General features: G+C 40.5%; 1 non-coding gene across 1 annotated transcript; it reads right to left on the bottom strand.

Annotated features, from left to right (window-relative positions):
• Window positions 1-40883: 40883 nt before the first annotated feature.
• LOC131250380 (small nucleolar RNA R71) lies at window positions 40884-40990 on the bottom strand. Its single transcript, XR_009173307.1, has one exon. It is a non-coding gene; the product is annotated as a small nucleolar RNA R71 (small nucleolar RNA).
• Window positions 40991-72089: the final 31099 nt, after the last annotated feature.

The raw sequence follows: 72089 nt of genomic DNA, 5'->3' as shown, positions 1-72089 counted from the left end.
TCTGCAACAAACTGGAACTGCGGTAAGCCTGGTATACAGAATGTGACTGTCCTCATGGAGCAGTCCAAGATAGCGTGATACTTGGCAAGCCTATCCATGCCCAGGATGACATCAAAATCAGACATCAGCAACATGAACAGATTAGCAGGTAAAAAGATATCACTAACTAGAACGGGGTAAGAAGGGCAGAAGCAGCTTAAGACTGTAATCTTCCCCCAATGGCATCGATACGATCAACCCCTTGCGAGTAGAGTTTGTCAAAAATCCAGTGGAATGGTAGAATCCCTGGGACATAAAAGAATGGGAAGCACCGAAATTAAACAAAACTCATGCGATGCATGCAGAGACGGGAAGAATATCCTCAACGACTCCTCCAGATGACTGCAAGTCCTACTGAGCCCCGTAGAACCTAGCCTGAGTTGGCTAGGGAGGTGCCTGTCCCCTCGAAGGGTGTTGCTACAGCTGCCGCTAGGGCAGCCTATACTGCTATCTCTGCTACTACTAGGGCCTCGATAGCTGAGGTGGTTACGGTTGCTTCTGTTGGGGTCGATGCTGCGATGAAGGTTGTTGTGCCCCTCTCACCTGCTACTATTGCTGAGGGTGGGAGCACTCATGCATGCGGTGGACTGTCCCACCACATCCAAAATAAGTTCTTGTAAATGGCTAATGGGGTGGCACTAGAGGTGTCGTTGGTGCTACTGGTGCTCTAGCGGATGGGCGGCCTATGTGCCTCTGCTACTGACGACACTGCTATTGCTGGGAACTACCGGAGGGGGCCTGCCTCTTCTTGTCTCTCCTCTAATTAAGGTCACTCAGCACATCAACCCACTTAGTCTTATAAATCTGAGCCCTCTGTACTACTGCTTGAAAATTCAGTAGCTTATGCCTAACTGTAACGCCTTAAATTTCGAGGGTCGAGTAAAGCTTAACTCCCGAGATTTAACGTATCACTTATCCAACATGGATAATGATGTTTAAATGTTATTTATATCAATGCATTAGACATGAGTGGGATTATACTTAAACAGCATATCATACTCCAGAGATAAGTAAAACTTTTCAAGCGGAAGACTGAAACACACACACACATATATAAGTATGTAAGGGTGTCGTAACCTCCAGAGTATGAGTATGATACCGGGCTGAATATAAACATGTATTATTTCAAAATTTACAAAGTACTAAACTGTACATATCCAACTAATCCATATATCCCTATATTCCCGTCAAATTAGTACAAGGTTTATATAGACCCGCCTGATAACTGAACATAGGAGAATTCCTCCTCCTCATCTATGAAGTCCAGATCAGCTGCATAGACTCCGGCATCACCTGCATCTAAAGCAGAGTCTGGTTAGTGTTTTAAAACATCGTCTTAGAGTGGGAGTGAGTGATCAACTCAGTGGTACTATAAGGCAAAGGTTAACATGTTATCAATTTAATCAAGTAGTAATGATAAGGTAGTACAACAATCACTTCTTAGATACTCTTGTTAATGCAGGGATGGTATGCAGTAATGATGTATGCCTTGCACAAAGCTCCCTCAAGCGACTTCATCAACCATTCGCACATTACAAACTCTTTAAATGTGTACTTCCTCGCCAAAGCATATGCAATGCGGTGCATGGTCATGTTAGCCAAGTAATTGATTATGCTTATTCTTACAGCAGATTCAAGAAGCTAAGGTACCTCCCTTTATATCATTAACCCAAATCGAAGGATCCATCTAGGGTCATCAATCCTAGTTAATCACATACGATAGGCAAGTTGTAGGGCATCACCCCTAATGAAAAGCAGTGGATAGGCAAATTCAAGAGTTTATACTAGGGGTCACTATGGGGAAGCTCGTCACCTCAGCACAGGCTGATAGCTCGAATATAGTGTCCCATACCACCGTATTTGGCTCACGAGTTTGGGTTGCTCATTGGTCACTATGAGGAGGCTCGTCACCCTAGCGTAGGCCAACAACTCAACCACGGTGTCCCATACCACCATGCCCAGCTCATGAGTCTTAGTAGATCATGGTACCATGGTTGAAACGGGTCTTTACATTAGTAAGTGGTACCTCAGATTCAAGAAGTAGTGTTAATACATAGTAAACACACAATAGGCTAATCAGTTTATTAGACAAGTTCGATTGGTACGAGTGCACGCTGAATTAATCGACATGGAGTGCATAAGCACTCCACATGGCCTAACCATTATCGACACATATCGTACGACCTAGATTAATCGAACGTATTAAATGTAGTGAGACTAATTCAACCACTTGAATGGGGACTGTTACCGATTGCCTGGACTACGTTGTAGTCCCAATCTTACTTAAATGCAATCGATAAGTCCATGTGATAAGCATATCAGCATTTAACAAATATTCCAAATACAACTTCTCATTTGAGCATTTCATCGAACACATTGAACCTGTTACCAAATATTGCATTCCATCCATAAATTGCGTAGTCGAAATTAAGGTTACATGAAGGAAACTATACCTATAGATAAGGTAATTGAGAATCCTATCTCAATACCCTTATTAACTATAATTCATCAACAATTTCTCATTCAGACATTTTATCAAAGACTTAAACTACACAATACTAAATACATAGATTACATTAGTTACAACATGAACTATAACAATTCTTTACACAACATTGGTGATAAAGCATACAACAAACATGGATCTTAGATTAGAAATCATGACAAGTATAAATCAAAATTTCGTACTCATTCAAACAATTCAACAAACACATGGAATGCATCTTATATTCAACATAGTTCACACATGTATAATTTTTTAAAAACGTCGTAACTAAGATCATATGGCAACAATCAAGTCAGACATAAAACATTGTTGACATTGAAAGCCTTGAAAACTATAACCTAAACGTTTATAGTCCACACCTTTCGTCGGATTACTCAATTCGGATGTGGTTCGAATCCTACGTTCTTGAAAATGGAATAACAAGCACCTAAATCATGAAATCCATTAGCTAAGTCGACAAAAGAATATTCTAAACCTTAACTATGGTGTTACGATTTGGATTTCTTACCCATATCGTAGTTGAAATGAGTAGTGTAGTGCAATAAATAGGTGAATCAGTGCTTGGAGTTGTGGGAAAGAATCCCAGCAAAGATCTCCAAGAATCTCTCTTCCTTCCTTCCTCTTTTCTCTCCTTTTCTCTCTCCCTCTCTCTCTCCTAGGGTTTGGAGTAAATTCGTATGAGAGAGGGGCGGGGTGGTTTAAGGCCTTTAAATAGGCCCAGAACTAGTGTCAATGCCCCTATGGCCATGGTATACTTAGGTTATAACCAAAGAGTGTCTATTTTTAACAAACAGGGCCCGTAGGAAGGTCCATTACTCACCTACGTCATAGGGCAAGTTCCTTGACCATGGATCTAACCTAGGTTATGATTTCGGTATGATCGGGTTAGCGAATTGACCGTGAAGGACTTGTATCAGATCAACAGTCGTTGTCCCTTGATCAGGGCCACAAGTATACAGATAGGTGGAGGGAAATTTTCCTAATCCATGGGTGAAGTTCGGTCAGAATCTAACGGTCCGAAGTCTTCAATTTCGCCCATAAGCAAATGACCCAATTCACTTAAGTTTCTTTTCATTTTTCAAAGGTATTCCCGTTCTTACGCACTTTACTCAGGGCTCAAGTTGTGCGGTTCTGGATACTATTTGGGCTCGATTCCTATGATGGTTGTCAAGCCCAATATGGTGGTCATAACCCTATAGTTTTGTTGTCATCGGACTTTCGACGTGTAGTCCAGGTCTAATACAGAGTTTCAATGTGCTCCCGAGAGCAACTGGCTTTTGGGATTTCTCCTAGGTTTTTAAGTAGTGTTGAGTCAGTGATTTTAATAGTTTTAGATCTTGTCCTTTGTATAAATAGTGGTTCAAGTTAAATCCACCGATTATTTGGTTTAGTACTTAACTAATTTTCGCCTAAATTATACTAAAGGATGCGGTCCTTGGGTAGTTCTATGTTTCTTTGGAACTTTTAGTTAGTATATTATTTTAATTATTTTTTTAATAGTTGATCATCAAGTCTACTTTATCTTCACTAAATTTCATTAGATTTCGTATTCTAGAAAAATTCTAAAAATTCTAAAAGTAGCAGCTATCTGAACTAATAATTTTTGAACAGTTGTCACATTAACCTATATTTATCTATATTAAAATATTTATTTTATTTTTTACTTATTTTTATATGAAACTAGACTTATCAAGCTTCAATCTCACTTTTGAATCACCTAAATCGGAGTTATATTGAAGGAGATGTGAATTTTTGAATTTTGTTAAAAAATGTAGAAAATTGCAGCGAGGGTCCACCAAAATTTGGTGCACCGGTGGTGTGTCGCCGACCGGGCAGTGGCATTGCACCCCTTTGGTGGTCCTGGTGGTGATTCTGCCACGAAATATTTGAAATGGGTGTATTTTGTAAAGTAGAATGAGTTATTCGATGTACAATATATGATTTTGGGGTAGGAGAAGCTGCTCTATCCAAATAACCTATTTATTTTCTGAGATTCCATAAGATTAATAGTCAAAAAATAATTTTATTTATATATTTACTATTTATAGTAAAATTTAGTTTAAGTATTGTTTTTCATTATTTAAACTTTTGTAAGTGCTATAGCTTATAGCCCTTTTTATTGTTAAATTTGTGGTGCCAAAGACACTGTTATGAAGCTTACATCTGTGAAGAACAATGCTCTACTCAGATCAGCTTTGTTTGCAAAGACACTGTTATGAAGCTTGCATCTGTGAAGAATAATGCTCTACTCAAGATTAGCTTTGTTTGACAAGCACTATTCACAAGTCAAGATCTCAAGAAGCTTTCAAGTTTGATCTCAAGATCTCAAGAAGCTTTCAAATTTGAGCTACATTAAGACTTCAAGCTTCACTACTTTCAAGGTTACTCATCTTTAAGTTTCAATGTCCTTACTTCACTATTGAGGTATGACTGACCTTAGGTTGACTTTTAGAGTAGGCCATCTTGGATACATAACTCATATGTTTTATATAAGTGAGTTTGGACAGTTCTAAGACTAGTCTTGGACTTTGTTCGACTAGTCCTAGCACTGCTTCGACCTGTCTAAGAAATTCCTGAATCAGTCGTAAGTTTGTTGCAAAATTCAGATATTTTCTATTAGACTATGACTAGTCCTGGGGACTGTTCGACTAGTCGTAGGAACAGTGTTGACTGCTTCTTTGACCAGTTGTAGACCTACGACTCAAAGTCTAGCGTTGAAATTCGGCCAGCTTCAACTAGTCGTGAGAGACCTACGACCAGTCAAAGGAGACCTACGACCATTCGTGAAATTGCCAAATCTTATCGCGCCCGAATTTTTGAATATTTGTTGGTTCTACGACCAGTCGTAGAGGTCCTTAGACCAGTCAAAGACGTGATTTGCTCACCTATAAATAGAGCACGAATCTCAGAATAAATTAAGCAATTCAAGTTAATTTAATTCGACCTTCTGAGTGATAAGTCTGTGCTCCACTTAAGCTAAGTGTGCATATTTAATATTCTCTTTCTTTAGCTTTGTTAATTGATTTTGTTTCTTGCATTCCAATCTAATCTGAAAAGAGGAATTGTTGTTTTCCTTTTTCTGGAATCAAAATCAATTAAAGCTACCCTTCTATTTGAATTTAAAATCTATTAGAAACTAGAACCATTATAAAGTGAGTATTGGACATTGATCTTGAACATTCAAATCTCTACTCTAAATTGGTTCTTTTGGGCTGCTACAACGAAGGAGAAATTTAGGTATTTTACATTTGTGTAATTTATTTTCATTTGGTTTTCTTTTGGGATTTGCCAGAAAAATCTCATTGAATTGGTTATCTGAGGAGAGCCAGGAAAACTCAAAAGGAAGGGTTTTTTAATTGTGTAAGCCCACAGAGAAAGACACAATTGTGAAGGTTTTTAAATGAACCTGGGAAATCCTATTTTTAATATTAAACGCTAATATCCCCTATGTGAGGATATTAGGAGTGGAGTAGTTGTGTGGCTGTTGTTGAACAGTTGGTGTTCACACAAGTGAACCACTATAATCCCTTGTGTTTTGTGGTTGTGTGGTTTATATTTCATATCTTTAATTATTCATGTGTGGGATGTATATGTGAATGTGAATGTTGTAATCATTTCATTTTAAGCTCAGTGGTGAATGTTGTAATAGTCAAGATTTATATTTCTGCAATTTATCTCTTACTATTACTTTATTAGTTTAAGCTTCAGTTTCTCTAGTTGTTCTAGAAATAAGGTTGTCTTACCATAAACTTTAGTTTTTGGTGTAAGGTTGTCTTTAGAACAATTTTTGTTTAAATTTCTCTATTTTAGGTTGCTTTCCATTCCTATACTGTGATTGGTGTATAGTGCTATCTATTCTTTGTTTCATATTCCGCAGTATTTATTTTTAATTTGGCATAGTCCTATTCACCCCCCCCCCCCCCCCCTCTAGGATATAGCTTAGCTATTTCAAGTGGTATCAGAGCCTAATAGCTCGCTCCTATTGCTTTTTATTTGGATTTAATTCCTGAGCTAACGATCTAAGCTATATATAAGATGTCAAATTTTGATAGCCTATCAGTCACTAGGCCTCTACCCTTTGATGGCTCCAAGTATGCCTATTGGAAAGCTAGGATGAGGATCTTCCTCAAAGCAATGGATGAGAGTGTGTGGCAAGCCACAGTGACTGAATGGAACCCACCTACCACTAAAGTGACTGGTATTGATGGTTCAAAATCAATGAGAGTAACACCATATTTCTCATAAACCACCCTTCAGAAAAATGAGAGTAGTGTCAATGCAAAAGCACTAAATGTAATCACTTGTGCACTATCACCAGATGAGTTCAAAAGAATCATATCCTATGATACTGCAAAGCAAGCCTGAGATAAATTAGAAATGACACGCGAGGGTACTACAATTGTCAAAAAATCTAAAGTCCAACTCCTCACAACTAAATTTGAAGAAATTCATATGGAGGAACATGAAATATTTATGGACTTTTACATGAGATTAAATGACATTGTAAACTCAATGTGGGGTCTTAATGATAAAGTCCCAGAAAGCAAATTGTGTACAAAGATACTAGGCTCACTTCCTGAATGGTTCAACTCTAAGGTAACCGCGATCCAGGAACTTCGTGATACGGATATTATAAGGGTAGAAGAACTAGTTGGCTCTCTACAAACCTATGAGTTAAACTTTAAAGCTCCTAAACGTAAATCCATTGCTCTCAAATCTTCTAAAGGTATTTCTCAAGAAAACTCGAAATTAGAAAATTCTAAAGATGATATGGCTCTTTAGCGAAGAAATTTTACAAGATTTTCAAAAGCAAGAAAAGGGTAGATTTTTAAAAATCAAATCATAAGAAAAGATCTAAACCTAGATATAAAAGTTAAAAGTCTTTGAAAGATAGTCAATGTTACAACTGCCAAGAGTATGGGCACTTAGCAAATAAATGTCCTAAAAAGGACAAAATAAAAAGAAAGGGTATGTTAGCTACATGGGATGAATCATCTAATTCTAAAGCTTCTTCTGAATCAGAAGATTCTGAAACTGAGACGGGCAATGAAGTTAAAGCCCTTATGACTCTAGCCAAGTTCACTTTTTCAGATCATGATGATTCAACTAGTGAAGAAAATCTGAACAGTGAATGTGAAAATGAAGAGGATCTTCAAGATGCTTATAACGCCCTATACAAGGAAAGTTGTAAAATTGCTATCAAACTTAAACTTTAAAAAGAAAAGTTTTTTTAAACTCAAAGAATGTTTTGAATCACTTTTTTTAAAAAAAAAATCTCAAATTTCAGATTGTTTTGAAAAATCAAAATGTGATTTAAAATTTAAAACCTCGCTGATTGAAAATCTGAAATCTAAAAATGAGATACTTAAAAATGAAGTATCTTATCTTCTGAGTTTAAAGGACACATGGAGATATGCCTAAGGTGATCCAAAGTTAGGAAAACTATTATCCAGATCAAGAAAAAGTAGCGATCGATCCGAATTGGGCTATGATAAGAATATACCTCCTAAACAAACGAATACTCCTCCCAAGTTTGTGAAAGGAGAGTCCTCAAACTCAAAAGGGAAAAGTACTTATCAAGGTTTTTCTAAAAATACAAAAACTTTTCAAAAACCTAAAAGCAGTCATGTCAACTTTAAAAATTAGAACCGAAACCCTCTTGCTGAAAAGATAGTAGATTTACTCAAGCAGCTCTTAAAATTTAACTCAGTAGGTCATTCTTACAACATCAAATAGAAGAAGACCAACTATACTCCTAAACCCAAAACAGCTCTGAAATGGGTTCCTAAAGTTGCCTGCTTGGTTGCTCACACCGCTTTCAAAGCAACAAGCCATTCAAAGTGGTACCTAGACAGTGGATGCTCAAGGCATATGATTGGTGATAAAGGTTTATTCACCGATCTCAAAGACATGACTGATGGTTCAGTCACATTTGGTGATGGTAGCAACTGCAAGATTATGGGCCAAGGTACTGTTCAACTCTATAACCTTCCTTTGTTTAAAAATGTTTTATATGTTGAAGGTCTAAAATGTAACTTGCTTAGCATATCTCAAATATGCGACAATAACCATAGTGTACGATTTTCTAATCAAAGCTGTGATATTCTAAACAATAAGGGTTCAGTAATACTAATTGGACGTAGAACGTCTGAAAATTGCTATATTGTTAGCAAATCCAGCTCATCTAATCAATCATGTTACATGGTCTATACAGACGAGACTGATTTATGGCACAAACGTCTTGGACATGTACACTACCAAAATCTATATAGATTGAGCAAACGGGAACTTATAAGAGGTTTACCCAAACTACAAAAATTAGATAAAATATGTGGTGAATGACAGATTGACAAACAAACTAGGAACTCACACAAAAAGGTGAATTCCAATACCACATCAAGACCACTCGAGCTTCCCCATATGGATCTTGTAGGACCTACCAGGACGGAAAGTCGAGGTGGCAAAAGATATATCTTGGTAATTGTAGATGACTTTACCAGATATACTTGGGTAATCTTCTTAAGGGACAAATCAGAAACCTTTGAAGAAGTGAAAAAGGTTCTTAAAAGGATTCAAACTGAAAAGGGTTCTCAAGTCAGTAAGATTCGTAGTGATCATGGATCTGAATTTGAGAATAGTGGTTTTGAGAAGTTCTGTAACGACCAGGGAATATTGCATGAATTCTTAATGCCCAAAACTCCACAAAAAAATGGAATAGTTGAAAGAAAAAATAGAGTGCTTTAAGAAATGGCTAATGTCATGTTGAATAGTATGAAGCTCTCTAAGAATCTTTGGGCTGAAGCAGTCAATACAGCTTGCTATATTATTAACCGAGTTTACACTAGTAAAAGTAATAATAAAATGGCTTATGAAATGTGGCTCGATAGAAAGCCTACTATCAAATACTTTCGAGTTTTTGGCAGCAAGTGCTATATTTTATGAGATCGTGAAAATCTGAGAAAGTTTGATACGAAGAGTGATGAAGGGATCTTTCTAGGATATTCTTTAAACAGTCGAGCTTATAGGGTTCTGAACAAAAGTGTAACGCCCTGAAATTCGGGGGTCGAGAATAACTCAGCTCCCCAGTTCCAAAACATCACTTATGCAACATATTTAATTATGGATATATGTTGTCTGTATGAGTACATAAAACATGGAATAGATTAAGCCAAACTACAAATATAATTCAGGGATAAGTGAAGAACGCAAGCGGAAGACTTAAAGGAATATAAGTGTACATGTGTAAATCCCTGAAATACATATACATACCAGGTCATACTTACAAGTGTTACTATCAAAATTACAAGTATCAATTACATCATCTATACCCAAAAGAAATCCTAAAATCCCACGCATCAGAATAAGGGTCACTAGAACCCGTCTGAAAACTGCATGAAAGAAAATGCATCCTCATCATCATCGAGCTACGGCTCAACCTCAGAGGTCGCATCAACATCTGCAACTAAGACAGAGTCTGGTGGGTGTTTAAACACCGTCCCAGAACGTGGGAGTGAGAGATCAACTCAGTGGAACAATAAAGCAAAGGTTAACATGTTATCAATTTAATCAAGCAGTAATGGTAAAACAAAATAATCAAACATGTCCTAAGTACTCTTGTTAGTGCAAGGATGTATGTAGAATGATGCATGCCCTCACGCGTACACCCTCAGCATCTTCATCTTACATTACGCATGACATCGCCTCAAAGTACGCCACCTCTTCCAGGCACATGCAAATGCGGTGCATGAACATGATTTCCAAGTTGTTATTAGTCCTTTTCATACTGCAGGATTGGGAAGCTAAGATACCTTCCTCATATCAATGTCCAAACAGGTCACCAATCAATGCACGCCTATCATACCTTCGTTACTACACTAAGGCTCGGTCGTTGCAAAGGGCTCGTCACCAATCAATGCACGCCTATCATACCTTCGTTACTACACTAAGGCTCGCCACCTCAATGCGGTATCTAGGTATGCTCGAGGTCACTATAAAGGGCTCGTCACCAATCAATGTAGGCCGACAGCACGAATATAGTGTCCCATACCACCATAATCGTCTCATGAGTTTGGTTGTTCACTGGTTACTACGGGGAGGCTCGTCACCCCAGCGTAGGCTCATGAGTCTTAGCGGATCAAGGTACAACGGTTAATAGGAGTTGCACTGGTAAGTTTGGTACCTTAGATTCAAGCAATAGCGTCCATACATGGTGAACATACATCGAAAAATTGGCTTACTTGACGAACTCGACTAGCACGAGTGCACGTTGGGTTGAACGACATAGAGTGCGCAAACACTCCGTGTGGCCAAACCACTGCCGGCAACTCTAATACGACTCGGGTTCGTCAAATACGTCCTTTGTGGCGAAAGCAGCTTCAACCACAATCTTAAGGCCGATTACCGATTTCCTGGACTATTCATAGTCCCAAACACATTCCACTACAATAGATATTCATATGGAATTTAGAATAGTAATGGAACAACAACTCAAAGCATGTGGTATGTAAGCATTTGAAGAATATCAACTTAGCATGGATTTTTACATAAGTAATACTTGAAATTAAACAACAAGGAATGTAACTTGCATGAAGGAAATCATACACACTAATAGGAGAGTTGAGAATTGCTTCTCAACGCCCATACTAGGTTGATATATTACACACCAGATCATTCAAACATTTCTACAAACACTTAGAATACATAGGTCAACATACATGACGTATGTTGGAATATACACATCTGGACAATTCCTTTTGCCAAGGAGTTGACACACATACATCTTGCATAAATATACGACAAATAATCATGGCAATCATATGAGCATATTTTATACGTATACGGTACTTCCTACATACACATAGAATACACAAATCTCAATATAACACATGCATATCAAGAACGCAAAATAAACATAACATTTAGCATGTGAAAACTCATCCATAACAAGAATAAACCATTAGCTGGCATTGAAAGCCTTGAAAACTATAACCTATACAATTAAAGTCTGCACCTTAAACCAGAAATAGAACACTGAACTGATTTCAGACGATATGTCTTCGTCAACGGCAACAAAACAACCTAAGGCAAGAATAGAAATGAGATACAACACACATAAACTATTCTAAGCTCTAAAACAGATTAGGATTAGGTTAACTTACCCAAGGATGAACTTAAAATCGCCGGAATAATGATTCAAAGTGATGGTTTAAGGATGAAGAAGAACAGGGAAGAATCTAAGGATGATTCACCAACTTCTCTCTCACTTTCTCTCTCTTTTCCCCTCTCTTTCTTAGCTAGGGTTAGGAAATTCGTATGGAAAAGAGAGTTAGGGTTTTAAGGTTTATATATAGGCCTAACATTGATGAAAATAGCCCCAGGGCCAAGGTATACTTAGGTTATAACCAAAATAGGCCTCTCTCGATCCAACGGAACACTTCTGGTAGGCCTTTTTCCACGAGAGGTCGGACTTAAGCTCACTGACCATGGATCTAGGTCAGACTGAGTTTTCGTACCGATCGGATCTACAAATCAGCCGTGGCGGACCACACTCAATTCAACGGTCACTGAAACTCGATCAGGTCCACAAGCATCATGACATGCCTGGGCCATCTTTCCTGATCAGAGGGTGAAATTAGGTCAAAATCCAATGGTCAGATTGCTTAAAATCATCTTGCAAATGACACGACTCAGATTTCATAAAATTTCCTTTTAATTTTCACCGTTCTCACACTCTTCACTCCAGACTCAAATAAATCGACCCAGAACATCATCTGGACTTAATTTTTGAGGCGATGGCCAAGTCCAACATGGTGACCAATACAGCCTAAGATCATCGCTATCGGACTTTCGACGCACGGTCCAGGTCCGATCCAAAGTTTTCAAAAATTCCTGAGAACAACTGGATTTAGTAATGAATCCCAGATTTTAGAGTAACGTAGCACTAATGATTCTACAGGTTTTGAGTCATGCAGATCAAATTCAAAGTGATTGATGCTAATTTCACAAGCAATCGAGTTTAACACTAATTACCCCAAAAATAGCTTCTAAGGAAAATAGAGGTAGTACTCGGGTCTAGGCACAAAATTTTTCGGGTCATTACAATCTACCCCCCTTAAAGAAAATTTCGTCCTCAAAATTCGTACCTTCTCATATTCCTCAAGGATCTGAGGGTAGCTCTTTCTAACCTCAGCTTCAGTTTCCCAAGTAGCATTTTCCTCACTATGATGCGTCCATAGAACTTTCACAAGAGGGATGACCTTGCTGCGCAATACTTGCTCCTTCTTGTCTAGAATACGCGTCGGTCGCAGTACATATGTGGCATCCTCGCTCAACTGCACCTGCTCCCAACTGATAATATGCGAAGGATCAGGAACGTACTTCTTCAACATAGAAACATAAAATACGTTATGCACGCACGAAAGCGGTGTGGGCAAAGCAAGGCAGTATGCTACTGCTCCCACTCGATCTAGAACTTGAAATGGACTAATAAATCTCGGCGTGAGTTTTCCCTTCTTACCGAACCGCAGAACTCCCTTCATAGGAGAGACCTTAAGAAATACATGGTCTCCAACCTCAAACTCAAGCGGTCGCCGCCTCGTATCAGCGTAACTCTTCTGCCTACTTTGAGCTGTCAGAAGTCGATGTCGAATAATGTCAACTTTCTCTGAAGTCACCTGCACCAAATCTGGGCCAATCAAACTACGCTCGCCTACTTCTGGCAGCAATGCGGTGCTCTGCACGGGCGACCATACAACGCCTCATAGGGAGCCATGCTGATACTTGCCTGGAAACTGTTATTATACGTGAACTCTGCATACTGGAGACAATCATCCCAACTGTCCTTAAAATCCAAAACACAAGCTCGCAACATGTCTTCCATGATCTGATTCACACGTTCCGTCTACCCATTTGTCTGCGGATGAAACACGATGCTGAACTTCAATTTCACACCCATCGCTTCTTGTATATTAGTCCAGAAGATAGATGTGAAACGCGTGTCTCTATCAGATACAATCTCCAAGGGAACTCCATGCAGACGTACAATCTCCTTGATATACAATCTAGCCAACTCGTCTACAGAGTTTGTGACTCTGATCGGTAAGAAATGAGCCGACTTCGTCAATCGGTCGATGATCACCCAAATAGAGTCATGTCCCTTCCTCGTTCTCGGTAACCCAGAAATAAAATCCATAGAGATGAAGTCCCACTTCCATTCTGCTATGGGCATAGGTTGTAGCAGCCCAGGAGGTCGGCGATGCTCTACCTTGACCTGATAGCACGTGAGACAACGAGATACAAACTCAGCAATATGAACCTTCATGTTGTCCCACTAATATGATCTTCTCATATCCTGATACATCTTCATGCTACCTGGATGCATCGCAAGCTTAGAACTATGGGCTAACTCAAGAACTTCCCGTCTCAAGTCAGGAATGTCTGGGACACATAACCGGCCACGAAGTCGTAGGCCCCCATCTAAACCAACACTCCACTCGGAGTTCTCATCTGTACCAACCCACTTTCTCATCTTTGCTAAAAGCTCATCATCTGCTTGAGCTGCAATGATCTTCTCATCGATAAGGGGCTGTACACGAATGTGTGTGATAACCTCATACAGCTCTTCCATCGTAAGTTTCTGCTCAAAGTCTCGCACAAACTCCAACATGTCCCATTCTGCTATCATTAGCGGAGCCGTAAACTCTATAGCCTTCTTGCAACTCAATGCATCTGCCACAAGGTTCACCTTGCCTGGATGGTAAGAAACATCAAACTTAAAGTCTTTCAATGTTTCCATCCATCGGCGTTGTCTCATATTCAAGTCACGCTGCGTGAAAATGTACTTAAGGCTCTTGTGGTCCCAAAAGAGCTCGAACTCCTCTCCATAGAGGTAATGTCTCCAGAGCTTTAATGCAAAAATAACAGCTGCTAACTCTAGGTCATGTGTAGGGTAATTCTCTTCGTGTTTCCTCAACTGTCTCGAAGCATAAGCAATCACCCTGTCCTTCTGCATAAGGACACAACCCAGGCCAACGCGAGAGGCGTCAGTATATATAACATACTTAACCCCTTGCTCTGGCAATACTAGCACAGGGGCGAATGTCAACTGGTCCTTCAGCTTTTGAAAAGCTAACTCCACATTCTCATTCCAAACAAACTTCAAATCTTTCCGTGTCAACTGAGACAACGGTCTAGCTATCTTCGAGAAGTCTTGTATGAAGCGTCAATAATAGCCTGCTAGACCCAGAAAGCTCCTCACCTCAGTAACTGAACCAGGCTGCTTCCAATCTTGAACTGCAGCTACCTTGGCAAGATCGACAGCTATCTCTTCCTTGGACACCACATGTCCCAGGAACTTGACTTCTTCTTTCCAGAAATCACATTTCTTGAACTGTGCAAAAAGCTGATTCCTTCTAAGAGTATCCAAGACCGCTCTTAAGTGCTCCTCGTGTTCTTCTCGACTTGCAGAATAAATCAAAATGTCATCGATAAAGATAATGACAAATTGGAACAAGAATGGCCGAAACACCCTGTTCATCAGATCCATGAACACGGCCGGTGCATTCGTAAGACCGAACGACATCACATGGAACTCATAATAACCGAAGCTAGTTCTGAAAGCGGTCTTCTACACGTCCTCATTCTTGACGCACAACTGGTGATACCCTGACTGTAGATCAACCTTCAAAAAGTACCGTGCCCCTTTCAACTGATCAAACAGATCATCAATCTTGGGCAAAGGATACTTATTCTTCACAGTCACTTAATTCAACCTGCGATAATCAATACATAATCGTAAGGAACCATCTTTCTTCTTCACAAATAAGACAAGTACTCCCCAAGGAGACACACTAGGCCAAATAAAGCCCAAATTCAACAAACCATCTATCTGCTTCCTCAATTCCTCCATTTCACTCGAAGGCATACGATAGGTGGGTAAAGAAATGGGTGACGCACCAGGCATGAGATCGATTGTAAAGTCAATCTCACGCTGTGGAGGTAATCCAGGAATCGACTCAAACACATCTTCAAATTCCTGAATTACAGGCGTGCTTTCAAACACCGATTCAGCCATACTCTCCAACAGAGAAGTATAATAATCAAGACGAAAAGGGTAACTGACCTTAACTGGGAAAGTAATTGTCTCGCCCTTAGGTCCATGGATTGTCACCGACCTTGCTTCATAATCAATCTCTGCTCGCATCCTCATGAGCCAATCCATACCCATAATAACATCGTAATGAAAAAGAGGTGCGACAAAAAAATCAACACGAATCGATCCACTTCCTAGATCAACCCAACAATCCATACAACACTTGTTCATAGCAGAGGAGATCCCCGTAGCGGTAGTGAGCGTCACTCTTTTCATAGAAACAGTACTCAAACTCAGACGCCTAACTGCCGCATACGATATAAGAGAGGTAGTGGACCCTGTATCCACTAACATAGAAACGTGACTACCTTCAATGTGCGCTGTAACCTCGAAGGATCTCGGCACCAAGTCAGACATAGGAGCTTCAGCTGAGAGCGCATGAACTCGAGCCTGCTGCTGACAATTCGGCGGAGGAACCATGGGCCGCTGAGGTGGCCTAAAGCTAGGTACTGAAGGTCTGAAGGATGGATGAGCTGGCGCTGAACGAAGAGGTGGAGGTGAAATAACCGAAGACATCGGACGGTTGATCCTCTGCGGTGGAGTAAAACCACTAGCCCGCATACGCGAAAAGTAAAAACGATCAAAATGCCCCATCTTCCCACAGTATGAACAGCGAAGATCAGCTTGCATCTGCTGAGCGGGCGGCGCTGAATGCCTGGAGGAGAATCTACCCGCGACCTCTTGTCGAGAAAAGGTGCACTCTGAAAATTAGGTTACAGCCCAGGAACCATAGGTGCACGCATACGGGATGACCTGTCCCCGTCCTGCTCAGCTTGCAAGGACATGCTCACCAACTTTGGATAAGAAGAAATGCTAGCACAGCATATCTTCGATTGGATCTCAGGCCTCAATCCCTTAGAAAATCACCGCATCCTCATCGGCTGATCACCCAGAATCAAGGGTACATAGCGACCTAGCTCAGTGAACCGGTTCTCATATTCCGTCACCGACATCCCTCCCTGGCGGAGGCGAAGGAACTCACTCTCTTTCTCATGTCGGTACATAACCAGGAAGTACTTCTCGTGGAAGCGTGCCTCAAACACCTGCCACGACCACTCATATCCTTCCTCGACAGTGCGAAGAACACTGTCCCACCATAGACTGGCCTCCTTCTCAAATATGAAGGAGGCAAGCTCAACCTGCTCAACCTCTGAACAGTGCAGCGGTCTCAGTATCTTAGAGATGCGATTGATCCAGTATTTGGCCTCCTCGGGTCTATGAGAACCCGCAAATGTGGGAGGTCGTAAGCGTTGGAATTGCTCAAAGGTGCCGCTCGCACTAGTGCTCCCAGATGGGGGCATAGGTGAAGCAGATGGAGTTGCCCCCGCTGACTGAGCAAAGATGCCAGCCATGGAAGACAGGAACTGCTGCTGCTATTGCTGCTGCTAAATCTGCTGTTGCTGCATCAACAGCATCATCTGCTCAAACCTATCTGAAGGCGGAGCAGACGAAGATGCACGGCTCAGCTCAGGAACCGAAGGCATGACTGGAGGAGCCATAGGTGTCGGCCCAATACCAGCATGAGATTGGCCCGACTGTGAATCCGTCTGGCTATAGCTCAAGGGAGGAACCACGGCAAGCGACTCAACCAAGGAGAGACGGGCCTAAGTCTTCGAACCCTTAGGAGGCATACCCTACATTCAACAGAGGATGCAACCTGTAAGATTCTACGTCCACATAAGCCACCCACACAGCAATCATAGCACAACTTCAAAGATAAACGTCATGCATTCCATTTAACAAAATTTGTCGCAATACAAGTAGTGCAGCATTACAAGAATCACGACAGGAAAGCATGTGAACTACAACATCTAAAACTTCAACCAACAACAAACAACTACCAACTACAAAGCCAACAACGGCTACACACAAGAGTAAACAACCAAATAAATCAAAGGACGACTACAACGACAACTACTCGTTGGAATCAGGAGATGGAGGCGAGGCACCCTTATCCTGCAAGCAACACAGGATAGACTTCAGAGTTCGAGTCACCTTCTTGAACTTATGCTTCACAAGGCCTCGAAGATCTATGATATCCTGGCGTAGTACAGCCTGCCCTTCCTCAAGCCGTGCGAGATGGGCATCCCTGGTAGCTTGATCTGCGCTCTGTTCTGGTGCCACAGGAGGAGAACTATCACTTGTATCCTGTGCCTCAACCTCTTTCTCGTCCTGCTCTGTTTCTTCTTCAATCTCAGCTCCACCCTTAGCATAACTCTCATCCTCATCACTCCCTGACTCATCCTCACTCTCTGAGGCCTGTCGACGAGGACCAATTTCCATCTGATTAAGGGTCGTTAGATTAATGTGAGGAATAGGCACCGGCTTCTCTGCCCCAAGCCGATAGCCAAACTCATATGCAAGCTTACAAATGAGTCGGCCAAATGGGAGCGACTCGGTCCTCCTAGTCGAACGAGCGGTGAGAATAATCTGGCGCAAGATGTACGTCGGCACACATAACTTCGCTCCTTGTCCCACCTGATACAGAAAATTTACCATTAGGCGCGTACACTAGCTGCGGTTGCTCCACCTTAGATATACATTGAACGTACACATGTGATGAAGCAAGCGGAAGTCGTTCGTCATATTGGTAGCTAAAAGACTTCTATTAGGCTGTTATTCGACCAGACGACCACACAGGAGCCGGTGTGCGACGATCCCTCTCGCGCATACTGTTTAAATTCTTCTCACTAGCATGCAGCTCACCAAGTGGCACATTCAGGAGTCGAGATATCAAAGTGACGTTGACCGTGGCCTCTCGATCGCTACCACAACGAATCTTGAACTGCAGAGGCTCCAGCGAAGGATCACAAATATTGGCATAAAAAGCTCGAACAGTGCTTACATTGGCACGATATTCGTCCTCAAACAAGGGACACCAACCAGCCTCTTCTAGATGCTCCAGCAACAGAAACTCACTATATAGCCGCGGATCAACATGAGCCTCAAAAAGGACCCTACGGCCTTCATAGACTCCATGTGATAACTCCACCAACAAGGTTCTTTCAATGGGAGCTCAAGGATCAAGGTCCCGCTTGGTCTGAAATTCACGGGTGGCGGTCGTGCTCAGGGCGGCACCTCTCGGCCTCCGTGCATGGCTTGGGCGGCTAGGCCCGACTTCATCCATGGGCACTCTCTTCTTCTCCATCAAAGAAAGAAGAGTGGAGATGGAAAAGATGGCCGTGATAAACTCAAAGAGGGCCATGAAAAATGAGAGAAATGGGAGAAATGGGAAGGATGGTGAAGCTTCCACACACTTGAGATCCCAAAGAGGGATTTGAGAGCCCAAATGAGAAGAAGAGAGAGTGAAATTAGCAATGGGAGTGAGGTTTTGAGATGGGTTGATGGGGTGTGCACGAAAATGAAAAAAGAAGGAGATTGGGGAGGGATTTTGGTGGAGTTTTGAGAAAAACTTGGAGAAAAGGAGAGCTAGGGAGGGTGGTTTATGAAGGGAATAGGGTTTAGGAAGGGATATAACCGAGCAACCATGGAGGGGTGGCCCATACTAGGCCCTAAACTCGTCGGCCCGAGCCGGCCCGCCCGGCCTGGCCCCCTGATCGGCGAGGGCTCGCCGAACCGGCGAGGACATAGCCGGTCTCTGGACTGTCCGGTGATGGCTCACCATTTGGGCGAGGTCCTCCTGGTCCCTTAGCTCTAAAATGATGTGGGTCCCTCCCTGAGCCCCACTGAAAATGCCCCGATCGGCCCCTTTGTCCGATTCGATGCCTATCGGGCCATTCAGGTAGAAATCTGATAAAAACAGAGGTTTATTGCCAATTGGAGGGTTGAGATGGGATGATAAACCATCTAGACTCATTAATAGATGGTCTAGAAGAGATTTTGGGTCGTTGTGTGTGTTCTGGAGTGCGGACAGACTCGATCTCGGCGATCGTTTTCAGTAAAGTGTCGCCGATAGAAGTAACAGGACACAAACACACATTTTACGATAAACTCGCACCCAAATACACTAAGGTGGTGACAGCATGCAGTGTGTGACCATAACCCAGGTCCGGTTTAATCCAATTCATGCTCTAATACTAACTTGTAACGCCCTGAAATTCAGGGGTCGAGCATAACTCAGCTCCCCAGTTCCAAAACATCACTTATGCAACATATTTAATAATGGATGTATGTTGTCTGTATGAGTACATAAAACATAGAATAGATTAAGCCAAACTGTAAATATAATTCAGGGATAAGTGAAGAACGCAAGCGGAAGACTTAAAGGAATATAAGTGTACATGTGTAAATCCCTGAAATACATATACATACCAGGTCATACTTACAAGTGTTACTATCAAAATTACAAGTATCAATTACATCATCTATACCCAAAAGAAATCCCAGAATCCCACGCATCAGAACAAGGCTCACTAGAACCCATCTGAAAACTGCATGAAAGAAAATGCAGCCTCATCATCATCGAGCTTCGGCTCAGCCTCAGAGGTCGCATCAACATTTGTAACTAAGATAGAGTCTGGTGGGTGTTTAAACACCGTCCCAGAACGTGGGAGTGAGAGATCAACTCAGTGGAACAATAAAGTAAAGGTTAACATGTTATCAATTCAATCAAGCAATAATGGTAAAGCTAAATAATCAAATATGTCCTAAGTAATCTTGTTAGTGCAAGGATGTATGTAGAATGATGCATGCCCTCACGCGAACACCCTCAGCGTCTTCATCTTATGTTACGCATGACATCGCCTCAAAGTGCGCCACCTCTTCCAGGCACATGCAAATGCGGTGCATGAACATGATTTCCAAGTTGTTATTAGTCCTTTTCATACAATAGGATTGGGAAGCTAAGATACCTTCCTCATATCAATGTCCAAACAGTGATCCATTCTAGGGTCGTCAGTCCTAGATCATCTCATATGATCATATGGTTTCAGGCCATTGCAACGGGCTCGTCACCAATCAATGCACGCCTATCATACCTTCACTACTACACTAAGGCTCGTCAACTCAATGCAGTATCCAAGTATGCTCGATGTCACTACAAAGGGCTCGTCACCAATCAATGTAGGTCAACAGCATGAATATAGTGTCACATACCACCATAATCGGCTCACGAGTTTGGTTGCTCACTGGTCACTACAGGGAGGCTCGTCACCCCAGTGTAGGCCGACAGCTCGACCACGGTGTCCCATACCACCATGTCTGACTCATGAGTCTTAGCGGATCAAGGTACAACGGTTAATAGGAGTTGCACTGGTAAGTTTGGTACCTTAGATTCAAGCAATAACGTCCATACATGGTGAACATACATCGGAGAATCGGGTTACTTGACGAACTCGACTAGCACGAGTGCACGTTGGGTTGAACGACATAGAGTGCGCAAACACTCCATGTGGCCAAACGACTGCCGACAACTCTAATACAACTCGGGTTCGTCAAACACGTCCTTTATGGCGAAAGCAGCCTCAGCCACAATCTCAAGGCCGATTACCGATTTCCTGGACTATTCATAGTCCCAAACACATTCCACTACAATAGATATTCATATAGAATTTAGAATAGTAATGGAACAACAACTCAAAGCATGTGGTATGTAAGCATTTGAAGAATATCAACTTAGCTTGGATTTTCACATAAGTAATACTTGAAATTAAACAACAAGGAATTGAACTTGCATGAAGGAAATCATACACACTAATAGGAGAGTTGAGAATCGCTTCTCAATGCCCATACTAGGTTGATATATTACACACCAGATCATTCAGACATTTCTACAAACACTTAGAATACATAGGTCAACATACATGACGTATGTTGGAATATACACATCTGGACAATTCCTTTTGCCAAGGAGTTGACACACATACATCTTACATAAATACATGACAAATAATCATGGCAATCATATGAGCATATTTTATACGTATACGGTACTTCCTACATACACAGAATACACAAATCTCAATATAACACATGCATATCAGGAACGCAAAATAAACATAACATTTAGCATGTGAAAACTCATCTATAACAAGAATAAACCATTAGCTGGCATTGAAAGCCTTGAAAACCATAACCTATATGATTAAAGTCTGCACCTTAAACCAGAAATAGAACACCGAACTGATTTCAGACGATATGTCTTCGTCAATGGCGACAAAACAACCTAAGGCAAGAATAGAAATGAGATACAACACACATAAACTATTCTAAGCTCTAAAACAGATTAGGGTTAGGTTAACTTACCCAAGGATGAACTTAGAATCGCCGGAATAACGATTCAAAGTGATGGTTTAAGGATGAAGAAGAACAGGAAAGAATCTAAGGATGATTCACCAACTTTTCTCTCACTTTCACTCTCTTTTCCCCTCTCTTTCTTAGCTAGGGTTAGGAAATTCGTATGGAAAAGAGAGTTAGGGTTTTAAGGTCTATATATATGCCTAACATTGATGAAAATTGCCCCAGGGCCAAGGTATACTTAGGTTATAACCAAAATAGGCCTCTCTCGATCCAACATAAAACTTCTGGTCGGCCTTTTTCCACGAGAGGTCGGACTTAAGCTCACTGACCATGGATCTAGGTCAGACTGAGTTTTTGTACCGATCGAATCTACAGATCAGCCATAGCGGACCACACTCAATTCAACGGTCATCGAAACTCGATCAGGTCCACAAGCATCATGACATGCCTAGGCCATCTTTCCTGATCAGAGGGTGAAATTGGGTTAAAATCCAATGGTCAGATTCCTTAAAATCATCAAGCAAGCGACACGACTCAGATTTCATAAAATCTCCTTTTAATTTTCACCGTTCTCACACTCTTCACTCCAGACTCAAATAAATCGACCCAGAACATCATCTTGACTTAATTTTTGAGGCGATGGCCAAGTCCAACATGGTGACCAATATAGCCTAAGATCATCGCTATCAAACTTTCGACGCACGGTCCAGGTCCGATCCAAAATTTTAAAAAATTCCCGAGAACAACTGGATTTAGTGATGAATCCCAGATTTCAGAGTAACGTAGCGCTAATGATTCTATAGGTTTTGAGTCATGCAGATCAAATTTAAAGTGATTGATGCTAATTTCACAAGCAATTGAGTTTAGCACTAATTACCCCACAAATAGCTTGAAAGGAAAATAGAGGTAGTACTCGGGTCTAGGCACAAAATTTTTCGGGTCATTACAAAAAAGACCGATGTGATTCAAGAGTCCATCAATGTGGTCATTGATGATCACTTAAACACACCTGTCTTAAGTTCAGATAATGATGAAGTTTTTCTAATTGATAAACCTAATACTTCATCTAATCAGACTGATTCTGAACTAAAGACTGTTAAAGATTATCCAACCACACAGATTCTTGAAAACCCTCTCACTGGTGTTCGTACTCGTAGACAACTTGAGGATATATTTAATTACATATGTTTTACATCCCAAATAGAACCATCTAATGTAAAAGAAGCTCTTGCTGATGAAAACTAGATTGTTGCAATGCAAGAAGATCTTAACCAATTTGTGAGAAATGATTTTTGGTATCTCGTACCTAAACCTAAAGATAAACACATCATTGGAACCAAATGAATTTTCAAAAATAAGTCTGACGAACTTGGCAATATAATTAGAAACAAGGCTAGGCTAGTGGTATAAGGTTACACTCAAATTGAAGGTATTGCCTATGATGAAACCTTTGCACCAGTAGCCCGTCTTGAATCAATTAGACTCTTTATATCCATTGCGTGTTTTAGAAAGTTTAAGACTTACCAAATGGATGTGAAAAGTGTGTTCTTAAATGGCGATCTGTATGAGGAAGTCTATGTTGAACAACCGATGGGTTTTGAAGACCCCAAGAATGCCGATCATGTTTATCGCCTTAAAAAGGCACTTTACGACTTAAAACAAGATCCTAGGGCATGGTACGAGAAACTAACAAAGTTTCTATTAAGCCATAATTTTCAAATGGGATGTATTGATAAGACTGTTTATCAGAAAAACATGATGATCACATTTTAATAGTACAAATCATGCTGATGATATCATTTATGGATCTACCTGTACTGACATGACTATTGAGTTTGCAGATTTGATGAAATCTCATTTTAAAATGAGCATGGTTGGGGAATTAAATTATTTCCTTGGGTTGTAAGTAAAGCAAAAACCTGACAGAATGTTTATTTCTCAATCTAAATATGCTATGAATTTGATTAAGAGAATTGGATTTGAGAATGGTAAGAAATTTGATACTGCTATGAGTACAACTTTGAAACTCTCAAAAGATTCTAAAGGTAAAAATGTGGATCTAAAATTAGATCGTAGTATGATTGGTAGTTTACTGTTTTTAACTGCTAGTAGACCTGATATCTCTCTAAGTGTTGGTATTTGTGCTAGATATCAGTCTGATCCTAAAGAGTCGGACTTGACTGCTGTCAAGCGGATTATACGATATGTTGCAAGTACTATTAATCTCAGTCTTTGGTATCCTCATGAGACTAGTGTTCAATTAGCTGGGTACTCGGATGCTGACTGGGCTGGTAATCTTGATGATAGAAAATCAACCAGTGGTGGTTGCTTCTATATTGGAAACTGTTTAGTTTCTTAGTTTAGTAAGAAACAAAGTTTTATATCACTTTCAACAGCTAAAGCTGAATATATCGCAGCTGGTAATGCATGTACATAGATAGTTTGGATGAAACGTATGCTAAGTGATTACGGAATTAAATAGGATTCTATGTTATTATATTGTAATAATTCTAGTGCCATAAATATTTCAAAAAATCTAATTCAACATTCCGTACTAAGCACATTGACATTAGATTTCATTATATTCGAGAATTAGTAGAAGAAAAAGTTATATCCTTGGAATATATTCCTATCGAGAATTAGCGTGCTGATATTTTCACTAAACCGCTTGACAAAAGAAGGTTTAACAAACTAAAATTTGATCTTGGCATGTGCATTTTAAAGTGATTATTTATGCTTATTTGTATCATAGGGTATATAATTGCTTGATTTGTTTTCAATTTTTTGAATATAATGCTGGAAATAAGTTTTTCTGGCCGGTACTTGACCAGTCGTGAATCTACACGACCAATCATACTACGACCGGTCGTGTACATCCACAACCAGTCATGAATCACGTGAATCTCTTATAATTTGGGAAAATGCTTCTTCTACTTCATTTCTTCTTCACTCTCCAACGGGCCGACGCACGACCAGTCGAACCCATCCTTCAAAATCTTCAAGGTTAGTGCCCCTTTTGCATTTTTCTTGTAGATTTGAGTCTAGATTTCTTCTATTTGACTCTTGAAGTTTTCTATTTTCAAATTTCGTTGAGATTTGGGGTTTTCTTAGGTAAAATCTGATTTGAGAAAACCCACTTCTCAATTGTCTGCAACTCTCTATTTCCTTGAAATCCTTGTTGCAAATGACATCTAGAGGTAGAAAAACAACATCCCGTGGTCCTTCTTCTTCCTCTAGATCAGCCCATATTACTAAGCGTCATCTTCGAGCTCCCTAGGATGATCCATCCTATGTTCGGGACATCAGATTACGTAATGTTATTGTTGAACATCCTGTTGACATTAATCATGTTTCTCCATTTGAGATCCTTCCTATGCTCCAAGCTGTAGGTTGGGATAACTTATTACATTAGGGTGGGCCAGCATACCGGTCCATTTGCCCAGTCCATGTTTGTATGCATATATGATTTTTCATTGAAAAATTTATCTTTTATGATAGCCACTAGAGAAGGACCATTTGACGTTGATCATCATTTGATTTCAGCTCTTATGGAAATTCCTGTGAATGATGAAGGCATTCCTATCCATAACTTATCTGAAAAACCCTTTGTTTCTGTAAAATGTATGCTCACTAAAGATTTATGTAATTTGGATGTTCAATGGACTCATAAAGGGAATGCACTTCCTTCAAAATATCTATTACCCAAATACAGAGTTCTTCACAAAATCTTTGTGTCTAACTTGTATCCTCGATCAGGTAATAAATCTAAATTGACTTCCTTCATGGTCCGTGTTCTTCATGTTATTGCTAGTGATGCTCATGTTTGTCTACCATCCTTGATTTGTCACTCTATTATTCAGTTTCGACTCTATCCTGATTACAGTGACCTTTTGGTTATTTGATGACTGTGTTAGCTATGCATATGCTAGTCAATATGCCTGTTGGAGAGGCCCCTATCCATCATCTGATATTTAACAATTCTAATATTAATAAGATGAAGCTTGATTTCCTTCCTGGTCAAGGTGTTGGTGGTAGCAATGCTGAAGCTGAACATGAGAAAGAAGCTAGTGATCTTCCTCCTGATGATATCAACATAGATGATATATTTGAAGAGCTTGAATCTGATTCTAGAAATGATTCAGATTATGAGCCTTCTGAGTTTGATGCACGTCTGCGTGCATTGGAAGATAAAGTTGAGAATATAAATGTTAAGATGGAAAACATGTCTGTTGCCCATGATTTACAATTCAAGTATATGTGCAAATATCTTAGGCGCTTGAACAAGGGCTTGCATCGACTTAATCCTTCCATCCCTGCACCTTCATCTGGTTATGATTAGATCTTTTAAGTTAGCTAGTCTGTTATAACTTTATTACTCTTGTGTTAGCTTAACTGGTTTTGAGACTGTGGCTATTTTTGACTTAGCTCTGTATATGAATTATGTGGGCTATTTATGCTGGTTACTCGTACCTTGTCTTGTTTTCACTCATATATCTCTTTCCTTATTACTCCTCAGCCATTTGTTATATACTTCCTTTGTCCTATTGTGATAAAAAGGGGGAGAATGGATATGGATGTGATGTGTGTCTAATGAATGATTAGCTTATGAGGAGGGAGTAGCATTGTATGTTACTCAGAGGGAGTATGTGCAGAAGTGGACTGTATTGAATATTGAGTTATAGGTTTGTAGGATCATGTATGTTATGTTGAATATTGATTTACATGTTTGCAGGATCATGTATGCTGGTTGATAACAACTGGCACATGATATAACAACTGGTGCATGATTCTTTAATCAGATATTATGTGTTATGTAATATATCTTAGAAGTGTGTTTTGTCACTAATTTGACAAAGGGGGAGATTGTAAGTGTTATAGCTTATAGCCCTTTTTGTTGTCAAATTTATGGTGCCAAAGACACTGTTATGAAGCTTGCATCTGTGAAGAATAATGCTCTACTCAAGATCAGCTTTGTTTGCAAAGACACTGTTATAAAGCTTGCATCTGTGAAGAACAATACTCTACTCAAGATCAGCTTGTTTGACAAGCACTATTCACAAGTCAAGATCTCAAGAAGCTTTCAAGTTTGATCTCAAGATCTCAAGAAGCTTTCAAATTTGAGCTACATTAAGACTTCAAGCTTCACTACTTTCAAGGTCACTCGTCTTTAAGTTTCAATGTCCTTACTTCACTATTGAGGTATAACTAACCTTAGGTTGACCTTTAGAGTAGGCCATCTTAGATACATAACTCATATATTTTATATAAGTGAGTTTGGACAGTTCTAAGAGTAGTCCTAGACTTTGTTAGACTAGTCCTAGCACTGCTTCGACCTGTCTAAGAAATTTCTGGATCAGTTGTAAGTTTGTTACAAAATTTGGATATTTTCTGTTAGGTTACGACTAGTCCTGGGGATTGTTCGACTAGTCGTAAGAACAGTGTCGACTGCTTCTTCAACCAGTCGTAGACCTACGACTCAAAGTCTAGCGTTGAAATTCAGCCAGCTTCAACTAGTCGTGAGAGACCTACGACCAGTCGAAGAAGACCTACGACCAGTCGTGAAACTGCCAAATCTTATCGCGTCCAAATTTTTGAATATCTGTTGGTTCCATGACCAGTTGTAGAGGTCCTTAGACTAGTCAAAGACGTGATTTGCTCACCTATAAATAGAGCACGAATCTCAGAATAAATTAAGCAATTCAAGTTAATTTATATTTGGCCTTCTGAGAGATAAGTCTGTGCTCCATTTAAGCTAAGTGTGCATATTTTATATTCTCTTTCTTTAGCTTTGTTAATTGATTTTGTTTCTTGCATTCTAATTTAATCTGAAAAGAGGAATTGTTGTTTTCCTTTTTCTGGAATTAAAAGAAAATTAAAGCTAACCCTTCTGTTTGAATTTAAAATCTATTAGAAACTAGAACCATTATAAAGTGAGTATTAGACATTGATCTTGAACATTCAAATCTCTACTCCAACTTAGTTCTTTTGGGTTGCTACAACGAAGGAGAAATTCAGGTATTTTATATTTGTGCAATTTACTTTCATTTGGTTTTCTTTTGGGATTTGCCAGAAAAATCTCATTGTATTGGTTATTGGAGGAGAGCCAGGAAAACTCAGAGGAAGGGTTTTTTAATTGCATAAGCCCACAGAGAACGAGACAATTGTAAAGGTTTTTAGGTGAACTTGGGAAAACCTATTTTTGATAGTGAACGCTAATATCCCCTATATGAGGATATTAGGAGTCGAGTAGCTGTGTGGCTATTGTTGAACAGTTGGTGTACACACAGGTGAACGACTATAATCCCTTGTGTTTTGTGGTTGTGTGGTTTATATTTTATATCTTTAATTATTCATATGTGGGATGTATATGTGAATGTGAATGTTGTAATCATTTCATTTCAAGCTCAGTGGTGAATGTTATAATAGTCAAGATTTATATTTCTGTAATTTATCTCTTACTATTACTTTATTAGTTTGAGCTTCAGTTTCTCTAGTTGTTCTAGAAATAAGGTTGTCCTACTATAAACTTTGGTTTTTGGTGTAAGGTTGTCCTTAGAACAATTTTTGTTTCAATTTCTCTATTTTAGGTTGCTTTCCATTCATATACCGTGATTGGTGTATAGTGTTATCTATTCTTTGTTTCTTATTCTACAGTATTTATTTTTAATTTGGCATAGTCCTATTCACCGCCTCCCCCCCCCTCTAAGATATATAACTTGGCCATTTTAACTTTAGGATTAGTGTCTAATATGGAAATACTTAGAAACATTTGAAGAATAAGGTGGTGAAAGTTGAGATTTTTGAAGGAAATGGGTCGAAAGGGGATTTGAGACTTCCGGATTGAGTTTTGAGAACTCGATAAGGTGCTATTATAGACCCATTACCCAAGGACGTCCATCTCCAAGTTAGAAAAAATCTGAGACGTTATACTAACAACATGGCCTTGAAGACTGTAACGTAAACCGTTCTTGAAATGGCAGGCCTTTCGCTCCTCATCATCAACCAAATATGACACGAACCTCGATAGTGCCACGAAACGAGCCACATATTACGCTACAGACTTATCTCCCTACACCAAGGTCTCGAACTCTAATGCTTGTTGCCGACGAATATGGTCGGGGAAGTACTACTGGTCGAATCGGTTTACAAAATCCTATCATATCCAGACGAAATCAGGCCCTGCAACATGGGTAACGGAGGTCCACTAGTGCTCGGCTTCACCCTAGAGAAGAAATACGGCTAACCTTGGATCGCCATCTCTCGGCTATTGTTGAATCTGGCTCACCCTGGAAACGTGGGGGATCGAGCTGTCAGAATTCCCAAAGAAGGGCACTCACGTGCTCCTGCTTTGCCTGGGTTGGTGAAACAACGGGGTGCTGACCTACCCCTAAAGAGAGGCCAACACAGCCTGCAACATCTACTGTAACTGGGAGGCACTCATGAGTATAGTTGGATCCGTATCGGTCTCAGGTAGAGGAGCGACATCCTCAGGTTAGGGAGTAGGGATCTCTAGTGGTGGAGTAGGAGTCGTAGGTGGTAGAGTGGGAGCCTCAGGTGGTGGAGCGGGAGTCACTTAGGTCACTCTCCTAGGCGGCATATCCTATAGGGAAGAACAAATACACCTATCAACCTTGAGAACTCTTGAAGGCATGTACGTTAGGGAACTAAACCAAAAGGTTACACACTCGTGACCTAATTGTACTAAGCTCAAAGTAAGCATGTGATGTTATTCTCGGTTATTCCCAAGTTATACTATGATACCAACTCCTGTCACTCCCTAAACTTAGAAACTGGGCTCACAAAATTTTCAATCATTGAATTCGGCACCGACAACCTCTATAGTGCCCCATTCTCGGCTCCTAACACCCATATACTAGGTTTCAATCCTGAGATCCCACAAGGAGGATTTTCAACATGAATTTAATTCGTAATAAGCATAACCATAAGCATAACTCACAAAGAACAACCAACAACATTATCACAAATCCATTAAGATAAAAAAACTTTGAATAAATGCATAAGTGAAATACAATATCGATAATCAAAAGCTCTAGAATTTGGTGTACGCTCTAAGCTTAATATTGATGCGGCCTCCTAGCGTCACCTGCACTCATCGATCGTGCATAAGCTTATAGAAAGCTTAGAGGGTGGTGGAAGTGTGTGCACACGGTAAAAATACAAGTATGTAATATCAAAGAAATGCAAAAATGCTAGTAAGCCCATGAATGCCATCAGTTGTACCAAGGCTATGCGATACAAGGCATGAATGTTATCGGTCACATCAAGGCCATGCAATGCAAGGCGCGAATACTATAAGCCATATCCAGACCATGCGATATGAGATGTAACTCAAGCATACCAGTCCTCATCAGAATCCACATATCCATGCAGCTCATCACTAGAGCATCAACATCAATACAGTTCTCATGCTGGACAATCACCAGGGTTTAGTACACTCCAAATGACACAGCCTCTTTCCCAGCCACGTAGTCCAAATGAGCGTAAGAAACCTCACTATCTGCCTGGCCAATAGCCTGTCAATACCTATCTGGCACGTCGATAGTGGACCAATTTACGAGTTGGTCATACTCAGCCTAGAAATTATCCCTTAACCTCTGGCAGGTAAGGTCACACCTCCTTCCAACTAACCATGACACAGTGGGAGATGCGGCCTCCTGGTATTCGGCCCTCATGCACCCATGTATCTACTCGGTCTCAATGTTGGAGCATCTCTCGGTACCGTCAAGTTTAGAGATTTTCACCTAGGGACATCTATGGCACCCCGATGCTAATAACAGTATTTTCGGTGTCCAATCCTGCCATCCACGATATGCTTTTGGAGGCTACAGCCCTGATGTCACTAGGGCATACAGTAATCACAACACAAAATGCAAGATGCATGAGTCATACAATCCAGTCATGCATTAATCCTGTACATACCGTACACTCATGTGAGACAATCTCTGCTTATCAGGGAGTCTCATAACAACCTGCCCAATGACATATGCAATGGTCAATCACATCTCATATCAAGCATACAGATGATGCGTATGGGCATGTATCATGATGATATGTAAGCATACTCGTAATTGGTGTCAATAACTGGCATCGATAATCAGCCTAGATAATTGGCTTATATGCAAGGCGGGGTCTATATGGATATACCAAATCCAGTAGCTGAAGCCATCAGTCAATGGCGATGATGGACCGTGCAACATCAATGGGGCCCAATAATTTGGGTTAACCCACTAAGAAAATGATGAGAATGGGCCTAACAAGGGCTAAAGGAAGGTCACAATGTGGACATTTAACCATCATTGCCCATCAATGTGAATATTTAAGTAACATTACTCCCAAGGAGTGGCCCACATAGAGACACACGTATAGTGGGCCTACGACCTCACACAAGGGCCTAATATACATCACAATGGGCCTCACTCAAGGGCCACATATACATCACATCAGGCCTCATATATATCACGTCGGGCCTCACACATCAAGTGGGCCACATCACATGGGCCACACTAATGGACCTCATTTATATCAAGTGGGTTGCATCAATGGGCCATGCCAATGGGCCTCATATACATCAAGTGGGTCGCCTCAATGGGTCACGCCAATGGGCCTCATATACATCAAGTGGGCTGCATCAATGGGATGTGCCAATGGGCATCATATATATCAAGTGGGCCGCATTAATGGGTCGCGCCAATGGGCCTCATATACATTAAGTGGGTCGCATCAATGAGCCGCACTAATGGGCCTCATATATATCAAGTGGGACGCATCAATGGACGGCATATATATACAATACATGCATCATGGCGGGCTGCACAAATGGACGGACAATGTGTATAATACACATACACCACGATCAGCCCACACATACATGCATCGAGGTGGGTCCCGCCCATCCAGAACGGATGGACAGCTGGGATACAGAATACATATATCAAGGTGGGTCCTATCCCACACGTTCAACATGTGGGGTGGGCCCCATTGAGCTGAGATATTGGATGGACGGTGGGATATAAAACATACAACATAGTGTGATACATGCACTCTGTCAAGGGATGGATGATGTGGATACAAAACATATACATGACAGTGGGTTCCACACCATCTGGATAAATAGACGGAGTGGATATACAATACATACAACGAGGTGGGTCCCACCCCCACATGTGCCACATGTGTGGGGTGGGCCCCTACGTCCCAAACATAAGGACAAAATTGAGAGACATGTACATCACGGTGGCCTTACACCACCTGTCTAGATGGACGGTGTGGATTAGAACATATTCATTAAGGCGGGCTCCACCTCCCACCGTCCAGATGGATGAATGAATGAAACACATACCTAATTTGGTGGGCCACACCTCCACACATGCAACACGTGTGGGGCGGGTCCCACACGGGTTGAAATGGCTGGACAGTGTGGATTATACCACACATATCAAGATAGTGCAACAGAACTTGTTGACAATAATATAACAGCTATATAGTTGTTGTAGGTACACTGGCCAATCAGCTACTTATAAAGGTGGGTCCCACGTGGGGCCCATCGTAATGTATTATATATATTATAATATCTATTATTATTATTATATATATATATATATTTAAAAGACCTCCAGCGTCTAGATTCCCACCGTCCAGGATTGGACGGTGAGGATACAACACATCCATCATGGTGGGACCCACCATCCAAGGTCTGGACGATGTGGATAAGAGCCATACATCACATCTGACCCCACAACATGTGTGAAATACATGCATCATTGGTGGGTCCGCACGTGTGGCCCACCACAGCTTTGGAAACAAGCTGATATTTGTGATTTTCCTTCATTAAGGCCTGTCCATACGAATAGGTAACAGGGTGGGCCCCACAAGTGGATTGTGGTGAGGTCCACTAAATGGACAATATGGATAAAATATGCAAATCATCGAGTGGGCCATCAACAATGAAAGAGAGAGAGAGAGAGAGAGAGAGAGAGAGATCGGCATATTGGAGGGACCCCGCTACTATGGGCCCCTCTTTGTTACAAGACAAACATCAAGATGGGTCCCATCACAAGTGGGCCTTACATAAAAAAATTTAAGATCCTACACTACGAACACCCACTGTTTGGCCTTCTTCTTATTCCCTTGGCTTCCTTAGCTCCTATGCTCAACCTTTGATGGTGGATGATGAAGTTTGGATGGTGGAGATGAGAGTTTTTGGGGTAGGGAAGTGGGCCACACACTAGTTTTCTCTCCTTATAATTTTCTCTCATGGAGGCTTGGAAATTGTGGAGAGAATGAGAGAGGAGAGGGTGTTGTAAGAGAGATGGAATGGGAGGAATGGGTGTCTAAGAAATGTATGGGTGGTGTAAGAGGGGACATGAGAGTTAACTTTGGGGATGAAAGAGAGATGAGTGCCATGCCTTGTTAGTAAGAGAGGGATGGGTTGTGTACTTGACTTGTGATTGATTGATTGATGTGATTAATTGTAGAGATTCTCTTGGAATTCGCAACACGCGGCATTTTTCTCGAAATAAACGGGGGCCCACAACTCCTACCCTGGGTACGCATTGGCCCGCGAGACGCGACGTTGGAACCACAGCGACGGCGCAGTCACTAGGATATAAGTTTTGAGTCGAGTCGACATAGATATACAAGATGTGACTTAGGGTCGCGTGCAAATGCTATCTACACATCGCGGGTTGTTAAAATTTGATCGGGAGGATCGTGGGAGTCTACAGAATAGTACAGTCTATGATACGGGTCTTACATTAGGCCCCACCCACGTCTGATCGCCCATGTGTGCAATAGTGATAGGCGTCATAATATCAGTACCGCACATCTTTGGGATATCACTGGGGTCTAGTACAATGTTGTAAGTCATACTAAGGCCATGTAGTGTAAGGCCTACATGGCCAATGTCATATGCAACATGCAATGCAAGCATGCTGTCCTCATCAAGCTTCACATATCAATATAGTTCATCTCTGGAATATCACCAGGGTCTAGTACACTCAACACCAGCTTGCCACCCCATCTAAATGCACAACTGGGTAACTGGAAGAAACTACACTATTCGCCTACTAATATTGGGCCCGACTCATCGACAATGGACCCATTCCTCAAGCTGGGTCAGACTCAGCCTAGTCATTGCCCCCTCACTCGGGTGGGTAAGGGTACACATCCTTCCAACTGACCACGACACAGTGAGAGACACGGCCTATTGGTATCTGACCCTCATGCACTCATGTATCCACTCGGTCTCGACATTGGAGCATCCTCTTGGTACCATAAGAGTTCGGAGACTTTCACCCAAGGGCATCATTGCGCCCTAGTGTTTAGAACCAAGTATTTCCAGTATCCAATCCCACCAGCCACAATATGCCTATGGAGGTCATAACCCTAATGTCGCTAGGGTACATAGTAACCACATCACACAATGCAAAATGCATAAGTCGTACTATCCATTCATGCAGCAATCTTACGCATACCGCGCGCTCATGTGGGGCAACTCCGTCTCTTAGTGAGTACCAAAAACAACCAACCCAATGGCACATGTTATGATCAATCACTTTTCATAACAAGCATGCAAATGATGCATATGGGCATGTACCATGATGTTATACTAAGCATATTCTCGGTGAGTCCTACTAGACTAAGTATAGTAGTATGATTATCAGATATATACAATAATCGACCTAAACACAAGAATAACCAATGTGACGTGAAGGTCCATATATTTAAGTGTCTTCAATAGCACACTGAGGCCCTATACCTCTTGTGAATACTTAACAAATGGCCACTAGGGCTTCTAGAATACGCACATACATAAGGTGCATAGGTTATGGTGGTACACATATTCTAACATGTATCATCATTATCATAGACATCATTCAACATCAAATTTATCATCATAACATGTATCATGCAATCATGTGCATAGAGTACATAGCATATAGGGATTCACATGCATCATCAATATCATAGCCATTGTCCAATACTATTATTATACATTCCCTAGGCATTAGTTGTCTATCATACATAAGGTTATCTTTATGTTCACCAACATCATATATTTATCATCATTGATACATCAAGCAAAACATAGTTATCTTGTCCACAACATCATCACGATAATCAATACGTGCATTATTATTACTTGGATATCAAGCATGGTAGTCAACCAACATGTTTTTTCATCATGCATATATATATATATATATATATATATATATAATATCATCATCATTACCATGAGGATCATTTTCACTTCATGATTAACATAAACAATGTTATAAGTGTTATAAATAATTACTCATCCATCATTAATGCATATGATCTAATTCACCATCCATTAAATCATATTTATCATTTCAACCAACAAGTCACAATCATCATTATTATGTTACCATACATGTCTCATCATCTCACCCATCACTGGGTGCGTCCTACCTAATGTGACTTCCACACTGGACTTGAACTATATGCAAGGCATGGGGTTGTATAGGCCAAGTATGAGTCCCACTTGGTGAATCAATAAACTAACTCAAACGCATAAATGTCCAACCACAACGCTTTTAATAGTGTGGATCTAGTTCCACAACTAAGTGGGCCTCATACATTCCACCAATTAGAAACAATGGACAATCTTAAACATAAAGGATAACATGCTAACATCTTTCATGTCATATATCATATTGGGCCTACTAGCCACATGCACAACAAACCAAGAAAAAGCCCAATCATCCAGTTTATGCATTGTAAAATAGGTCTCTCTAAGCGTGGTCGACTTGAGTAGAGTTAGTATGAAAGGCACGCTGCTCCAGTAGGTAATGGGCTTGCCCAACAGTCTCAAGGAAGGTTATCATTGTGGGTTTCTCATTCCCCAACAATTTCTCTTAATGTTGGGCCCGCTTGGGCCTTAAGGTTGCATCATTTAGATGGGCCCTAAGGCCACCTATGTCTTAAGAGAACATTTGGATAGTAAGATCTATCCACTAAATATTTTACAAGTTGTATAACACTCATTTACAAAACATGTTAGGTGGACCTCATTACATGAAAGGTAAGGCCCATACAAGATAGCCCATATTAGATGACCCACTTAAGGTTTTTAACCCCAACAATATCTGAGAGTTATTTTTTAGAGTTTAGATGCTGCATTAAATGCTTTAGGAAGGTGGTGGACCCTACCAACGTGGCCCCACATAAATTCTATGTCAAACAGACCTTAGGCGCAGGGTTGGTTCTAGGTCACTTTAGAGTCAGATTCATTATCACGTGGGGCCTACATATGCTGAAAGAAAATAACCACCTAGTAGCTCTATGTCTGGGCTTTACAAATTATAAGGCAGGCATCATTGGTTGGGTGAGTACAATTTACAGTGATGGCCTAAACATGGGTACTTGGAGAAATTGTGTAGGAAATATAGTGCAAAATTAGTTTTGGCCCAATCTTGAGTACGTCCCATGATCACAGGGGACCACCTTTTAGTGTCCCATTAGGTGCCCTTGGTTGTATTATATATGTACTTTAAAAACTATAATTTAGGACCAACTGGTTGTGCACACGTAATATTTGGTATGGGCCCAAACATAGGTACTTTGATTTTCTGCACAACCATGCCTGACCACATTTTTGGATCCACTCCCTAATCATGTGGGGTCTGATTTAGCCCGAGTAAAATATTATCTATCTATTCCTTGCTGTAGGTTAAAGGTTCCAAGTGGTGGTTTACTCATATCTCCATCATATGGCCCACTATAGAGGCCCAAAGTTGGTACAAAACACAGATAATTAGATAGTTTTCAGAAATGGGGTCTGTCACAACTTAGGGCCCAATTTCCAAACACTTAGGGATGATTCCTGACAAAAAGGTGCATCGCAGTTCACTTATATAAGGATTAAACATCCCCTAAAGTGGGACCCTTAACTACAGAGTGTGGGGCCCACTACAAGGTGTCAAAGAGGCCTACATGCAACAGTTAGGTACTTAGAAATATTTCAGCAAACAGAAAGTGCAAAAGAAGGGAAATAGATATAATGGCAAGTGGGGCGCACATACTACCAAAGCATAAATAAGAGACACACATCAGTACACATGGTTGTCTAGATTAAATGAACTAATAAAGTACATAAATCAAAAGTGGTCTCACTACCAAGTGGGTCCCTAATAAGAGGATGAATATTGTGGTCAACATACATACAACATACAAGTAGCACATGAATTGTCTTAATCAAATTCTATGCTGGAAAATTTAAGCCAATAGATGGTTTGGAAATACATCATTCAAGCCATTTATAGGTTTCCAACTATACAATGCTTTAGAAACATTTGGACCACACAGAAATTCAAGATTTGTCCTTACGAAAATATCTAACGGTCCATAATTTCCTAAATTCTATCATGAAAGAATCTAACTATAGGGACTGTACATATGATCAATAACTATCTTAAGTAAGTTAAGAGCAAACATCAAATACATCTGACCGTTGGAATCATGGATATTGACCACACAAGAATGGTCATAACAAGCCTCCAAATACATCTTTAGTATAAGGCCAAGATCTCAACTGTCCAAACTCCGATTGAGGCTTATTATATACCGTTGGAAAGCCGGTTCGACTTCTACGAATCTAATAGAACATATATTTTTAATAGATTTGTTAAAAGAATTAAAAATGGGTCCATTTTAGGCAAATTGGAATCCTGCATGTGTTGTTGGACAACAACCAAGTAAACTTGATGTTACGGATGATTGGACCGTTGGATGGCTACGAAATTTGGTCCAGAGTTAGTTCATATTATTCCTAAGTTTCAACTCTGATCTTAACATGATCAATTTTATATGATTTTTACTTGTCCAGATTATAAAAAAAAAGGATTACATGAGAAGGGTATGGATATGATGTTCATCATGGTGGACCATACTGACATGGACCACTTTGCTGACCACCATAGACATAAATAGATGCACACAAGAACTCCACACTAGTGGGGCCCACACATATTAAGAAAATAAAAAGAGGAAGAAAAAGAAGGATGAGGAGGATAGGAGGAGGGGTGTAGACTTACCTCAATGGATGGATGGTTGGATGATGATGTGTGGTCTGCTCCCTCTTTGATCAATGGTAGGCCACACCTTGGCCTCACTCTCTCCCACTCTCTCTTAAAATGTCAAAATTTTTCTAAGTATAGGAAAAGAATAAGTGTAAGAGAGCTCCTACTCTTATATATGTAATTGGAGGTTGAGGTGGCAAGATGATGTGGCAAGTTTATGGGATTTATTGGTACTAAAAGTGAGGTGGAAGGTGATGTATGGTATGGGTAGTTGATGAATGAGATAGATGGTGCTAAGTATGCATTGGCCAAGGTGGAAGAAATGTAGACATGTATTACCTAATGGCTGGATAAGGGTTATAGGTTGTAGGTAATGCATGGTGGATGATGAAGTGGAGTGTTGCAATTGGTTGTTTGAAGTGATGTGGCACAAATCAAGACATGCATTTGATGCATATATAGGATGAGGTGGATGTTGAGGGTCACCTATTGCATATTGGACCTCATATATTACTTGGTTTTATGAATATGATAATGCTTAATGTTCTATTTGACTCATGTTTGTATTGCAAGGTGAATTTAAAAGCTTGCATTGAAAAGGGTACTAAAAGCATGGATTTGATGCTCAAGAATCACCAAGGCAAGGGATGGATCTTAGAAGGCCAATATTGAGGAATTCACATGCTAAAGATCCAAGAAAACCAAGTGAGGAATGAAGAGAATCAAATATTTGAAGTGAATAAAAGGAATCCTGAAATTGTCCTGAAAACAAACATATTCTTGAAAGTGTCCTGAAGAAGCATATTCTGAAACTATAGGTTATTCTGTGGAATTGCGCAGTGTGAAGCCTATTTTGAAAAACTACATAAATTTGAGGCAATTTTTAGAGTTTTCCAATTAGGTGCGAAAATTGGAGTTCCACAACTATAAATAGGACTCCATAGGATGTTCCTAGGCATTTTCAAGGGTTTATGGAGTGAAGCAAAAGCATGGAGAAGCTGTCGCCAAGAGGTTTTCTTCCCTTAGTTATTTTTATGCTTTTCTTAAGAAAATTTAGTTTAATCATGTCTATTGTTGGCTAAACCTCTTAGCTAGGGCTAAGAGGTGAAGCTTGTAGCATAATGGGATGTTTTCTATTACTTTAATTCATGTTTAAATTGAACCATCTTTGATTCTGGTTTGATTATAAGGAATATTTTTAGTTTTTAATGGTTTGTTGTGACTTAAATTACAATAGATCTACGATAGCTTTGAGTATGTTCTTTTTGTGTATTGAGATTATAAAATTAGGAAATCCCATTGTTCACCATCGTGCCACGGGCATGGTTGGGTGATGGAATCCTTTTAATCTTCATGATTCTCTTATGATTGGTTATGGAATTGGTAAATCCTATTATTTGCCTTGTCTCATGGACATGGTTTTGTGATGGAATTACTTCCAGTTCTCACACCTCTCATCCATTGAGAATTAGGAGAAAGGAAGTTCAGATTTAGTTTTACTGAGATATCTTTTAATTGGATAAGATGGGACTCTGATTCCAGTTGCGTCATTGAATCAAGCATAGATCTCCTTGATCTCTACAAGTGGATCCTTGAAAACCGTAGTTTCCTACCTTTGAATTTCGTAAGTTTTTCATTAAATCTCTCACAATTACTCTCTATACTTCCAGACATAGGTTTTCATCCTCTTCTAGTTTTACTTTTATTTGCTTTCAGAAAACACAAGAGATTAGTCTCGGTGGATTTGACCTCGGTCTCACCGAGATTATTATTACATCACAGCCCTACACTTGGGGTTGTGAACAAGTTTTTAGCGCCGTTGCTGGGGATTGACAGTTAGGTTTTTTAAATTTGATTAGTTTTAGAATTAGATAAGATAAGATAGGATATGATAAGATAAGATAAGATAGGATAGGATAGGATAAGATAAGATAAGATAAGATAAGATAAGATAAGATATGATAGGATAAGATAAGGTTAGATAAGATAAGTTAGAATAGGATAAGATAAGATAAGATAACATATGATAGGATAAGATAAGATAAGATAAGATAAGATAAGATTAGATAGGATAGGATAAGATGAGATTAGGATTATTTTTAATTTATTTTTAGAAACTAACTTTTCTTTCTATTTTTAGATTTAGAAACTTCCCTAATTTATTTTTAGAAACTTTCCTTTTTCGTTTTTAGAAACTAGGTTGTTTTTTTGAAAACTAATTCACTTTCCTTTTTCTTTTGTAGGATCCTAACATAGAAACTTCTAATTTGGTAACTTCTTTCTAATTCTCTCTCTTTCTATTTCTAGATTTTTATATTCCTTTTTCTTTTTAGGTCTAGGATAGATTTTGAAATTGAGGACTGAGAGTGTTTCATGCTCAAGTGGGTCCGTGACAACACTCGGTGTCTCTTGAGTGAAGGAGGATTAGTTGAGGGTTTATCTATCCATCATAAGATTAAACACCACTCAAGATCTATAGAGTTAACCAAAGTTATGGCTATAAATCAACTGGCCAATCAACCTCCAAATCCACCACAACTTAGGGTGGAGGAAATCTAGGATGAGAACGAGGTGCATCAAGCACCCCTGCCTTATACTTTGTGAGACTATTTACATTCGATGGGGGTGAGCACACCCTCATGCATAGTTTTTCCAAAAATACGGGACATGAATATTAAGCCAGGGGTGATCTAACTCCTTCCAAAATTTCATGGACTTGAATTTGAAAGTCTATAATTTTACTTGAAAGAGTTTGACAAGATTATTGCCACTTTATATTTTCCTAATGTGTCTGAGGATACGGTTAGACTGAAACTCTTTCCATTTTCTTTAAAAGAGAAAGCTAAGATGTGGTTGCATTCACTACATGCCCAATGACATGATAAGGGAGTTCATAAAGAAATTTCTTCCACATCATAAAACGAACACTCTTAGGAAGTCAATCATGAACTTTGCCTAAAAGGAAGATGAAACATTCTTCCAATGTTGGGAGCGGTTCAAGGATCTTGTCAGTTCATGCCCACAACACGGTTTTGAAACATGGCGCATTACACACTTTTTCTATGATGGTCTGACATCTTTCATACACCAATTGGTCAGGACAATGTGCAATGGGGAATTCATGAATAAAAATGTCGATGATGTGTGGGACTACTTGGATAGATTTGCTGAAAACGCACAATCATGGGACACCTACCCAGAATCAAGCACCACTTCTAGGCCCACTCAAACAAAAGAAAGCGGTGAAATATACCTTCTGAAAGAGGATGATGATATCAATGATAAAGTGACTAATCTCATAAGGAATTCGAGGCCAAGGAACTAAAGAAGGATATGGTTAAGGAAACTATTTGCGGTATTTGTTCTTGCAATGTTCACACAATTAAAAATTGTCCAACAATACCTGCCATTCGAGAGGTGCTGAATGAGGAATCTAATGCCGTGAACAATTACCAAAGACCTTTCAATGGACCTACCTCCAATACATACAATCCTAGTTGGAGAAATCATCTAAATTTCAGTTGGAGGAATGGACAAACTGCTACCTCTTAAGGTTTCTTCTATCAAATTCCAAATCAAGGGAAGCCTTAAGAAGAACCGGTTCAAAATTTCACACAAACTCAGGAGCCTACTCAAATAATATGAGAACTTAGAAAATTTATATAAAAGATGGATTCACGTGTTACGGTTATAGAAAGGGGGATGCTTCCTGCTCAACTTCTCCTCAATCCTAAATCACAATATGAGATAAGTGATCCAAGCTCTTCAAATAAGATGGAGCAAGCTAAATCTATCACCACTCTTAGGAGTGGGAAGACCATTGACAAAACCATTTCAGTTAAGGTTGAAAAGACTAAGGACCAGGAAGAGGACAATAATGATAGATCTAGCACTGCTCCACAAAAATTGGAACCAAAACTTCAGGGTAAGCCGATTGCCTCATTCCCCCAATGGTTGGTTACACCAAAATCTCTCTCTAACTCGCAGGACATTCTAGAGGTGTTGAAACAAGTGAAGGTCAATATTCCTTTACTGGATGCGATTAAACAAATACCTTCATATGCTAAATTTCTAAAAGACTTGTGTACAACCAAAAGACAGTAAAATATTCAAAAGAAAATCTTTTTAACTGAAAAAGTGAGTACTATCCTAAAGCAAGATGTGCCACAGAAATACAAAGATCCTGGTAGCCCAACCATACCTTGTGTAATTGGGAACTATCGAATTAAGCATGCACTTCTTGACTTAGGAGCGAGCATAAATCTAATTCCTTACTCGGTCTATAAATAGTTAGGTTTTAGGTGAATTAAAACCTGTAGATGCTATCTTATTTAGCTCCTAGGTTTATCAAATTTTGTAGTGCCAAAACCTCTTGAAATCTGTATATTGTTTAGCGATTATTGTAAGATCAATTTCATGTCATCCTTATTAATCTTATCTTATTCAAGTACAAGATCAAGAAGTTCAAGTACAAGATTAAGAAGTTCAAGTACAACATCAAGAAGTTCACTTTCAAGAACAAGAATTTCAAGTACAAGATTAAGAGGTTCAAGAATAAGAAGTTCAAGTACTAGATCAAGTCTTCAAGCTTCAACTACTATAAGAGAATTATATGTGATGAATCAATCTCACAACTAAGGTTTGTTTGACCCTAAATTGACCTTAAAATAAGTCATACAATTTACACTTATATCATAAGTCATTTGATAATTTTATAGGTCATTTTCGACCAGTCCTAGTATGGTTCAACTAGTTTAGACATTGGCTTGATCAGTCCAAGAATTTTCTCGACCAGTCCAAGGTTTGTTGTGAATTTTTAGAATTTTCTGTTGGACCCTTGACTAGTCCTGGAGACTGCTCGACCAGTCGAGCAGATTCGACTTAAAGTCCAACAACATTTCTGGGTCCCACTCGACTAGTCGAGCAGGCCACTCAACTAGTCGAGCAAGCCACTCGACAAGTCGTGTAGCGATCTTATCTTATCATGCTAAAAATTTTAAAATGTTGTTAGTCCTTTGACCAGTCGAGTTGATCACTAGGCCAGTCGAGTGAACAATATTTTTGCATATAAATTGAGAACAACTTAAAGAGTTTTTCAATTTATTCAAATATATTCAAGTCATAACTCCGAGAAACTCGTCCCCACATTTGAGAAGCTAATTGGTTAGTATTTAAGATTCTTTTAATAGAATTTTGCATTTGATTTTGTGATCTCTATTCAATTCTATTTCTTTTGAAAAGGGAATATTGATTTTAACCTTTTTGAGATCAAAATCAAATCTATCTAGCCCAGGTTGATTTAATCTAAAAATCATTTAGACCTAAGAACCCTTTCATATGTGAGATTGGACATTGAACATCTACATCGAACTGGTTTTACCGGGCTTCATCAGAAGAAAAATCTTCAAATAAGTACATTTTAATTCTCTGTATTTGGTTTGTAAGATTGCTAGAAAATCTTTCATTTTGGTTTTGACTGAGATAGCCAGAAAATCTCATTAAGTGGAGTTTTTTATTGTGGTAGCCCTTTGAAAACACAATTGTGAAGGTTTTGGGTAAACTTTAGAAAACCTATTTCATAGTGAAAGCTAATATCCCGTCGGTGACGATATTGGGAGTGGCGCAGTTGTGTGGCTTTTTTCTAACAGTTGGTGTACACATAAGAGAACCACTATAATTGTTGGAGTTGTGGTGAATGTTTATTATTGTGTATTTATGGTGAATGATTGTAATTTATTTTCTGCACATGTGGTGAATGTTGTAATAGCAGTAGATATTCATTTCTATTGTATTCTTTATTCCTCTTTATTAGCTTGAGACTTTAATACACAGACCGTTCTAGAAATCAGGTTGTCCTACCATAAGCCATTGGTTTTTGGTGTAAGGTTGTCCTTAGAACAATATCTGTATCAACCTCTCAATACTTGTGCATTTGAGGTTGTTATTTATTTCTGCTATTTGGGATTGATAAGTGCTATCTTATTCTAGTTCTTTCTGAATTTTTCATTTTAAATGTAATTTGGCATCCCCCTCTAGGACTCATAGCTCGGCTTTTTTAAGTAGTATCAAAGCCCAATAGCTCATTTATTTGGATTTATTTCTTGAGCTAACCGATTTGAGCTTATATCATGTCAAATTTTAATAGCCTTTCAATTACTTGGCCACCACCATTTGATGGCTCCAATTATGCCTATTGGATAGCTAGGATGAGAATTTATTTGAGATCTATCGATGAAAATGTGTGGCAATCCACAGTGATTAGGTGGAACCCACCTACCATTGAATTTCTAGGCATTGATGGTATTAAAATTCTTAAGGTTGCACCTTATAATACTTGGACCACTCTTCAGAAAAATGAGGGCAGTGCTAACGCCAAGGCTTTAAATGCAATTACCTGTGCACTATTACCAGATGAATTCGAAAGAATTATATCTTGTGATACTGCAAAATAAGCCTAGGATACCTTAGAAATGACACACGAGGGTACGACTACTATTAAGAAATCTAAACTTCAAATCCTCACCACTAGGTTTGAGGAAATACGTATGGAAGAAAGTGAAACATTCATGGACTTCTATACTAAGTTAAATGACATACTTAACTCAATGTGGGGTCTTAGAGATAACATCCCAGAAAGTAAAGTCTGTGCAAAGATACTGCGCTCATTGCCTGAAAGGTTCAATTCAAAAGTCACTACCATTCAGGAACTTCGTGATATAGATAACATGCATGTTGAAGAACTTATTGGTTCTTTACAAACCTACAAGTTAAATTTTAAGGCTCCTAAAGGTAAATCCATATCCCTAAAATCTTCTAAAGGTATTTCTCAAAATTTTAATAATTCTGATTGCGAAAATTAAGAGGATGATATGACACTTTTAGCTAAGAAGCTTTATAAAAATTTTAAAAGCAAGAAGAGAGTTGAATTTCAAAAACCCTCTGAGAAGAAAAAGGGTAGATCTAAAACTTAGAAATCACTTAAAGACAACCAATGTTTCAACTGCCATGAATACGGGTATTTGGCAAATAAATGTCCAAAGAAGGACAAACCTAGAAGGAAAGGTATGCTGGATACATGGGATGAATCATCCCGCTCTGAAGCTTCTTCTGAGTCAGATAATTCTGAATCTGAGTCTACTGATGAGGTTAAGGCCTTAATGACTCTAGCCTCAAAAAGTTGTGAATCAACTTACGATGACAATCTGAGAAGCGATCCTGAAAATGATGAAGATTTACAAGATGCCTATAATGCCCTATACAGGGAGAGTTGCAAGATAGCTGTAAAATTAAAACTTCAAAAAGAAAAGTTTTTAAAGCTAAAAGAAAATTTTGATACTCTAGTTTTAGAAAAATCACATCTATCTGATTCTTTTCAAAAAACCAAGTGCAATTTAGATTTCAAAACATCTCAAATTGAAAATCTAAAATTAGAGAATGATAATTTCAAATTAGAAGTCTCTTCTCTCTTGAGTTTAAAGGATACTTGGAGGTATGCCCAGGGTGATCCTAAACTAGAAAGATTCCTAACCGGATCTACGAAATGTGGCGATCGATCTGGTTTGGGCTATGATAAAAATACCCCTCCTTAAAGTAAGCCTACTCTTAAATTTGTTAAAGGAGAGTCCTCTAACTCAAAAGGGAAAAGTCTAAATCAAAATAATTTTCAAAATTCTAAAACTTTTCATGCTATGAAACCTAAAAGCAATCATATCAACTATAGAAATTATAATCAATTATAATCATAACCCTTTAGTTGAAAAAATTGTGGATCTACTTAAGGAGCTTTAAAAATCCAACTCGAATGGTAAAATATATAATAAGTATAAGTATCGAAAAACCAACAATGTTCTAAGACCCAAAACTATAATGAAATGAGTCCCTAAGGTTACTTGTTTGATTGTTCACACTACTTTCAAGGCTTCAGGTCAATCAAAGTGGTACCTAGATAGTGGATGCTCTAGACATATGACAGGTGACAAAGATTTGTTCACTAATCTCAAAGATATGGCTGATGGTTCAGTCACCTTCGGTGATGGCAACAATTGCAAAATTGTTGGCCAAGGCATGATTCAACTCTTTAATCTTCCACCATTTGAGAATCTCTTATTTGTAGAAGGTCCTAAGCATAACCTCTTAAGTATATCGTATATCTGTGATGATAAATATAGCGTCAAATTCAACAATCAAGGGTATGAAATTTCTAATGAGAATGGTTCTGTGATATAAACTGGTTGCAAACTTCTAAGAACTATTATTATATTATCTGTAACTCAAGCTCGTTTAAGTTATCGTGTTACATGGTCCAAACCAATGAATCCGATCTATGGCATAAATGCTTAGGACATGTACACTATTATAATCTCTATGGAGATGGTCAGATTGGAAAACAAATTAGAAGTGCTCACAAGAAAGTGAACTCTAGTGCCACATCCAAACCTCTTGAGCTCCTCCACATGGATCTAGTTGGATGTACTAGAATGGAGAGTCGAGGTAGTAAAAAATATATTTTGGCAATAGTAAATGATTTTACCAGGTTTACATGGGTAGTCTTCATAAGAGAGAAATTTGAAACTCTTGATAAAGTAAAACGGGTACTCAAGTGTATTCGAATCGAGAAGGAATCACCAGTTATTAAAATAAAAAGTGAACATGGTTCTGAATTTGATAATAACAGCTTTGAGAAGTTGTGTAGTGATCATGGGATATCACATGAATTTTCTGCTCTTAAGACACCTCAACAGAATGGGGTTGTTGAAAGAAAAAATCGTGTACTTTAAGAGATGGCTAATGTTATATTAAATAGCATGAAACTTTCTAAAAATCTTTGGGCTGAAGCTGTTAACACTGTTTGTTATATTATTAATCATGTATATATTAGAAAATCAAATAATAAGACTGCATATGAACTATGGTTCAATAAGAAGCCAACGGTCAAATATTTTCAAGTTTTTGGTAGCAAATGCTATATTCTACGTGACTGGGAAAATTTGAAAAAATTCGACACTAAAAGTAATGAAGGTATTTTCCTACGATATTGTCTAAATAGTCGAGCGTATTGGGTTCTTAATAAGAGGACCAGTGTAATTCAGGAATCCATTAATGTTGTCATAGATAATCATCTGAATACATCTACCACTAGTTCAAAAGATGATGAAGTCTCATTAATTGATAAACCAGACTCTTCATCTAGTCGAAATAATGACACTGAACTATGATCAGTTAAAGACCATCCAACTGATCAAATATTTGGGAATCCTCTCACAGGTGTGTGCATTCATAAACAACTTGAAAACATATGTAACTATGTGTGCTTTACTTCCCAGATTGAGCCAACCAATGTCAAAGAAGCACTTACTAGTGAAAACTAGATTATAAGTATGTAAGATGAACTTAATCAATTTGTTCGAAATGATGTATGGAATTTGGTTCCTAGACCTGATGATAAACATATAATTAGAACCAAGTAGATGTTTAAAAATAAGTCTGATGAATTAGGTAACATTATAAGAAATAAGGCAAGACTGGTTGTACAAGGGTACACTCAAATAGAAGGCATCGATTATGATGAAACCTTTACCCCAGTAGCTCATCTTGAATCTATTAAACTATTCATATCCATTGCTTGTTACGAAAATTTTAAAATCTATCGAATGGATGTCAAGAGTGCTTTCTTCAATGGTGATCTGCATGAGGAAGTATATGTAGAATAACCTAAGGGTTTTGAAGACCCTAAACATTCTAACCATGTTTATCATCTGAAAAAGGCACTCTATGGTTTAAAACAAGCTCCCAGGGCATGGTACAAAAAGTTGACTCAGTTTCTATTATGTTATAACTTTGTAATGGGGAGTGTTGATAAGACGTTGTTTGTAAAGAAATACAATGATCACATTCTAATAATGCAGATATATGTTAATGACATTATTTATGGATTTACTTGTGCTAACATGTCTGTTGAGTTTGCAGAATTAATGAAGTTCAAGTTTGAAATGAGCATGGTAGGAGAATTGAACTATTTTCTAGGTCTGCAAGTGAAATAGCTTGTTAATGGGATATTTATCTCTCAAACCAAGTATGCTCTAAACTTGGTGAAAAATTTAGATTTGATAGCGGTAAGAACTTCGATACTCCTATGAGTACGACTCTTAAACTCTCTAAGGATTTAATGGGTGAAAGTTTAGATCCCAAGTTGTTTCGCAGTATAATAAGTAGTTTATTATATTTAACTGTGAGCCGACCTGATATTGCATTCAGCATAGGAATCTGTGCTAAATATCAATCAAACCCTAAAGAGTCTCACTTAATTGCTGTAAAGCACATTTTAAGATATGTCGCAAGTTCAGCCATACCTGGCCTTTGGTATCCTCATGATACTAATGTTCAATTAGCCGGTTATTCGGATGCTGATTAGGTTAGTAATATTGATGATCGTAAGTTGTAACGACCTTGGAATTTTCTGTGCTAATCTTTCCTTAAGTAGTTGTTTTGGGGTAATTAGCGCTTTACTCGATTGCTTGTGAAATTCGCATCAATCACTTTAAATTGTATCTGCATGGCTCTAAACGTGTAGATTAGTGAGCGCTACGTTACTCTGAAATCTGGGATCCATCGATAAATCCAGTTGTTCTGGGAAATTTTTGAAAGATCTGGATCGGACCTAGACCGCGCGTCGAAAGTCCGATGGCGATGATCTTAGGCTGTTGCGGTCACCGAGTTGGGCTTGATCTTCACCTCGAAAATCAAGTCGATCTGATGTTCTGGGTCGATTTGGTTGAGCTCGGAGTGAAGAGTGTGAGAACGGTTGGAATTTATTAAGCTTTTATTGAAATCTGAGTCGTGTCGCTTGCGCGACGATTTTAAGCTATCTGACCGTTGGATTCTGACCCAATTTCACCCTCTGATCAGGATAGTTGGCCCAGGCATATCCTAGTGCTTGTGGACCTGATCGAGATTCCGTGACCGTTGAATTGAGTGTGGTCCGCCACGGCTGATCTAAAGAGCCGGTCGGTACGAAACCTCAGCCTGACCTAGATCCATGGTCAATGAGCTTAAGTCCGACCTTTCGTGGTTATAGGCCCACCAGAAGTGCTTCGTTGGATCGAGAAAGGCGTGCTTTGGTTATAACCTAAGTATACCTTGACCCTGGGGTTATTTCCATCATTTTAAGGCCTATATATAGTCCTTAAACCCTAGCTCTCATTTCCATACGAATTTTCTCTAACCCTAGCTTGGAAAGAGAGTGGAAAAGAGAGAGTTAGTGAGAGAGATTGGTTGGTGATTCATCTTGATTTCTTCCTTGTTCTTCTTCATCTTTGAACCTTCACTTTGAATCGTTCTTCTGACGGTTCTGAGTTCCTTTAGGGTAAGTTAACCTAACCCTAACCTGTGTTAGAGCTTAGATTAGACTTGGTGTTGTTGTATCTCATTTCTATCCTTATTTTAGGGTATTCTAGCGCCGTTGACGAAGACAACTCGTCTAAATCAGCTCGGCGGTTCTTTCTTCGCTTAAGGTGCGAACTTTAAGTGTATAGGTTATGGTTTTCAAGGCTTTCAATCCCAGTTAGTGATTTATTCTTGTTATGGATGAGATTTCATATGTTAAATGTTATGTTTACATTGCTTTCCTGATATGCATGTGCTATATTGAGATTTGTATATTCTAAGTGTATTTATAAAGTACCATATACGTATAAAATACGCACTTGTGTTTGCCATGATTATTTGTCATGTATGTATGCTAGATGCATGTATGACAACTCCTTGGTAAAAGGAATTGTCTAAGTGCATGTATTCTAACATACGCTATATATGTTGTTCCTTGTATGCTAAGTGTTTGTAGAAATGCATGAATGATCTAAGTGTAACTGATTACACTAATTGTGGGCGTTGAGAAGTGATTCTCAATACTCCTATTGATGCGCATGTTTTCCTTTATGCAGTTACCTTTCAAGTTATTTAAATTCAAGCATCTCCTATGCTTACATTTATGTTAAGTTGATATTCTTCAGATGTGTATGTAACATGATTTGAGTTGTTGATCCATTACTGTTTTACATTCCATATGAATATCTGTCGTAGTGTAGGATGTTTGGGACTATGCCTTAGTCCAGGAAATCGGTAATTGACCCTATGAATCGTGGTTGAGATTGCTTTCGCCACGTATGACGTATTAGACGAACCCGAGCCGTATTAGAGTTGGCGGCAGTGGTTTGGCCACGCGAAGTGTTTGCGCACTCTATGTCGTTCAACTCAACGTGCGCTCGTGCTAGTCGAGTTCATCAAATAACCCAATTGTCCGATGTATGTTAACCATGTATGGACGCTACTGCTTGAATCTAGGGTACCGAACTTACCAGTGAAATCCTAATAACCATGGTACCTGATCCGCTAAGACTCATGAGCCGGACATAGTGGTATGGGACACCGTGGTCGAGCTGTCAGCCTACGCTGGGGTGACGAGCCTCCCCGTAGTGACCAATGAGCAACTAAACTCGTGAGCCAATTATGGTGGTATGGGACACTATATTCGTGCTGTCGGCCTACATTGATTGGTGACGAGCCCTTTGTAGTGACCTCGAGCATACCTGGATACCGCAAGGAGGTGACGAGCCGATCTGTGGTAGTAAGGGCATGAAAGGTGTACATTGATTGGTGATGAGCCCTTTGCTACGACCTCAAATATAAAATCATATGAGATGTCTAAGATTGACGACCCTAGTATGGATCACTGTTTGGATGGTGACATGAGGAAGGTATCTTAGTTTCCCAATCCTGTTGTGTGAAATGGACTAATAACAACTTGGTAATCATATCCATGCACCGCATTTGCATGTGCTTTGTAGATGTGGCGCACTTTGAGGCGATGTCATGCGTAACGTAAGATGAAGATGCTGAGGGTGTACGCGTGAGGGCACGCATCATACCGCATTCATACTTGCATTAATAAGAGTACTTAGGATTTATTTAATTGTCCTGCTTTATCATTACTGTTTGATTGAACTGATAACATGTTAACCAGTGCCTTATTGTTCCACTGAGTTGATCACTCACTCCCACGTTTCTGGGGCGGTGTTACACACCCACCAGACTCTGTCTTAGGCCCTGATGTTGCAGATGTGGATGCGACGTCTGAGGCAGAGCGGGAGCTGGATGACGACGAGGCTGCCTTCTCCTATATGCAGTTTTCAGACGGGTTCTAGCGAGCCTCGGTCTGATGCGCGGGATTCCTGGGATATTTTTGGGGACTGAAATGATGTAATATGATACTTATAATTTTGTTAAATAACACTTTTACACGATCTGGTTGTATATGTAATTCAGGGATTTACACTTGTACACCTTTTACTATAAGTCTTCCGCTTGCTTTATTCACTTGTCCCTGAAGCATATCTGTGTTTTGGCTTAATCTATTCCATGTTTTATGCACTAATACAGTCAACATACATTCATCATTAAATATGTTGCATAAGTGATGTTTTGGAACTCGGGAGCTGAGTTATGCTCGACCCCCGAATTTCAGGGCGTTACAAGTTGGTATCAGAGCATGATCTGGATTAAACCGGACCTGGGTTATGGTCACACACCGCACGTTGTCGCCACTATAGTGTATTTGGGTGCGGGTCTATCATCGCTTTGTGTTTGTGCTCCGTAGTTTCTATCGGCGAAAGTTTCTTGAAAACCTTTGCCGAGATCGAGTCTGTACCCTTACCTGATCACACACAGCGACCCGAAACCTTTCCTGGACCCTCTATTAATGAGTGTAGACGGTCAATCTTCCCTTTTTTCCATCTTAAACCTTTCAGAAATCGCTGTTTGAATCAGATTTCTGTCAGAATGACCCGATAGGCCTCAAACTACGCAAGGGGCCATTTGGGGCATTTTCAGTGGGGCCCAGGGGGGGAACCACATGTTTTGGACCAAGGGGGACCAGGAGGGCCTTGCCAAATTGGCGAGGCATCGCCGATATGTCCAGAGACCGGCGATGTCATCGCCGGTTCGGCGAGGGATAGCCGGTCAGCGGGCTTGGCGGGCCGGGCCGACGCGGGCCGATCGTCCCTAGGTCTTGTGTGGCCCACCCCTCCACGGTTTTCATTTTAAAACCTCTCCTTTTACCTATTTCCTTCACAAAACCCACCCCCAAGCTTTCCTTTTCTTCCAAAACCTCTCCAAACTCCTTCAAATCTCTCCCAAATTTCATCTTCCTTCCATTTTCGTGCAAACCCATCACCCCATTCTCAAATCTTCCATTCCATTGCTGATTTCTTCTTTTTCCCTTCTCATTTGAGCCCTTTCATTCCCTATTTGGCTAATAGTTGTGTGGAAGCTTCACCATCTTCCTATTTCTCTCATTCTCTCATTTCTCATGGCCCTCTTTGAGATTGTGACGGCCATCTTTTCCATTTCTTCCCTTCTTTCCTTGATGGGGAAGAAGAGAGCGCCCGTGGATGAAGCCGGGCCGAGCCGCCCAACCCGTGCACGGAGGCCGAAAGGTGCCGCCGCTAGCACGTCCGCCACGCGCGAGTTCCAGACGAAGCGGGACCTCGATCCTCGAGCTCCTGTCAGTAGGACCTTGTTGGCGGAATTGTCGCATGGAGTCTATGAGGGGCGTAGAGTCCTTTTTGAGGCTCATGTTGACCCGCGGCTCTTTGGTGAGTTCTTCTTGTTGGAGCGCCTAGAAGGGGCTGGTTGGGGTCCCTTGTTCGAAGGTGAGTATCGCGCGAATGCTAGCACTGTTCGGGCCTTCTATGCCAACATTCTGGAGCCTTCGCTGGATCCTCTGCAGTTCAAGATTCCCTGTGGTAGCGGTCGAGTTGGAATTGTCAATGTTGCTTTGATATCCCGACTCTTGAAGGTGCCACTTGGGGAAGTGCATGCCAGTGAGAAGAATGTGGACAGTGTGCGCGTGAGGGATCGTCGCACCCGATCCTTGTGTGGTCGTCTGGTTGAATGGCAGCCGAATAGGAGTCTTCTGGCTTCTTTCATGACGGACGACTTTCGTTTGCTTCACCACATCTTTACGTTCAATGTATATCCAAGGTGGAGCAACCGCAGCGAGTGTACGCGCCTGATGGTAGATTTTCTATATCAGGTGGGGCAGGATGCGAAGTTGTGTATGCCGACGTACGTCCTGCGTCAGATTATTCTCATCGCTCGTTCGAGTAGACGGACCGAGTCTCTTCCCTTTGGCCGCCTTATTTGCAAGATCGCACATGAGTTCGGCTATAGGCTTGGAGCTGAGAAGCCGGTCCCTGTTCGCCATATCAACTTGAGGACCCTTAAGCTGATGGAGGTTGGTTCTGGTCGGCTTGCCTCAGAGGGTGAGGCCTGGTCTGAGAGTGGTGATGATGAGAGTTATGCTGAAGGCGGTGCGGAGTCTGGGGAAGAAGCAGAGCAAGGCGAGGAAGAGATTGAGGCACAGGATTCGAGTGATAGCTCTCCTCCTGTGGTGCCTGAGCAGGGTGCAGAGCAGATTGCCAGAGATGCCCGTCTTACACGGCTTGAAGAAGGGCAAGCTGCTTTACGCCAGGAGATGGTGGATCTTCGAGGCTTTGTTAAGCATAAGTTTAAGAAGATGTCTCGGACTTTGAAATCTATCCTGTGTTGCTTGCAAGATAAGGGTGCTCCGCCTCCATCTCCTGATTTCGATGAGTAGCATCGTCGTGGCCGTCTTTGCTTTGTTTGTGTTTTCTTTCTGTGTGTAGCCGTTGTTGGCTTGTAGTTGGAGTTGTTGTAGTGTGGTTGTAGTTGTTGTGGTTGTTTGAAGTGTTAGATGTTGTTGTTTTCATGCTTTCCTAGTCGTGATTCATGTATTGCTGCACTACTTGTATTGTGACGATTTTGGTTAATGGAATGCATGTTGTTTGTTTTTGGAGTTGTGCTATGTTGTTGTTGTGTGGATGGATTATGTGACTTAGAATCTGACAGGTTGCATCCTTTGATTTAATGTAGGGATGCCTCCTAAGGGTTCGAAGACTTCGGCCCGTCTTTCTCTAATTGAGTCGCTTGCTGGGGTTCCTCCCTTGAGCGATAGCCAGTCAGATCCGCAGGCGGGTCCATCTCGTGCTGGTGTTGGGTCGACACCTATGGCTCCTCCAGTCACACCCTCGGTTCCTGAGCCGAGCCATGCACCTTCTTCTGCTCCACCTGTTGATAGGTTTGAGCAGATGATGTTGTTGATGCTGCAGCAGTTTCCGGCAGCAGCAGCAGCAGCAGGAGGAGTTCCTCTCCTCCATGGTTGGCATCTTTGCTCAATCAGTAGGGGAGACTCCAACTGTTTCACCTATGCCTCCATGCGGGAGTGCCGGTGCAGTGTTAGTGTCGGCGGCACATTCGAGCCATTTCGGCGCTTACGACCTCCTACTTTTGTGGGTTCTCATAGGAACCCAGGAGGCCGAGTATTGGATTGACCGCATCTCTAAGATGCCGAGGCCGTTGCACTGCTCTGAGGTCGAGCAGGTTGAGCTTGCCACCTTCATGTTTGAGAAGGAGGCCGGTTTGTGGTGGGACAGTGTGCTTCGCCGTCGAGGAGGACTTCGTGTGGTCGTGGCGGGCGTTTGAGGTGCGCTTCCACGAGAAGTATTTCCGGGGTGTCGACATGAGAAGGAGAGTGAGTTCCTTCGCCTCCGCCAGGGAGGGTTGTCGGTTACGGAGTATGAGAACCGGTTTACTGAGTTGGGGCGGTATGTTCCTTTGATCCTGGGTGATCAGCCGATGAGGATGCGGCATTTTTCTGAGGGGCTGCGACCTGAGATCCGATCGAAGATTTGCTGTGCCAGCATTTCTTCATATGCGGAGCTAGTGAGCATGTCCTTGCGAGCAGAGCAGGACGGAGATAGAGCGTCCCGCATGCGAGCATCGATGCCTCCTAAGCCGCGACCGGATTTCCAGGGTGCACCTTTCCTCGGCAAGAGGCCGCGTGTTGATTCTCCTCCTAGGCGTTCAGCGCCGCCCGCTCAGCAGATGAGAGCTGATCTGAGATGTTCTTATTGTGGGAAAGTGGGGCACTTGGACCGTTTCTGCTTCTCCCATATGCAAGCAGGTGGTTTTACTCCACCGCAGAGGGTTAGCCGTCCGATGCCTCTGGTTATTTCTCCTCCTCCTCTTCGATCAGCGCTAGCTCATCCATCCTTCAGACTTGCAGTTCCTGGTTTCAAGCCACCTCAGCGGCCCATGGTTCCTCCGCCGAATCGTCAGCAGCAGGCTCGTGTTCATGCGCTTTCAGCTGAAGCGCCTATGTCTGACTTGGTGCCGAGGTCCTTTGAGGTGACAGCGCATATTGAAGGTATTCCCGTTTCTGTGCTAGTGGATACAGGGTCCACTACTTCTCTTATTTCTTATGCGGCAGTTAGGCGTTTGGGTTTGAGATCTGTTCCTATGCCTAGAGTGACGCTTACTACCGCTACGGGGATGTCCTCTGCCTTGGGCAAGCGTTGTATGGATTGTTTGGTCGATCTGGGAAGTGGATCGATCCGTGTTGATTTGCTAGTCGCACCGCTTTATCACTACGATGTTATTATGGGTATGGATTGGCTCACGAGGATGCGAGCTGAGATTGATTGTGAAGCGAGATCAGTGACGATCCATGGACCTGAGGGCGAGATTGTTACTTTCCCAGTTCAGGTCAGTTACCCTATTTGTATTGATTTTTATTCTTCTCTGTTGGAGAGTTCGGCCGAGTAGGCGTTGGTTGGTACGCCGGTAGTTCAGGAGTTTGAAGATGTGTTTGAGTCGATTCCTGGATTACCTCCTCAGCGTGAGATTGATTTTGCTATCGATCTGATGCCTGGTGCGGCGCCCATTTCTTTACCCACCTATCGGATGCCTCCGAGTGAAATAGAGGAGTTGAGGAAGCAGATAGATGGTTTGCTAGAATTGGGTTTTATTCGGCCCAGTGTGTCTCCTTGGGGAGCACCTGTTTTGTTTGTGAAGAAGAAGGATGGTTCCTTGCGATTGTGTATTGATTATCGCAGGTTGAATTTGGTAACTGTGAAGAATAAGTACCCCTTGCCCAGGATTGATGATCTGTTTGATCAGTTGAAGGGGGCACGGTACTTCTCGAAGGTTGATCTGCAGTCAGGGTATCATCAGTTGCGCGTCAAGGATGGGGACGTGCAGAAGACCGCTTTCAGGACCAGCTTCGGTCATTATGAGTTCCTTGTGATGTCGTTCGGTCTGACGAACGCACCGGCCGTGTTCATGGATCTGATGAACAGGGTATTTCGGCCTTTCCTGTTTCGATTCGTCATTGTATTCATCGATGACATTTTGATTTATTCGACGAGCCGGGCAGAGCACGAGGAGCACTTAAGAGCGGTTTTGGGTACTCTTAGGGAGCATCAGCTTTTCGCACAGTTCAAGAAGTGTGATTTCTGGAAAGAGGAAGTCAAGTTCCTGGGACATGTGGTGTCCAAGGACGGGATAGCCGTCGACCTTGCCAAGGTAGCTGCAGTGCAGGACTGGAAGCAGCCTGGTTCAGTTACTGAGGTGAGGAGCTTTCTTGGCCTTGCAGGCTACTATCGACGCTTTATTCAGGACTTCTCGAAGATTGCCAAACCGTTGTCGCAGCTGACACGGAAGGATTTGAAGTTTGCTTGGAGTGAGCAGGCGGAGTTAGCTTTTCAGGAGCTAAAGGACAAGTTGACGTCCGCCCCTGTGCTAGTATTGCCAGAGCAAGGGGTTAAGTATATTATATATACTGACGCCTCTCGCGTTGGTCTGGGTTGTGTCCTTATGCAGAAGGACAGGGTGATTGCTTATGCTTCGCGTCAGTTAAGGAAACACGAAGAGAATTACCCTACGCACGACCTGGAATTGGCAGCTGTCATCTTCGCATTAAAGCTTCGGAGACATTACGTCTATGGTGAGGAGTTCGAGCTCTTTTGCGACCACAAGAGCCTTAAGTATATTTTCACGCAGCGTGATTTGAATATGAGGCAGCGCAGATGGATGGAAACATTGAAGGACTTCAAGTTCGATGTTTCTTACCATCCTGGTAAGGCAAACCTTGTGGCAGATGTGTTGAGTCGCAAGAAGGCTTTGGAGTTTGCGGCTCCGTTGATGATAGCAGAGTGGGAGATGTTGGAGTTCGTGTGCGATTTTGAGCAGAAGCTTACGGTGGTTGAGCCGTATGAGGTTATCGCACACATTCGTGTACAGCCCGTTATCGACGAGAGGTTCGTTGCAGCTCAGGCAGATGATGAGCTTTTGGTGAAGATGAGGCAGCGGGTTGGTACAGATGAGAGCTCCGACTGGAGTGTTAGTTCTGATGGGGGCCCACGTTTTCGTGGCCAGTTATGTGTTCCTGACATCCCTGACTTGAGACGTGAGGTTCTCGAGTTAGCCCATAGTTCTAAGCTTGCGATGCATCCAGGTAGCACGAAGATGTATCAGGATATGAAGAGGTCTTATTGGTGGGACAATATGAAGGTTCAGATTGCTGAATTTGTTTCTCGTTGTCTCACGTGCCAGCAAGTCAAGGCAGAGCATCGCCGACCTCCTGGGTTGTTGCAGCCCATGCCCATAGCTGAATGGAAGTGGGATTTCATCTCTATGGATTTTATTTCTGGGTTGCCGAGGACGAGAAAGGGATTTGACTCTATTTGGGTGATCGTTGATCGATTAACGAAGTCGGCGCATTTCTTACCAATCCGAGTCACTTACTCTGCAGACGAGTTGGCTAGGTTGTATATCAAGGAGATAGTGCGTCTGTATGGAGTTCCCCTGGAGATTGTGTCTGATAGAGACACGCATTTTATATCTATCTTCTGGACTCGTATCCAGGAAGCAATGGGTGTGAAACTGAAGTTCAGCACCGCGTTTCATCCGCAAACAGATGGGCAGACAGAGCGCGTGAATCAAGTCCTGGAGGATATGTTGCGAGCTTGTGTTTTGGATTTCAAAGACAGTTGGGATGATTGTCTTCAGTATGCAGAGTTCGCGTATAATAATAGTTTCCAGGCGAGTATCGGTATGGCTCCCTACGAGGCATTGTATGGTCGCCGTACGAGCACCACATTGTTGGGCGAAATTGGTGAGCGTAGTTTGCTTGGCCCGAAGTTGTGCAGGTGACTTCAGAGAAGGTTGACATCATTCGACGTCGACTTTTGACAGCGCAGAGTAGGCAGAAGAGTTATGCGGATACGAGGCGTCGACCGCTTGAGTTTGTAGTGGGAGACCATGTTTTTCTGAAGGTCTCTCCTATGAAGGGAGTTCTGCGGTTCGGTAAGAAGGGGAAGCTGACGCCGAGATTTATTGGTCCATTTCAAGTTCTGGATCGAGTGAGAGCGGTAGCATACCGCCTTGCTTTGCCCACACCTCTTGCGGGCGTGCATAACGTATTTCATGTTTCTATGATGAAGAAGTACGTTCCTGATCCTTCGCATATTATCAGTTGGGAGCAAGTGCAGTTAAGTGAGGATGCCACTTATGTACTGCGACCGACGCGTATTCTGGATAGAAAGGAGCAGGTACTGCGTAGCAAGGTTATCCCTCTCGTGAAGGTGCTATGGACGCATCATGGCGTAGAAGAGGCTACTTGGGAATCTGAAGCTGAGGTCAGGAAGACCTACCCTCTGATCCTCGAGGATTATATGAAGGTATGAATTTCGAGGATGAAATTTTCTTTAAGGAGGGTAGATTGTAACGACCTTGGAATTTTCTGTGCTAATCTTTCCTTAAGTAGTTGTTTTGGGGTAATTAGCGCTTTACTCGATTGCTTGTGAAATTCGCATCAATCACTTTAAATTGTATCTGCATGGCTCTAAACGTGTAGATTAGTGAGCGCTACGTTACTCTGAAATCTGGGATCCATCGCTAAATCCAGTTGTTCTGGGAAATTTTTGGAAGATCTGGATCGGACCTAGACCGCGCGTCGAAAGTCCGATGGCGATGATCTTAGGTTGTTGCGGTCACCGAGTTGGGCTTGATCTTCACCTCGAAAATCAAGTCGATCTGATGTTCTGGGTCGATTTGGTTGAGCTCGGAGTGAAGAGTGTGAGAACGGTTGGAATTTATTAAGCTTTTATTGAAATCTGAGTCGTGTCGCTTGCGCGACGATTTTAAGCTATCTGACCATTGGATTCTGACCCAATTTCACCCTCTGATCAGGATAGTTGGCCCAGGCATATCCTAGTGCTTGTGGACCTGATCGAGATTCCGTGACCGTTGAATTGAGTGTGGTCCGCCACGGCTGATCTGAAGAGCCGGTCGGTACGAAAACTCAGCCTGACCTAGATCCATGGTCAATGAGCTTAAGTCCGACCTTTCGTGGTTATAGGCCCACCAGAAGTGCTTCGTTGGATCGAGAAAGGCGTGCTTTAGTTATAACCTAAGTATACCTTGACCCTGGGGTTATTTCCATCATTTTAAGGCCTATATATAGTCCTTAAACCCTAGCTCTCATTTCCATACGAATTTTCTCTAACCCTAGCTTGGAAAGAGAGTGGAAAAGAGAGTTAGTGAGAGAGATTGGTTGGTGATTCATCTTGATTTCTTCCTTGTTCTTCTTCATCTTTGAACCTTCACTTTGAATCGTTCTTCTGACGGTTCTGAGTTCCTTTGGGGTAAGTTAACCTAACCCTAACCTGTGTTAGAGCTTAGATTAGACTTGGTGTTGTTGTATCTCATTTCTATCCTTATTTTAGGGCATTCTAGCGCCGTTGACGAAGACAACTCGTCTAAATCAGCTCGGCGGTTCTTTCTTCGCTTAAGGTGCGGACTTTAAGTGTATAGGTTATGGTTTTCAAGGCTTTCAATCCCAGTTAGTGATTTATTCTTGTTATGGATGAGATTTCACATGTTAAATGTTATGTTTACATTGCTTTCCTGATATGCATGTGCTATATTGAGATTTGTGTATTCTAAGTGTATTTATAAAGTACCGTATACGTATAAAATACACACTTGTGTTTGCCATGATTATTTGTCATGTATGTATGCTAGATGCATGTATGACAACTCCTTGGTAAAAGGAATTGTCTAAGTGCATGTATTCCAACATACGCTATATATGTTGTTCCTTGTATGCTAAGTGTTTGTAGAAATGCATGAATGATCTAAGTGTAACTGATTACACTAATTGTGGGCGTTGAGAAGTGATTCTCAATACTCCTATTGATGCGCATGTTTTCCTTTATGCAGTTACCTTTCAAGTTATTTAAATTCAAGCATCTCCTATGCTTACATTTATGTTAAGTTGATATTCTTCAGATGTGTATGTAACATGATTTGAGTTGTTGATCCATTACTGTTTTACATTCCATATGAATATCTGTCGTAGTGTAGGATGTTTGGGACTATGCCTTAGTCCAGGAAATCGGTAATTGACCCTATGAATCGTGGTTGAGATTGCTTTCGCCACGTAGGACGTATTAGACGAACCCGAGCCGTATTAGAGTTGGCGGCAGTGGTTTGGCCACGCAGAGTGTTTGCACACTCTATGTCGTTCAACTCAACGTGCGCTCGTGCTAGTCGAGTTCGTCAAATAACCCGATTGTCCGATGTATGTTAACCATGTATGGACGCTACTGCTTGAATCTAGGGTACCGAACTTACCAGTGAAATCCTAATAACCATGGTACCTGATCCGCTAAGACTCATGAGCCGGACATGGTGGTATGGGACACCGTGGTCGAGCTGTCGGCCTACGCTGGGGTGACGAGCCTCCCCGTAGTGACCAATGAGCAACTAAACTCGTGAGCCGATTATGGTGGTATGGGACACTATATTCGTGCTGTCGGCCTACATTGATTGGTGACGAGCCCTTTGTAGTGACCTCGAGCATACCTGGATACCACAAGGAGGTGACGAGCCGATCTGTGGTAGTAAGGGCATGAAAGGCGTACATTGATTGGTGACGAGCCCTTTGCTACAACCTCAAATATAAAATCGTATGAGATGTCTAGGATTGACGACCCTAGTATGGATCACTGTTTGGATGGTGACATGAGGAAGGTATCTTAGTTTCCCAATCCTGTTGTGTGAAATGGACTAATAACAACTTGGTAATCATATCCATGCACCGCATTTGCATGTGCTTTGTAGATGTGGCGCACTTTGAGGCGATGTCATGCGTAACGTAAGATGAAGACGCTGAGGGTGTACGCGTGAGGGCACGCATCATACCGCATTCATACTTGCATTAATAAGAGTACTTAGGATTTATTTAATTGTCCTGCTTTATCATTATTGTTTGATTGAACTGATAACATGTTAACCAGTGCCTTATTGTTCCACTGAGTTGTAACTCACTCCCACGTTTCTGGGGCGGTGTTACACACCCACCAGACTCTGTCTTAGGCCCTGATGTTGCAGATGTGGATGCGACGTCTGAGGCAGAGCGGGAGCTGGATGACGACGAGGCTGCCTTCTCCTATATGCAGTTTTCAGACGGGTTCTAGCGAGCCTCGGTCTGATGCGCGAGATTCCTGGGATATTTTTGGGGACTGAAATGATGTAATTTGATACTTATAATTTTGTTAAATAACACTTTTACACGATCTGGTTGTATATGTAATTCAGGGATTTACACTTGTACACCTTTTACTATAAGTCTTCCGCTTGCTTTATTCACTTGTCCCTGAAGCATATCTGTGTTTTGGCTTAATCTATTCCATGTTTTATGCACTAATACAGTCAACATACATTCATTATTAAATATGTTGCATAAGTGATGTTTTGGAACTCGGGAGCTGAGTTATGCTCGACCCCCGAATTTCAGGGCGTTACATAAGTCTACCAGCAATGGATGATTTTATGTCAGGAACTATTTAGTTTCTTGGCATATTAAGAAACAGAGTTCTGTATCTCTTTCCACAGCTGAGGCTGAGTATATTACAACTAGTAATGCTTATACCCAACTTGTGTGGATGAAGAGAATGTTAAGTAATTATGGATTTGTGCAACATACTATGGTTTTGTATTGTGACAATTCTAGCGCAATTAACATTTCTAAAAATCCAATTCAACATTCACAAATGAAGCGTATTAACATTAGATATCATTATATTCGTGAATTAGTTGAATATAAGATTATTTCAGCGCATTATATTTAGACTGAAAATCAACTTGCTGATATATCTACAAAGTCGCTTGATAAAAACAAGTTTGCTAAGTTGAAATTGGATATGGGTATGTGTAATATGAAGTGAAATATTTATGGTTATTTGTACAATATTACATGCTTTTATTTTATTTTATTTTTACAAATTTTCTAAATTTCAAAATATGAAAATATGTTGAATTTTTAAGGTGCTCGACCAGTCATGGCACGACCTATCGAGTATGTACTCGACTAGTCGGTCCGCTCGGGTTTGGGAGTTTTTATTGCCTAAAAAGCAATTTCTTTTCATTTTCTTCATCTTCCTAACTAGCCCTAGCACGACCGATCGAACCCACTTTCGATTCTTCCATGGTTAGTACATCATTTTCAATTTCCTTGTAGATTTGAGTTATTTGCACTTTCATTTCCTTGTTAGTGTTGTTTATTTCAAGGTTTATGATGGTTTGTTGGGTTTTCCAGCTAAAAATCTGATTTACTTGAAACCTTTCTTTCCTCTTTTGCAATCCTTGTATTCCTTATCTTTCTTGTTGCAATGGAGAGTAAAAATAAGAAGAAAGGATCTCATGGTCCCTCTTCTTCTCATTCCGCTTCTATCATGGTGCGTCATCTTCTGTCACATGAAGAAGATCCCGTGTATGTGCAGGATATTCACTTACGCAACATAATAGTTAAACGGATAGTTAACACTAATCATTTGCACCTTTTGGTAATATTCCACTCCTTCAATCTGTAGGATATGATAACATTTTACATTGGGGTAGTCCTACATACCGTTCCATTGCGCAGGCCATAAATGCTTGCATTAGTGACTTCTCTACTGAGAATCTAACATTTACCATTAAAACCAGAGAAGGTCCAATTGATGTGGACCATCACTTAATTTCTTGATTAATGGCCCTTCTAGTTAATGATGATGATATTCCTATTTATACACTTGTAGCAAAACTGTCTAAATCTGAGAAAAGAATGCTCATTAGATTTTTATGCAACATGAATGCAGAATTGTCACAATACATTCTATCTAAGAATACTACCTTAATGGCAAATCTAAGAATTTTATCGACCAGTCCAAGGTTTATTGTGAATTTTTAAAATTTTCTGTTGGACCTTCGACCAGTCCTGGAGACTAATCGACAAGTCGAGTGAACAGTGCTCGACTAGTCAAGCGGGCTTGACTCAAAGTCCAGCAACATTTATGGGTCCCACTTGACCAGTCGAGTGCAGGGCTTGACCGAGTGAATAGTATTTTTGCTTATAAATTAAGGACGATTTTTAAATTATTTTAATTCATTCAAATATATTCAAGCCACAACTACGAGAAACTTATCCCCACATTCGAGAAGCTAATTAGTTAGTATTTAAGATTTTTTCAATTGCTTTTTGCATTTGATTTTGTGATCTATATTCAATTATATTTCTTTTGAAAAGGGAATATTGATTTTACCCTTTTTGAGATCAAAATCAAATCAAGCTAGCCCAAGTTGATTTAATCTAAAAATCATTTAGACGTAAGAACTCTTTCATATGTGAGATTGGACATTGAACATCTACATCGAATTGGTTCTACCGGGTTTCATTAGAAGAAGAATCTTCAAATAAGTACATTTCAATTCTCTATATTTTGTTTGTAAGATTGCTAGAAAATCTTTCATTTTTTATTTTGACTGAGATAGCTAGAAAATCTCAGTGAGTGAGATTTTTAATTGTGGTAGACCTTGGAAAACACAATTGTGAAGGTTTTGGGTGAACCTTGGAAAACCTATTTCATAGTGAAAGCCAATATCTCATGGGTGAGAATATTGACAGTGGAGTAGTTGTGTGGCTATTTTCTAATAGTTAGTGTACACATAAGCGAACCACTATAATTGCTGGAATTATGGTGAATGTTTATTATTGTGCGTTTGTGGTGAATGATTTGAATTTATTTTCTATACATGTGGTGAATGTTGTAATAGCAGTAGATATTCATTTATGTTTTATTCTTTATTCCTCTGTATTAGTTTGAAACTTTGATACACAGACCATTCTAGAAATCAGGTTGTCCTACCATAAGCCATTGGTTTTTGGTGTAAGGTTATCCATAGAACAACATCTATATCAACCTCTCAATACTTATGCATTTGAGGTTGCTATTTATTTCTACTATTTGGGATTGATAAGTTCTATCTTGTTCTAGTTCTTTTTAAATTCTGCAATTAAATTTTAATTTGGTATAGTCCTATCCACCCACCCCCCCCCCCCCCTCTAGGACTCTTAGCGCGGCCTTTTCAAAACCCTCCCTAAACACTACAACTTGCTGATTGCTTAGTTCGTATATCGAGAGGGGTAATTGAGGATGTGTTGGTCCAGGTTGACAAACTCTACTACCTGGTAGATTTTATCGTCCTAGATACGCAACCCATCAGTAATGTGAGCACTCAAATTGTTGTGATTCTTGGTCGCCCATTTCTCCCCACTTCAAACGTAATCATTAATTGCAGGAATGGATTCATGAGTATGTCTTTTGGAAATATGACATTGGAGTTTAATATCTTTTTTAACACAGGTAAACAGTCAGAGGATGATGACGATTTCGATAACATTAACATGATTGATTCTTTCGTGGAAGATAAAATATTTCTGACCTTATGCTCTGACCCTCTAGAGGTGTGCCTAGCCCACTCCCATGATTTTGATGATGACATAATTAGGGAGATGGGTATGATACTAGATACCGCACCGGTACTTGAAGTTAACCGGTGGAGGCCACTATTCGAAGAATTGCCCCAAATTGATGTAGTGCCTCTACCTTCTAACCTCATGGCAATGAAGCTTAACCTAAAACCTTTGCCCTCTGATTTGAAATATGTCTATTTAGGTCAAAGTGAGATATACCCGATGGTGATTTCTTCCCACCTTGAGTAAGAACAGGAGAGTGTGCTCATCTCTACTCTCATTGAGTATAAAGGAGACCTTGGATGGTCGATTACAGACCTTAAGGGAATTGACCCTTTGATTTGTACTCACCACATTCTTCTTAAGGATAATGTGAAAACTTCACAACAACCACAATATAGACTAAATCCAAACATTAAGGAAGTGGTTAAGGCTGAGGTTCTTAAACTATTGGATGTGGGTATCATATACCCTATATCCAATAATCAATGGGTGAGTCCAGCTCAGGTGGTTCCTAAGAAGTCCGAAATCACCATCGTAGCCAATACCAACAATAAACTCATGCCAACCAGGATCACTACTGGTTGGAGAATGTGCATTGATTATAGGAAGTTGAATATTGTCAGGAGGAAGGATCACTTTCCTTTGCCCTTTATCGATCAAATTTTAGAAAGGCTAACTGGTCACTCTTACTATTGCTTCCTTAACGGTTATTCAAGCTACAATCAGATCGAAATAGCCCTTAAAGAGCCGAAAAAGACTACATTTACATGTTCTTACGGCACCTTTGCTTACCAAAGGATGCCATTTGGGTTATGTAATGCCCCCGCTACTTTTTAGCGATGCATGTTGAGTATTTTTTCTGACATGGTGGGGGCGATATTTAGAGGTCTTCATGGATGACTTCTCAGTCTTTGCTCCATCCTTTAGTGAATGTTTAAAAATTTTGAAAAATGTGCTGAAGCGATGCGAGGAAAAGAATTTGGTACTAAATTAGGAGAAGTGACATTTTATGGTTTGTAGGGGAATTGTCCTTAGACACATTATGTCCTCCAAGGGAATTGAGGTATATAAGGCTAAAATTGATGATATCTCTAACCTACCTCCACCCAAGAACATATGAGACGTGAGATCCTTTGTAGGACACGCCAGGTTTTACAAAAGATTCATAAAGGACTTTAGTCACCTCTCTCGTCCTCTATGTAATCTACTTCTAAAGGATGCACCATACGAGTGGATTGAGCAGTGCCAGGAAGCTTTTACTAAGCTTAAGGGCATGTTAACCATTGCACCTATCATGCAGCCACCCTACTGGAGCCTTTCTTTTGAACTTATGTGTGACGTGTCTGAATATGCTCTTAGGGTAGTTTTTAGCCAGAGAAAAGAAAAGAAGTCATACGGTATTCATTATGCTAGTAGAACTCTAAATCCTGCCCAAGTGAAATACTCGACTACGAAAAAGGAACTCTTAACCGTAGTGTTCGTTTTGGACAATTTAGGTCCTACTTGATCGGATCTAAGATCGTCATTTACATAGATCATGCGGCGCTCAAGTATCTTCTCTCTAAGAATGATGTTAAGCCCTACCTGATAAGATGGATCCTCCTACTCTAAGAATTTGATATGAAAATAAAAGATAAAAAGGGAGCAAAGAACATAGTGACCAACCATCTTTTTTGCCTTGATCTCTCTGATTCCCTTGAGACGACACATATAAATGACATGTTCCTTAACAAACAATTGTTTAAAGTCTCTCATTCACCCTGGTCTGCTGATATTGCTAATTATCTTGCCATAGGTTTCACGCCGACACATTGGACTGTGCAAGATAAGAAAAAATTATTCATCGAGGTTCATAAGTTTGTATGGGATGATCCATATTTGTTTAAATATTGCCTAAACCAAATCTTAAGGAGATGTGTGCCAGACAATGAACACCAATGTGTCATCTCCTTTTGTCACTCTCAGGCCTATGGTGGTCACTTTTTTGCTAAAAAGACCATGACTAAAATCCTAAAGTGTGGTTTTTACTGGCCTACTATGTTCAAGGATACTAATTAGTTTTATAAAGCTTATGAGTGTTGTCAGAAGTTGGGAGCATTGTTTCGTCGAAATATGATGCCTCTGAACCTCATTCTGATCATTAAAGCATTTGATTATTAGGGCATTGATTTCATGGGACCATTCCCCCAATCCTTTGAAAATTTATACATTTTCCTTATCATAGACTATGTCACTAAATGGGTTAAAGCGATTTCGTACCGGAACAATGACCACCAAATGATCATTAAATTTTTAAAAGAGAACATCCTTTCCCGGTTCGGAATGCCTCGAGCCGCCATTAGTGATGGGGGCTCACATTTTTGTAAAAGGTCACTTGCCTATGGATTTGGAACATAGAGCCTACTAGGCTATTAAGAATTTGAATTTCAATTTGGACAATGCTCACTACGCAAACTTCAGTTAAATGAACTTGAAGAAATCCAGAACGATGTGTATGAGAACTCGAGAATTTATAAGGACAAGAAGAAGGTGTTTCATGATCAACACATTCTTTAGAAATCATTCACTCCAGGTCAGAAAGTCATCTTGTACAATTCTCGGTTACATCTCTTTCCAAGTAAGCTCCGATCTCATTGGACCAACCCTTTCACTATTACAAATGTTTATCCTCATGGAGCCGTCGAGATAAAGAATCTAAACAATGACAATGAATTCAAAGTAAATGAACATTGATTAAAGCCATTTGTTGAGAAATTTGAGTCAGAGGACATGTCCATACATCTAATTAATCCTATTTACTAGGATTGACCTCCTAGTCTGATGCAGGTGTAGTTAGGTTTATTGATTTCCGTTGTTTTAGGATAGTTTACTTCCGCTGTTTTAAGATAGTTTGCTTTTTAGTTGTTAAATTCTTATGCTAACCCACCTTCACGCTAAGATCCTTTGGAAAAAGCCTCAAAATGCCTTCATCAGGTACTATCTTTTCATCACTTCTCCTTCAATTTTGTTGTTTCTATTACAAATCATGCTTATTTCTTTTACATTGAGGATAATGTAGATTTTAGGTTGGGGTGGGAGATTAGGTAAATTAATCAGTGTTTTCTAAGTTTTGAGCAAAATTTGTAAATTTTTTTTAAAAATTTCAATGTTTATCTATTTCGAAAGTGACAAGTTGTGTATTTAAGAATGTTTTGAGTATGATGATAAGATAAAAATTGAATTTTGAATTACTGAAGTCTAGTCATCTAAGTAATTTATCACCCAAGTTCTTGCACTTAATTGATTAAGAGGAAGTTTGAATATCATGTTAATCTATATCACAAGACATGTTCAAATTGTTTTCTATGAATAATGATAGAATTTCTTAATGTTAGTATGTGAATCATTGATAGATGGTGAGAATCAAGTCTAGAGAATTTTATCCACCCTAAAAGATGAAAAGAACCAGTTAAAAAATAGGAGATCGACAAAAAAGGTTATGTGTGGTGAAAATATCGAAAAAAGTTTGAAAAAGACTGAAAAAAAAAATCTGAAAGAAAAGAGAAAAGACTAAAAAGGCTGAATGAATATAAATGACCGTCGATATAAAATCAAAAACTGGAAAAAGAAGGAAAATGGGATAAGTTTGAAATCAGAACTCGAGTTTTCAATTAATCTTAAAGTGATGAGCAGGGCTAACATGGTGTAATGATAGTATCCTTATAGAAAGTAAGTTGATCTTCACTATGCACATAGAAAAACTTGATATGCAAACTATGCTCTGACTTAATGGATAAAGAACTTATTTGATTAAAATTGCTTATGTGATTTGACTCTAGGTTTTCAAAATCTCACTTTCTCATCATTGAGTCTACTCGTTTATACTTTGTTACACACAAGATTGTTTTCTAAAAAAGGTTTGAACATTGTGCATTAAAGTTCATTTTTCGCATACTTTACTCGAGACTAGCAAAATACTGGTTGGGGATTTTGTCGAGGGTCAAATATTGCATATTAGACCCCATTTATTACTTGGTTTTATGATCATGATAATTTTTAATGTTTTATTTTACTCATATTTGTATTGAAAAGGGTGCTAAAAGTACGGATTTAATGCTTGAGAATCACCAAGGCAAGGGATGGATTTTAGAAGGCTAAGATTAAAGAATTCACATGTTAAAGATCCAAGAAAACTAAGGAATGAAGAGAATCAAATATTTGAAGTGAAAAAAGGAATCCTAAATTGTCCTGAAAACAAACATATTCCTGAAAGTGTCTTAAAGAAGCATATTCTGAAACTCTGGGTCATTCTGTGAAATTACACAGAGTGAATCCTATTTTGGAAAACTGCATAAATTTGAGGCAATTTTTAGAGTTTTCTAGCTAGGTGCGTAAGTTAGAGTTCCACAACTATAAATAGGACTCCCTAGGATGTTCCTAGGAATCTTCTAGGATTTGTAGACTGGAGCAAAAGCATGGAGAAGCCGTCGCCAAGAGTTTTTCTTCCCTTTGCTTAGTTGTTTTTATGCTTTTCTTATGAGAATCTAGTTCAATCATGTCTATGGATGGCTAAACCTCTTAGCTAGGGTTAAGAGGTGAAGCTTGTCACATGATGGGATGTTTTCTATTAATTTGATTAATGTTTAAGTTAAACTATCTTTGATTCTAATTTGATTATTGTAAGACCCATATCCTAGTCCATACTGTTCCGTCCACTGCTGCAATCCTTCCGGTCGAATTCTGGCAACCTGCGACCTATAATCGATGTTTGTGCATGATCCTAAGTCTTATCCTGTAGATTTGAGTTAGCTTAATCTGAGCCATGTACCATTGCGACCGCACCGTCACCGCGGTTCCAAGGCCGCGTCTCGTGCGCCAACCCGATGCTTAGATCATAAGATGTGGACCGTGCATTATAATGGCTGTGGACCGCATATTGCGGGACCCACCCATCCCTTGTGGCACTAATCTCTAGGTAATCATGAGGGTGATAGATGACATCACCCTATTTATAGCCACCCTACCTTAGCTATATCCACCCTACCCTAGCTATAGCCACCCTACCCTAGCCTTAGCCACCCTACCCTAGCTATAGCCACCCTACCCTAGCCTTAGCCACCCTACCTTAGCTATAGCCACCCTACCCCCTAGCCTTCTTACAAGCATTTATTGCTAGCCACCCTCTCTTACAAGTAATCATGGCCTACCTAGGCTACTCTCTCTCTCTTTACAACTCTCTCTCTCTCATTTTTCAAACCCACATTCCCAAGCAAGGAAAATCCCACGTCCAAGCCTTCCCATGGAGAAAAAAATGTGATTTGGTGGCCCACTTCCCATCCCAAAAATCCTTCATCCAAGCCATCCACTTCTCATCTCCCTCCATCAAAGTGAAGCAAAAGGAGATCGACTTTCTAACGGACCAAGAAGATCGACGGTGGGTGCTCATCAGGCTAGATTTTTCATATTTTGATGATGGGCCAAGTGAGGCCTACTGATTGATAGTATGGATCTCATTTTAGACCTTAGGTGTGGCCGATGGCCCACCTTAATCCTCATGATCATTCCATGGTGGGGCCATTCTCCATGGACCCCATCATGATGTTTATTTTATTTGCAAGGATAAAGGTCATATAGACCTTCCATTTTGGTGGAGAAGCAATCTCCACCATTGATTTTTTTATATTTGGTGGGCCCACATGTAATGGGACCCACTTGATGTATGATTGGATGTATGGAAGGGAGGGCTCATAGTGGCGAAGCCCTCCATGCATGTGTGTCTCTCTCTCTCCCTCTCTTTTTCATTTGTTTTGTGTGTGAGGGTATAATTGTGTGGCCCACTCAAGGAGTTGTGAATTGTCCAAACCGTTCATCAAAGGGACCTCACCTTGATGTGGGTCTCATGCACCCCATCCAAATATTTGGTGGCCCACCCTAGTAGCACTTCTGTGGATGGGGCCCACCTTAAATGGGTTAGATGTGGTCGTCAGCGGACGCTGGACGGGATGCACATTGTGTGAAGTGTGAGCTGACAGTGGGTGTACTAACGTCAAGACAAAAAGGGGATTTGGGGTGTACTGCTCATGCAGCCCCACCTTGATGTACTTATTCAATCCACACTGTCCATTTCTTTCCTCAGCTCGTTTTAGATGTTGAGCCGAAAAATGAAGTCCATTCGATCTTTTAGCGGGCCACAGTGCATAAAACTGTGGTTTCTACCGTTGAAAAACCACCCTGTCATATCTTTACACTGAAAAATATCTGATATTAGGCTTGTATGGCTTGTCTTGAGCTATGGAAACCAGTGGGTGGGGTGGATTCACCTGATGCCGGCCCCACATGTGAAAAACCTCAGAAAAACTGGTTTTTCTAAAAAAAAAAAAAAAGTAAATAGGTAGCAGACGCTGCTGTTGCCAAAGGCGCAGGCAGCACCAGCCACGTGGAGGCGGGCGGCCGTGTAGGCAGGGACCCATGGCTCCATCTGTGGGCCCCATCCTAATGTATATTTTCCATCCAACCCGTTCATATGGTGGGCCACCTCCATCAGTGGGCCCCCTCCAAATTTCAGCTACATCCAAGATTCAGGTGGCCCACATCAAAGGAAATAGTGGGGTTAAACTATTTGCCATTGAAACCCATTTTTGGGTCCACTGAAGTGTTGGATCAAGATGAAATTTGTTTTCCTCTTCATTCCAGGTCCGTATGACCTTCTTAACGGATTGAATGGCTAGTAAACATAATGGTGGGCTCCACATGGGACCCACAGTGATGTACCTGCTTCATTCTCACCATCCATTGACAGTGGACGGTGAAACCCCCCCCCCCCTATGTGTTCTATCCACACCGTCCAGGTGTGTGTGCGTGCGTGCGTGCGTGTGTGTGCGCGCGTAGATATATGTATATATATGTATATATATATAATATTATATTATACATAATATTGTATATATATATATATTGTATATAAATTATATATTATATTATACACACACACACACACACACACATATATATATGATGGTGGGCCTTCATCTGGAACCCTCACCATGATGCTTGTGTTGCATACAACTGTCCAACCATTTTGAAAGCTCTTTTTAAAGGCTTGAAACTAAAAATAAGGCAGATCTATAGTCCAAGTGGACCCCACTTTGGTATAAATATATGGCCATAGGATTAGGCCCATCTTGATGTATTATGGCCCGTTGTTGAGGCCCACTTGAGTATAGACATGGGGCCCAATTAGTGTGGCCCATCTGATGTACATAAGGCCCATGTGATTAGGCCCATTCAATGTATTTGTGGCCATTGTTGAGGCCCACCTGGATATGAATATAAGGTCCATGTTATAAGGCCCATTGTGTCGTATTCAAGGCCCATGGGTTATGGCCCATTGCAATGTGCACAAGGCCCATTGATGCGGCCCACTTGATTTATACAAGG

The sequence above is a fragment of the Magnolia sinica genome, chromosome 6 (genome assembly GCF_029962835.1).
Source record: "Magnolia sinica isolate HGM2019 chromosome 6, MsV1, whole genome shotgun sequence".
NCBI lineage: Eukaryota > Viridiplantae > Streptophyta > Magnoliopsida > Magnoliales > Magnoliaceae > Magnolia > Magnolia sinica.
This window is presented reverse-complemented; position numbering and strand designations above follow the sequence as displayed.